The sequence below is a fragment of the Ascaphus truei genome, chromosome 9, assembly GCF_040206685.1.
Source record: "Ascaphus truei isolate aAscTru1 chromosome 9, aAscTru1.hap1, whole genome shotgun sequence".
Lineage (NCBI taxonomy): Eukaryota > Metazoa > Chordata > Amphibia > Anura > Ascaphidae > Ascaphus > Ascaphus truei.
Window position 1 is genome coordinate 29,633,040 of NC_134491.1, and position 72,089 is coordinate 29,705,128.

General features: G+C 42.5%; 2 protein-coding genes across 6 annotated transcripts in view; both read right to left on the reverse strand.

Moving 5' to 3' along the window:
* Nucleotides 1–830: 830 nt before the first annotated feature.
* COX16 (cytochrome c oxidase assembly factor COX16) lies at nt 831–56,604 on the reverse strand. 5 transcript variants are annotated; one of them, XM_075614202.1, is made up of 5 exons: nt 56,447–56,604; nt 52,450–52,527; nt 30,562–30,624; nt 28,904–28,986; nt 1,381–1,469 (listed from the first exon to the last, which is right to left on the reverse strand). In XM_075614202.1, the coding sequence occupies exons 1-4, from the start codon at nt 56,510–56,512 to the stop codon at nt 28,906–28,908; spliced, it is 288 nt and encodes a 95-aa protein (XP_075470317.1). In that variant the 5' UTR covers nt 56,513–56,604; the 3' UTR covers nt 1,381–1,469; nt 28,904–28,905. The 5 variants fall into 5 exon arrangements, with proteins under 5 accessions (XP_075470315.1, XP_075470317.1, XP_075470316.1 ...); XM_075614204.1 differs by lacking the exon at nt 1,381–1,469 and adding an exon at nt 27,214–28,573; XM_075614203.1 differs by lacking the exon at nt 1,381–1,469 and adding an exon at nt 27,214–28,663.
* Nucleotides 56,605–66,163: 9,559 nt separating this feature from the next.
* Nucleotides 66,164–72,089, reverse strand: part of LOC142502761 (deubiquitinase DESI2-like) — a 38,678-nt gene continuing 32,752 nt past the window's right edge. The window contains exon 5 of the mRNA XM_075614198.1: nt 66,164–67,498. Coding sequence (XP_075470313.1) covers nt 67,256–67,498 — 243 coding nt within the window. The 3' untranslated portion in view covers nt 66,164–67,255. The remainder of the gene's footprint in view (nt 67,499–72,089) is intronic.

Below are 72,089 nucleotides of genomic sequence, written 5' to 3' on the forward strand. Positions count from 1 at the left end.
TTACAGATTGGGACATGTGTCTTCAACTGATATATTACATACTACACTTGGACACAAAGACTATCTGGATGTCGCACCCCATCTGACCTGATGAGATAGTTTGTTCACTGAAGCACAATTAACCTGATGCTTTTCACAGCTGTGGTGATCAATTATACTAATCAGGGGCCTTATATCACAATATATTGTAATCATGTGATTTAAGTACAGTACTAGTCCCATTCTTGACTGTATAGTCTCCGATTAAAGAAGCCATTTACTGTAACTAACCTCCATTTGTTTTCATGATTGGAACCAGGGGTGGGGGGTGAGTCTTCAGAACCGAACTGACCAGTTTTCAGCTCCAGGGGCCCCACAGATACTTACTGGTGAAGTTAGAGATATGACTTCCTGGTTTTTACAAGGGCTTCAAATGGACATCCAATAGAAAGCCACAACCGATGATTGCAGCTTCTTATTGATCCTAGATTTGGCAACCATTTTGTTTCCCCTGAGGGAGATTTAAACCTGGTAACTTCGCTGCCAAGTATCTGAAGAACCTTGGGGTTCCCAGAGCTGGAATTAGTAGTGTTTGCCTCGTAGGGTGGAGGGGGGAGAAAAATGGAGGTAGGAGGCTCCTTAAACATGTTTTTTGTGGATGAACTAATCTTTCAATATTTATACTACTGATGGGGTTTGGTTTGTCACACCAAATTTGCCATGTTAGCTAAAGTTATGAAAAGCTGAGACTTTAGATTAATTTAATTCTGGCAAGTAAAGAACTGCAGTACGTTAAAAACCTTTGTTTTGTCTTTTTTTCTTCAGCACAAATAAAACAACGTTTTAAAACATTTAATTGATAAAAAAATTAAATTAGATATTTATTTTCTTTTAAAGTCAATTTATACAACAACATTTTTCATATCTGTAAGTTGTCCTAGCTGGTTATTGCACTCCAGTTCAATAAGGTGTTTTGTCCAGAAATTAATTGGTACAGAGGAACCCATGTGGCAGCAAAGCTGCAAACCCCCTCAGGAGCTTATATAAGTTTAAAACGATAATGATAATAATGATAATAATGATAATAATAAACCATCCACACATCCCAGAAAACCATCATGAAATGACATTCAGGGCTTAAACTTCATCACAACAATGCTTAGGAGTCCGTTTGAAGCTTGTTCGCTGTGGAGAGGCTGGTGGTCAGATACTAATGTCCAAGAATGTGGACTGGTGACATTATGGAGCCTAGATCAATGGCAGCTGATCAGCTCTGGGCTTACATTGGCCTTTTCCATCCTTATGAAGATAATGAACAGGGCTTTAGATACGATTTTGTATCCAGTGTATGGTTTTCTTTCAGCAATCAACAGTTATGTCTCTTTGGAGATGGTAGAGCCTCTCTGCTCATCTTGGAAGGACTTGGAATCTTCCCATGGGCGAGGACCTCTGATGTTTTTCCATTCATCGAAATTGGTTTCCTTAAATTTCTGCAGAGGACAAGCAAATTTGATATTACAATACAACATATTTTAAACAATGGGTATTCCTTTTGTTAAGCATAATACTTTAAGCCAGTACACTTCCAACATGGTAATAAATATTTTCATGGACACTACCTAGCACAGGCTGAAGAAGAAAGCATGCGTTCAGCCCTACACAACAAGACAGTTGAATTGAGGGGATATCGGTGTTGATGAGAGAGACGTGAATTCTTCCATCTTGTTATTGTCAACTTTCATTAAACATTGGTTGTACAGAGTACAATAATTAAGTAATAATCCCCGAAGAACAGGGCATTACTGGCCAATAATGCCCTGGCTGGAAGAGTTGAAGGCCCGAGGCGAAGCCGAGGGACTTTAACCCAGCCAGAGCATTATTGGCCAGTAATGCCCTGTTCTGAGGGGAGTATTACTATTATAGGCTAAATGTAGCCTTTTTTCATAAATAGACACTTTTGTATAGTTAAATAGATTTTTTTATTAAAATAAAATGGTAAATACATGAAACCACCTCTATATACGCTTACACTGCAGCTATCTATACCCACACACTGCCCCCTCTGTGTACACACACACACACACACACACAGCAGCTCAACACACACAAACTGCTGCTACACACACACACACAGCACTTCTACACACACAAGAACACCACACACACACTGGAGCTGTAGACACACAACACAGCACCTCTACACACACACACAACACAGTCTTAGATCACAGTCCCTATTACATGATGCAACTTCAATCAAAATCAAAAGATTGAAAACCATAGCAAAAATAAAATACTGAAAGAAATATGACAGGACTACTAGAGATGTGTCCACACAACAAACAAGGAATGTTAGGGGGAAAGGGGGTTAAGAACAGATGCTGCAAAATACAACTGGCACAGAAAGCTCAACACAACCCCTGTGTATATAACACTCATATTCACACAAATCGCAAGAAGCCAATTTTAAATTGATATTCACAGCTCAGTCAGCCAATTATACACTATGTTCTGCTTACCCTATATAATTTTTTGTCAGTTTTACTGGAAATATGATATTTTTATTGTATCTTGTGTTTTTCATATATTGTGTTTTTTATGTATGATATTAATAAACTGTACCGGCTGAAAAGTCAGGTCAGCTGTGCGAAGCACTCCAATCTTGCCTGATTGGTCAGGCACCCTTCCCCCCTTGCTTGACCAATCTGGCCAGCCCAAGGGATTTAAATATCCTTGTGTCTGTGTGATGAAGTAGTTTGTGTACTACGAAACGCGTTGGAAGTTTTAATTTTATACTGAAATAGAAAAGTATCACAGGACACCGCGGATTTTAAACCATTTATTAGCCAATTATTGGTACGATGTTTCAACCTTTACTTACAGGCTATCCCTGATTGCAGGAGCACCGGTAATATTTCTTCTTTACTTTTTATGGTGTGCAGCAGATGTAACTATTTTTCATTTTATACTGGACATTATCTCTACTACTCCTATTGCGATTGTCACCAGCATACGGCTTAATTCAGGCTCCCTGACCTGCACCCTACAGTCACTTCTGTGACGCAATGCCATCAGCCGCCGTTACAATCGCCGAGACAGATTTGACTGGAGGTTTATTCTCTTGGACTCTAGTCCTCCTCCTGAACTACTGGTGCTTGCAGCTGCTACCGCGGCCCATTAACAGACACCATATGGTCACTACTCGTGCGCCGTGTGGTGACATCACTAGCTGCTGAAGCCGACACTGCCAAGTTCTAATCTTGGAACTGTGTTTTCTTCATCTACGGGGTCTGAGTGCCGACAGCTACACTGAGGAGACGCTCCGGTACCTACCACACAGAGCATCGTGTTCCCTGGATGGTGCCGACCACCCAGCAAGGACCTGCTACCCTTACTATATCCTAAAAGGACGTTGATCCTCAGTTTTGCAAACCCATGTCTATCACATGAAATGCGCTAAAGAACTGCTTTGATGTACGCACAATACCTACCTTTTACTCACCATTGTGTTTATTACAAACTTTGCTTCACTATGAGAGTTGTGCGCAGTTTTTTATCCATTTTCTCTTAGCACCTGTGAGCACTCTTGTGAACAGCTGCAGACTCTCTGTATAAACATACTGTACTTAAGGTCCTGTTATTTGTTCAGTCCCTTTTCCATGAATGATTGATTCACACTGACTGCATTCCCTTGGTGTATGGAGTTTTACTACTAGATTTTTCACCACATATGTGATTTATTTTTCATTTATTCACCGATGGTACATTTCGTGCACATTTTTTCTTTTCTTCAATTACACACTATACTTGAAAAGCAGCACAGTTAAGATGAGGGAAAACACATGAAAAGTCCAATACGGATGTTAAAATAAATCAATTATAAATGATTAAAATCAGGGGTTCTCAAACATCTCCTCAAAGCCCTAAATAGAAAAGGTTTTGGTGAAACCAACCAAAATCCTATGCAAATAAGACACAACCCCCTGCGTGCAGTTACATGCATCATTCCTGGTGTAGCTCATGATCTCAGAGAAGAGGTTTAAGAACCACTAGTATGAATTAAATGTTGGGTGGTCACTGAATGGCCCTTTCATTGCCTCATCCCTCGACACCACAGATAGATTTAGGTGGGGTTCTGAGTTTGTAACACTAGCTGAACTAAAGATGGGATAACACATGAAAATCTAATCAATGGCCAATAATCATGTTTCTTATACATGCAAAAAGTGCTGAGACGTGTGTGTACATGTCATTTATTATTTCAGTACGTATACGATTAACATTTAAACAACTGATATAAGACCCCAAGAAGCTTTAATCAGTTATTTCAATCTTCAACCATAAAAATATCTGAGCTCTCAACTATAACCATTCCCTGCTGATAAAGTCTGTGTAACACAAATTAACCTACATTAACCCTTTGGATGCCCAATGACATCGCCACTACGTCATGGGGGTCTGTCACTCCAGGGGCCCTAGCCTTCTACACATTGTTGTTTTAGGGGTGCCCCACCAAGGCACTCCGAACACAGAAGTTAGGCCCCACCAGAAGTCAGGCCCAACTTCTGCAATCGCCGGCTGGGTGAGGCAAAGCAGAGAGTAGTTTCACCCCATTCAAGTAGTGCATATTGTGGAAACATTTGTTTGTTACATTTGATACTGCGAAGGGGAACAAGATTCTAAACAACTGATTTGTACAGAGCACACCATTTTCAGAAGCTTGATAACACAGCTCCCTTTAAAGCTGCAGTTCAGTTTTTTTTTTTTTTTTTTTTTACATTTATTTTTTTACTTCAATAGTTTCATGTGGGCAATCTCTAATTACCTAAAGAACAGTATAGCTGCAGCTCAATTCGTTTTCCATGTATTGATAGGTCAAAATTTGGTGACATATTAAAAGCTGGCATTTGTTTATAATCTGCTTGACTGGCAGTGGAAGCTCATGAATATTCATGAGCATTCCTAGACTGACAAATGCTAGAGGGTGTGCCAGAGCTTGTGACAGGACATGAAGGGGCAGTGCCTTAGCAAATGGCTGTTAAAATAGAATACAAGAAAATTGGTCTTTCAAAGTTGTTTTTTTAAAAACAGAAAATGCTAAAAGTATTTTTTCTTACTACAGAACTGATTTATTAAAAAAAACAAACATGCAGGATATTGACTGAACTGCAGCTTTAATCTTCACGTGCCCCCAACTGACCTCTCTCCTTTTCTGTGTGGCTTTGCTACTCATACTTTTTGTGAGCTCAGTGGAGCGCAAACACGTACATACATTATCCTTCTATACCAATTATGGATATAGCGCTTTTCAGAACTTGTGAGGGCACACAAAGCAGATTTACCTTAAATTAAGTTCACAACCCTCCTCTGTAATAGTTAAATGAGTGAATAAGGTCACGGCCTCAACTAAAATTCAAAGTAATAAACACATTAATCCTTAGTGTGCAAGATTAAGTTTAGCTTTAATGGATGCTCAAGATTTTAACTGGCACAAAATAATAATCAATCCACTTACAAAACTACCAGTCCTCCTATTTACCTGGTTTTAAATGTCAGATGCACGAATAGATTTATTAATTAGGATTTATTATAAGGAAGCTACTGAATTTTTTTTACACGCAATCACTATACTTATTACAAACAGCTTCCTCTAACCCAGGGTAACGCGCAAACTGGGGGACGGGATTTTCTAGGGGGGCGCTGTGGTTGCAGAAGCCACTTAAATTAAATGCCGGGGGAGGCGCGATGACTAACTTCACTTACCTGCTCTCAGCCGGCTCTTCTGCGATGCGTCGCCATGACAAAGCATCAAATGACGCCACGGGGTCAAATGGCAACTCGTCGCATGACATTGTGATGTCATATGATGCCGCGGAGTCCGAGAGCAGGTAAGGAGGGGGGCGCAGTCAGGGGGGGGGGGGGAGTGCGAACTGAAAAGTTTGCACACCCCTGCTCTAACCTGTCGGTGTATTTATTTAAAAATGCATCGAGTCGTTCTTCATTTCCAGCACAAGCTATCTGAAGTGACAGAGGAGTAGGGAGCAGGATGTAGGAAGGGGTCCTTTCATCCGACCGTAGATTGATATTTAAAGCAGCAGTTTAAAAAAAAAAAAAAAACAGTGTTGTAACATTTTTTTTTTGTTTGCTATCGATATAACCAAGGGATCCATTGGAGCTGGACTGCGTTATTTTCAGCACTGCTCCCCCTGTACTTATCAGTGTTCTCTCTCCCCTTTGAAGAGTTCAATATGGCTGCCAAATCTCACAAGCTCCACCTGCAATAGGAAGCTGCAGTGTCGGCCATTGCATGGACGACCATTTCAATGCTCTGGGAGAACGCTGGTATCTACACCAGTAAGTATCCCATCAACTGGGGGGTCCTGAAGCTGAAATAAAATTGCAACTCCGCTTCCGGGGTCCCTTTTGTTCCAATGCGGTTCCATTTTTTCCCCCCAGGCTTGATTGCTGCTTTAAAATAGCCTTAAATTTTTTAACAAATTAGATCAGTAAAGGAATTTCCCCGCTCTAAATGTTTTAGATACCTCCAAAATCAGAGCATTTTACTCCAAACTGTCACCATTCCCCCATTAACACATTTTGAAAAACTCTGTATACATAAAACAGACACGTGGCCTTACATCTCAAATGTATAGGGAGGTGATCTGCTCTGGCGCTGAATATACACAGAACTTATCATTTGTATCTCAGTGGGAAGCTGACCTAGGGGAAACATTGAAAGAGGAGGAGTGGGATGAGATATTCGTTGCAGTGGCAAAAAGCTTGATTTGTACTTCGCTGAAGGAGAATGCATACGAGGTGGTATCTCACCCCACTAAAATTATCAAAATTCGTAGCAGGTTACTCCCTATTGTGCCCTAAACAATGTGGAGAACAAGCAGATTTGTTATACATGCTGTGGTCCTGCCCTCGGATTGCACCTATTTGGCGAAAAATACAGAATTGGCTTCAGAGGATATTGGGCCTTGAGATTCCGCAGAATCCCTGGCTGTTCCTATTGAACAGGCCAGCGCAAGACCTTTCCAGGGACAAAAATAAACTTATTGCACACGTTGCAACGAGATGCGAGATCGCAGCATTGTGGAAACAAAAGGATTCTCCGTTACCTAAAATTAGGAATACAAATCTGGTTTTTCTGTCAGATGAAGAAACTCACAAGCCTGGTGAATGATACCGGCACTAAAACCCAAAAAGTGTGGCTACCGTGGTGAGCCCATTCGGATATCCCAGGGGTGAGCATGGCCACAATCTTGCTATGATAGTAATAAGTGCATTCTCGTTTGGCAGAAAGCAGTTAGTGTGTATGAGGATCAGGTAGATTGACAGACACTGGACCGTACGGAGAGATGAAAGAGAGGTAAATAGAGAGTGAATACACAACTTCTACAGCAGTAAGGCTGGAGTGTGGAGTAACCTTCCCAACATCCCTATCCCGCATCCCCAAGTTTTGTTTATGTGTAGTTTATCATATATCTTTTGAACATTATGGATTGTATGGTATGCACGTCATATGTTTTGGAGTGATGGTCATGCTGTAAAAAAAATGGAAATAAAATTTGAGTTGAAAAAAATAAAAAATAAAGTCTTATATGAGTTTGTAAATGCAGAAGTAAGTATATTGCTAGAATGAAACCGGAATTTAGGCAACTACATGCTGATCCCATAAATGATAAAACAAATTGATGATGATTTGCAGTTGGGATGGTTGATGTAACTATAAAAGCCGCAGCTTTAATGTACAGTGCCATGTAGGATAAAAATAAACAAACCTGGTGCTTTTGACAACAGGAATCAGAGAAGCTTTTGATTTAAATGCGCACAGCACGAGTGCTAAAGGAAATCTGCACCTTTAGGGGCCTGATTCAATAAAGTCCAAAAAAGCTGATCGCACCTCAATTCGTCAAAAACTGCCATCCAAGTCAGTATTTGCACTGTACTGAATCAGGCCCTATTGACTACACCAATAGCCCCAAATACAGCTCAACCCCCTTATAACGCTGTGCTTGGGGTCCAAAGAATCACATCGCATTATAAGCAGATCGCGTTAGAAATAATGTATAATTGTATGCAGTGTACAATAAAGTATTTAAGATACCAATAATCGTGTTGTAAAGTATTCATAAATTTGAAAATTGGGAGCCTCGCTTGCATCGCGTTATAAGCGGATTCGCGTTATAACAGGGTTGAGCTGTACCACTCCTCCAATATCTTATTGATGCACTGATACATACTCAGATGTTTCTTGGCATCAGCTAATACGCACAAAACATTTTTGTTTTTAAGTGGAACAGCAGCTTTAAAAACAAGTATAAATGTGCTGCTTTGTCTTATGCCGTAGGTGACAAACCTTACATTCTTTACACTCTGTTCTACATGTCCTCAGCCCAGGAACAAATCATCTTCATTAGTTCTAGTACAGCTGATAAAAAGAGTGATGATGGCCGAGACAAATGGTGTCTCAGAAGAGTATGTTTGTGTGTTAAGAATGCAAGAGTGAAATGTAATAACAGGCAGCAGTTTCATGAACCCGCATGGCACAAGATGGATAGGTCCTGTGAAACCGGTGCGACAACAGAAAGCTAAGATCACAATCTACAGATGCACACAGAAAAATGTAGTCTTGCTCTCCGTTTCCCTATACATTTTACCCTGTCACACAACGGTTTTTGACCGTCTTTATTCTCAGCCATGAGATGTGGAGGCCACTTATCAATTACACTGCTCTTGTTTTACTGCCTTATAAGAGAATCTTAAAAATGTCAATACACAATATTGTACCAGTTTTTTTTATAACTACAGTTAAACAAACGTGAGACATGCACCATTCCATTTTAGAATGGACATTCCCTCTGCCTTTGGACGACCTGGTAATTCCACCATTTACATTGGGGGGGGGGGGGGGGGGAATCAGTTTTACTGAATTGCATTGTAAAACCAACAACGGCTTCATCACAATTTAATTAACATAATCAGAAAATAAAGGCAAGTCGGATTATGTACATACAATACTTAGTACATACACAATCCAACGTATCTACTATGTACCATAGTATACTCCTTCAGCAACAGGTTGTCTTATTGTGCAGATAAAACACCTGAAAGTCAGACACCTTGACAACAGGGAACGATGGCAACTGTTGTGGTGATTACTTGGTCCACACAACACTTTTTTTACAATCCCACAAAATATGTTAGTAATATAGAAAGCATTCATATTTATTTCTCGACAACATAATTTTCTGGTGTACAAACGGATTTTACTCTCAGCTGCTGTTGCATTACTCCTTCCTTTTGATTAAGTTCCAGGGCTTAAATATTTATTTCTATTTGGAGTCGGCTCTTGTTGACGTTTCTCAATGTTTGTACCAATTTCCTACCAAAAACGTTCACTAATTACTGTTTGCAACAGAAATCGTAATACAAATACCAAATCCGCTGGATTATTTTACTTGTTATGGGTGCACTCAACACATTCCTCTCTTGGAAGAGGTAGACTAAACATATAGATGTACCACAGAGAAAGAAGCCTTTAGAGATGAAGAATGTGATTTCACAAACAGTGTCAGCATTGACAAATCACTTTACCTGTGCATTCTACAGGATCCAAAAATGAGAATGTTAACCTGAGGTCAGAAATGCCGAACAGGGTTAGCATTATACAAGAATCATTGTTACATTAAGAATGACTAAATAATGTAATACAAAGATGTATAATAGGAAAGCTAATTCACTGTGATGCCTGACCTTGTTTTTCTTATCCCGTTCTGCTACCTAAAAACAATACAAAATGTTAGTTACCTAGCGACAAACAAAAGCGCAGGTACATTGCAGAACCAACATCCACACTTTGTAATAGTCATGGGGTCCCTGTAGTCAGTGTATATCCATCTATTTGGATGCCAGACCTCAAATGCAATACTACTTTAACAAATAAATATGGAGTTACTAGGTGTATCAGAATGCAATTCAATGTACTTAACATAAGCATTGTTTTTATTTCCCTTGCAGTTGAAGACAAAAAAAAAACCACACACACTTTTAAACTAATACTATATTTTCACATCTAGTGTTTAGATCGGATCTACTTTAATGTTGAGGTTTGTTTTCAATACAGGCAGTCCTCGTTTTACAACGCTTCGCTTTACAACGAATGGCTTATCCAACGCTATGCACTGCAACGCCAAAATGGCTTATCCAACGCTCTTACGGCGCTTTGCAACGTTGTGTATGTGTATGTGTATATAAATATATATATACAGTGTTCGACAAACCTATACATTTGCTCGCCCCGGGCGAGTGGATTTAATATCGTGGCGAGGTCCTATTGGCCCAAGCAGCATACGTTTGGTACTAGGTGGCGAGTAGATTTTTTGGTGATTTGTCAACCACTGTATATATATATACATATATATATACACACACACACACACACACACACACACACACACACACACACACGTTGCAAAGCGTCGTAAGAGCGTATATATATATATAAAATATTATACTATATAATATATTATACTATATAATATATTATTTATTATGTTATATTATATATATATATATATATATATATATATATATATATATATATATATATAATACAGTATATACACTATATAATGCATGTGTGTGCTGCATATCTTATTGCCTGCATAAAATATTTGGTGTATTTTAGTGTTAAAAATGCCTTCAGGAACGGAACCTTTTATTTAAACAGTGTTCCTATGGGAAAACGTGTTTCGCTTTACAACGCCATTTTGAGTAACGCATTGTGTCGGATAACCGAGGACTGCCTGTACCTGTTTCTTTGTTAGAGGTACAATATAAATGTCAAAAATGAAGTGTTACTCATTCAGAGCAAGTCTTACTGCAGCAAATTAAGCCACAATGTATTTGAACAGTTCGCAAAAGCTGTGTGCGTGTCCTCCAACACAGAAGCAGACTCTGACGGCAGATAGGAGCAACTTGGCCCCCCTCATTTTCTCATTTTCCGATTTGTTGAATAAACACAGGTCCTATTTGATCCGTGGCTCTCTGTCACATTTCGGAATGTGTGTATCCCAAGCATCGACTTCCCTTACTGAATTAGTCTCCACCACTTCTGCTGGGATGCTATCCCCCTCCCTTTCTGTGAAGTACAGTACTTTCTCCTATTCCACCATCCAGTTTCCGAGCATGACCTCTTGTTTTACGCTTCTCTCCTGTACCTTGTTGGTCTAAAAACCACTTCTATAGTAGGCATTTGAGAACAAGTGTATAGGGGTGGAAACCCCAATCAGCCAGTGCTACAGAGCTTTTTGTTAACCCACTGATAGAAAATAAAGAATGTCTTTCTGCTTTTGAACCGGATCACATGATGTTATAAATGCATGCTTGAGGCTGTAGGCATTAACCCCTAGATGGCACGCGGTCTAGCAAGAATATAGAGAGATGTATGGGGGAAGTCCTAAAACCCCCCCAGACCTCTCTTGTCTCCCTGAACAATATAAAACCTGTGTGCCTGGGGCAGCTCTCATATGGCAGCGGTGTACTCACATATGTCCATGGAAAACCGGCTCTGTGTGCTCCTTTGCTGATGTAGACAATGTAGAAAGCACCTGTACCGATGAGGAGAGGTAGATCAGCGGGCACTACGGTGCAGGAAGAAAAATGCTGAGGCTGGACTGTGCATGCTTCCCCTCCTCTTTTTATCCATGTCTCAATAAAGGATTTCGTATACAGCACAGTCCAGCCTCAGCATTTTTCTTCCTGCACCGTAGTGCCCGCTGATCTACCTCTCCTCATCGGTACAGGTGCTTTCTATAGTAGGCATTTTGCTGGACTTCCTTATGCGTTATTCTCCCCCTTTCCAGCAGGTGACTAAGAATCCATGTCAATGTGAGAAATGCTAGAAGGGGCCCATGCAGGACAGGAAGTTTCCAGTCACCTGGTTGCCTTTGGAGACCAGAAATGTATCCCTGGTGAGTAGGGAAAGCACTTCCCCTTACCCTGGCTCTACTGTACTCTCTATCAGCAGGGGCTGCTGTGCTGCACTTCCTCTCCTTCTGATGGCTGGGAGAGAGAGGGGAAATTGAGCCTAAACTTCCAGATGTGTGTGCTCTTCTTTACCAGCGAGTGTGCATGAGCTGTGTAGGGCAGCAGTGCCCAACAGATGTGTGAAGGATAGTAGGGTATCGATGGGTGGGTGAAAAGTGGATTTTTTTCGGGGGGGCTAGTGCAGTTAAATGTGAAATGTAAAGCCCTTGCCCCATGTAGAACCAAAATTGTACATACAGCTGTAGCACATGTTATAAACGTTATGACCAAGATTCACTGCGTCTGTATCAGTTTATTATGTACAGATGTAACAGACTTCATTGTTCCTGCTGATAAAACAGCAAATGGTGTTATAGTGCAGACTAATATCCCACCATAGTGCATCTACAAACCATATGATGCAGGAGTTCGTGATAACGCAGCAGGAGCAATAACCCTTGCTAAACTTCTTTATTGTGTGTATTATTTTTCCCAGCCTCGAGTGACAAATACCTCAATGGAATTTCCCTTTTTGGTATCAGAATTATTACATTAAAAGTATCTTCCCTCTCCCATCCCTCTTTAGAGCCCCAGAAATATTACTTGCTTTGCTTCTTGAACCATGAAAGTGTTACAAATGAATTCTTAGCTTTCACGTTCCTAAGAGCTGATGTTTAATCTTTTGCTGTGATCCATGTTTCCAGTAAAGAGCAAATTTCAAGTACAAAGAAAAGGCAGTCTCCTTTTTCAATGGAAGCTAACCAGTATTTTTTTTTCGTTGAAAGGAGGACTGCATTACATGTGACATCATTCAGTTTCCCAGTGAAGACTGCTCTTGACAGCGATAACAGAAGGAGAAAAGCAGATAAGGTACCCTATCAATTATCTCTTCCTCTCAGCTAGGAGCAGATCTCTCTGAAGTGGCGAGTGTCAGCACCTCATTGCCCAATTACTATAACAAACGATCATGCTTTGTTAGTACATCACAGACCCTGGAAGTACAATTTCTCTCATAAATCGTACTCGCAACAAATTAAAATACAGACCAGCAATTAATTTACTGTGAAATAATCATAGTGCTATATAAAGCAATACCAGGTTTGAGAACACTGTTTTATTTTCTTAGAGAATACAGAGGTACAAAAAATAATAATATTGGTCCAATCTAAATTATAGCTGCTATAAGCACCATCTGCCCTAACCTTAACTGCCCCCCAGTAAAGAAATCCATATTGTTGCAGAGGGAGCTCATCTGTTACTGATCTCGTTTAAGTTCATGCAGAATAGTCATAGTAACATGACACAGTTATGGATTTTAGAACTACAGTACACTGATCTAATAGCAGTGATATATTTAATAAGTTACAACTAGGTGACGGAGACGCTAATAAGTCTAACGGGGCTATAGTACTGTATGTACAAGGAATTTTTCACCTACATTCATTAGCAGCATACAGATGTAACTTTATGGTTCTTGGTACGGCTAACCCTTTTTTATCCTTTGTATGCTGTGCGTCATGTTCATACATATGAATGCATTACCCCTCTGATGGCGGAGGGGCCACGGCACCAATAAGCCACTGCCTCTCGCTAGCTGATGAAAGAAGGGGAGGTGGTCATGGCACACAGGCTGAACTTGATTCAGTCAGGGGACTTCTTAGGCCCATATAACCACAGACATAGCAGCCCATGTTCAAGTAGCCCATTGTAAGTAGCAAGCCAAGTGGAGTTTAAAAGGGAGAATCACTTACCCCAACAAATGCTCAAAGAACTAGATTGGTCATCACTAGAGTCTAGGCGCAAAGTTCACCTTTCCTGTCTCACCCTCAAATACTTTCTGGGCAAGCTACCCAGCTACCTGAACAAGCTCCTCACCCCTACCACATGCAGTACCTATCACCTGAGATCAGACTCCAAAAGACTATTCATGGTCCCAAGACTCAACAAAGTATCCGGACGTTCCTCCTTCTCCTTCCGTGCACCCCAAAACTGGAACAACCTACCAGAGACTCTCATATCCACCACCAGCTTAAGTTCTTTCAAATCTAAGGCTGTCTCACACTTTAATCTGGTCTGTAACTGTTTCATACGCTCATAATATATATTTTCTTTAACTGTGCACACAATGTCTTGTATATAATGTATACCCTGTCATTTATGTAACTGCATTTGTAACCATGTATTATTTTGTTTTACTCTGTGCCCAGGACATACTTGAAAACGAGAGGTAACTCTCAATGTATTACTTCCTGGTAAAATATTTTTATAAATAAATAAAAAAAAGATATCATCATCATCTCTTCTCAGGTAAATCCCATATTTGAATCCTGTCACAATCACCCCTTGATGTGTCTCAATTAAATTCAGCTTTTACACTTGGGCTAAGTCCATGCTGCCGCAGACTGCGCGGAGCACGATCAGATTGCTTTAAGACATTGATCGAGCCCATAGACTGCATAGGTGGCAGCAGGAAGGGGCGCGCGTTGCATGAGAAATCAGTTTAAATTGATTTCTTGGCGTGACAGGCAGGTCACATGAGCGGTTCACCCAATGAGGGCGAACCAGCTCCATGACGCCCTTAGACATGCCCCAGACTGCACATCTAGCATGGACAAAAAAACGCACCGCTTCACGCGGGTGATGTCACAAAGGCGCAGCCTCCGTGACGGCAAAGGCACTATGGACCTGCCCTTAGGCAGGACAACACCGGTATGAAAAAACATCTGTTTTAATGTGCCTCACGTGCTAATTAAGCAAGCTGGGCTGAACTTAATTCAGTCAGGTGACTTCTTAGGCCCATATAACCACAGACATAGCAGCCCTTGCTGTCTGCAGCCCATGTTCAAGTAGCCCATTGTAAGTAGCAAGCAAAGTGGAGTTTAAAAAGGAGGTCAAAAGGAGTGAACAAGTGGACAACACCTACTGGTCCTGATTCCTGAATTTGATCTACACTGGAAAGGAGGATATTATCTATCCCAGTCTGCAAATCTCAGCACTTTTACTGTTGCAGTGATGCCGACTTTACTATTTATATTTGCAATGGCGTCACTGCTTTTGAAATGATGCACTTCTATCTACCAGCCTCATTATGTCTGTAACTCTAATCATATATCTCCATCTCTCCTCTCTTCGCCACTTCTCAGTTCACATGAACTCCTTTCTTACCTGCGCCCTTTGACAATCCACAGCTATACCCCATGCACTAAAACACCCTCCCCCCACAAATCATCTTCACACATTCTCTTTCTATCCATGCTTCTCCTCCTTGATTCTGGGAATATCTCTCCCAATCCTGGTCCCTGCCTTATTCCTGCATGCTCTCGTCCTCACCTGCCAAATGCAACTTCTACTCCTTCTGGTGTCAACCTCTCCAACCTCATACCCATCCCCTGCTACCCTTCCTCCTATCTCCCTTTCTCCTGTGCCCTTTAGAACGCTCGCTCCCTCTCTAACAAGTTCCTCTCTGTGCATGACTTTTCTCTCTCACTCGCTGCTCCTATTTGCTATAACTGAGACCTGGCTCACTCAGTCTGACTGCTCTGGAAGCTGCCCTCTCTTATGGTGGCCTTTCTTTCTCACCCACTCCGCTCCCTGATGGCAGGGGTGGAGGCGTGGGGCTCCTACTCTCTCCCTCTGCTGTTATCGTACCCTTCCTATTCCTCCCTCTCTTGCTTTTCCCTCCATTGTCCAGATCTTCTCTCCTCTCCCTGTCCACGTGGCGGTCATCTATTGCCCATCTACCTCTACTCACCCCCCTTCTGCCTTTCTCTCACTTAGAATCCCGGCTCTCTATCTTTCTCTCCTCAGACTCCCCTGTTCTTCTCCTTGGTGACTTCATCCGCCACATTGATGACCCCTCTCTCCATTGGGCTTCCCGCTTTCTCACTCTAACCTCTTATTTTGGCCTTCAACAGTGGACTGCAGCCAGCACCCACAAGGATGGCCACTACCTAGACCTGGTTTTCACTAAAAACTCTCTGACCATCACCTCATCTTCTCTCTCTCCATCTCGTTTCTGCAGAAACCTGCGCTCAACCTACCAACCTTTGATTACACTTGACACTCCTCACTCTCCTCTCTCAGTTATGCTCCAGACCCCGACAACCTGGTCAGGAACTACAACTCTGCCCTATCCTCCTCTCTTGATCTACATGCCCCGCTTTCTCTCTGCCATCATCGCCCTTCTAACCCCAGAACCTGGCTAAATTCCCACACGCACATACGTGTTCCTCCACTTGTTCCTCTGAACGCCTCTGGAGGAAATCTTAGGCCGCATTCACACTGGGGACTTCGCGTCTCTGTCTGCTGGGTGATGTTTCATCATCCCCCACAGACACAAGGCGACATCCAGGAAGGAAACAAGTGCCGAATCATTCAGCAAACTACACAAAGGACGAGTGTTCTTAAAATCAGGTTCCACATATTTTTCTGGGATCCCATTTGGTATGTTTATAAAATAACTAAGAAGTAGAAAAATGAAATATTTATCTCATATGAATTTTAAATTGTTTTGTGCATCCTTTGGAACATATCGATAATTATTTTCAATAAACATAACTTTCTATGCAAACGAGTGTGCGTAACGTCAATGATAAGAAAGTTTGCATCTGGCACATTGGCTCATAAGACATTTCCATTTTAGATATATACGGGAAAACTTAAAACCAAAACTCCAATGAAAAGTTTGTGCTCAAGGCCAGATGTGGGTTCTGTCTATCAATGTTTACATTACATTGATTGGCTGCTGAAATTGACGTCACGCTGCTGCAGCCAGAAATCAGTGTTTCAAAGGTGATCCGCTACTGCAGCAGCGTCGACGCCGTACTTTGCAGCCAATGGTAGTTTCAATACTGAACACTACCATTGGCCGACAGGAATATGTGATGAACGGGCGCGCACAGGGCTTTACACTCTCGCAGACTTCCTTCACTACAAATGTATGCTATCCTGTTTCAACTCTGTCTTCTCTCAGGCTAAACAAACCTACTTTTCTTCACTAATTAACCCACACAAGTCTAACCCACGCCAACTCTTCTCCGTCTTTGACTCTCTACTCAGTTAACCCTCAGCTGTCTCTTCTTTCTCCATCTCACCTCAGGACTTTGCGGACTATTTTAAGGAAAAGGTGGAATCCATATGTCAGAACATCCCCTCTGTTTCCTCCTCCCATCCTACACTGCTTCCCAACTCTCCTCCTGCCTTCTTTGAATCTTTTTCCACTGTCTCAGAGGAGGATGCGTCACTGCTGATCTCCTCTTCTCCCTCTACCACTTGCCCTCTTGACCCAATTCCCTCCCATCTCCTAAAACCTCTTGCTCCTACTATAATCCCTATGCTTACACACATTTTTAACTCCTCCCTCTACTCTGGTACATTTCCATCCTCCTTCAAACATGCAACAGTTATGCCATTACTCAAAAACAGCAAGCTTGACCCTACCCTTCTTTTTAACTATCGATCTGTATCCCTCCTGCCTTTTGCCTCTAAACTCCTTGAACGTCTTGTATTCCCTCGCATGCTCCATTTTCTCAACACCTATTCTCTCCTAGACCCTCTACAATCTTGTTTCCACACTGCTTCCTCGACTGAAGCAGCCCCCACTAAAATAACTAATGACCTCCATTCCGCCAAAGACAGAGGTCATTACTCTGCTCATAGTACTCGACCTCTCTGCAGCATTTGACACCATGGACCACTCTCTTCTCCTTCACATTCTCAATACTCTTGGTATTCGTAACAAAGCTCTATTCTGGATCTCCTCTTACTTCTCCCATCATACTTTCAGTGTCTCTTCTGCTAACACCTCCTCCATCGATGTCTATGTGGGGGTACCCCAGGGCTTTGTCCTGGGACCTCTTCTCTCTGTACACCTTTCTCTGGGTGACCTAATCAAATCTCTTGGGTTTAAATATCCCCTATATGCTGACGACACACATTTACTTTTCAACACCTGACCTTACACCTGCTGTACAGACCAAAGTTTCTGAATGTGTCTCAGCAATATCATCCTGGATGGCAATACGCCGACTTAAACTTAACATGGCAAAAAACAGAGCTCCTCATACTTCCTCCCAAACCTGGCCCCACTACCTCCATTCACATTACTGTTGGAAGTACTATCATTCACCCAGTAGCCCAAGCACACTGCTTAGGGGTAACACTCGATTCCTCTCACATTCAAAACGTATCTAAAACCGGACGCTTTGTCCTCCGCAATATTACAAAGATATGCCCTTTCCTCTGTTGCTCGACTGTTAAAACTCTGACTCAGGTCCTCATTCTCTCCCGTCTCAATTACTGCAACCTCCTGCCTCTCACCTGTCTCCCCTACAATCTGTCCTAAACGCTGTTGCCAGAATCACTCTACCCTTTCCTAAATCTGTCTCAGTGTCTTCCCTGCTGAAATCACTCTCCTGGCTTCCTATCAAATCCCGCATCTCGCACTTAATTCTCCTCACTTTTAAACTTTACACTCGTCTGCTGCTTCTTACATCTCAGCGCTAATTTCTCGCTATGCACCCTCCCGACTGTTGCGTTCTGTTCAATTATGTCTTCTCTTTACCCCTTGTCTGTCTAAAGCCCTCTCCCACCTTAAACCTTTCTCACTGACTGCCCCACACCTCTGGAATGCCATTCCCCTCAATACCCGAGTAGCACCCCCTCTATCCACCTTTAAGACCCACCTGCTTAAAGAAGCATATGAGTAACTTCGTGGCTAATACTATACACATGATATATAAACCTTGGCCCCCTGCAGACGCACTTACCAGAACGCCCTCCTACTGTCTCTGTACGTTCTTCCTACCTACCACTGTCTTCCTCAGGAAACCGGGGTTATCTTGTGAAATGCGTTGAAGACGTGACTTTTTGAGCCTCAGTAGGACGACCACGTGGGTTTCCCAAGATTCCCAATATCTGGTGTTTTCGGACCAACATCATGCCCGCCGTCTGTGCTGCTGTTTTCTCTGACTTGGGCCACTGCACTAATACTTATATGTAAGTGCGGATATTTATTTTACTTGTTTTTTACATAAACTGATTTTTATACATACATTTTCTCTGTGTACCATCTCGTCTGTGTGAGGAATGCCCCACATCATGAGAAGGGAGCATTGCCCCGCTACCATCATATGAGAGGGTCATGCTTCCACTGACCATCTACACGGCATCCAGAGAGGACTGAGTCAGGCTGACGGAGATTCCTCCGCTAAAGATACCTTTCAGTGTCTTATGTCCTTACTGGGCCATGCGAGTTGTGACATTGCCCACTTATAAAGATACCAATCTACATACCAACTTGGATTATATGCAACCCTGCACTGTAAAACATTGTTAGAAAAGCACACATCAGTGTATACCCTTGGGTAATAAGTATAAAAGAAATAAGTCAAAACCAATGTGGCTAAATAAACAGGCAGAGGAGGAAATGGGGGGGGAGGGGACAGAGGCAGGCGTTTAGATTCTTAAAGTCAGAAGGGACAGAGGCCTCATATCATAATTATAAGGAATGTAACAAAAATTGCAAAAAGGGCAATCACATTAGCAAAAATGGATAATGAAAAAATAATTGCAATAGAAAGCAAGATCAACCCTAAAAAGTTCTTTAAGTACCTTAATAACAAAAAAAATGAGAAAAGAAAATATGCTCCTGTGAGATGGGCAGGCTGATTATTGGAGATAAGGAAAAAGCAGAGGTATTAAAATAATTCTTTGCCTCTGTGTTTACTAGGGAAGAATCAATTTCAATAGTAGTGCCGCAGGAGGAAGCCACAACCTCCATATTAATGAACAATTGGTTAACTGAGGAAGGTCCTAGGCAGCATGAAAAAATGCAAGTATATAAGGCACCTGGCCCCAATGGTATACATCCAAGAGTTCTCAAGGAGTTAAGTTCAGTAATAGCCAAACCATTACATTTAATATTCAAGGACTCCATTTCCACAGGCTCAGTACCACAAGATTGGCATAAAGCAGATGTGGTGCCTATATTTAAAAAGGGAGCTAGATCACAACCGGGAAATTACAGACCTGTAAGCCTGACTTCTATAGTGGGGAAACTACTTGAAGGTTTAATACGGGATAATATTCAGGAATACCTAATGGAAAACAAAATTATTAGTAATAGCATGGCTTTATGAAGGATAGATCATGCCAAACTAACCTTATTTGTTTCTTTGAGCAGGTAAGTAGCAATTTAGACCAGGGTAATGCAGTTGATGTGGTCTACTTAGATTTTGCAAAGGCTGTTGATACGGTTTCACACAAGAGGTTGGTGTACAAAATAAAGCAAATGGACTCAGTAATAATATATGCACCTGGATTGAAAACTGGTTGAAGGATAAACAACAGAGGGTTGTCATAAATGGAACTTTTTCAGGTTGGGCTAATGTCGTGAGTGGAGTACCTCAGGGATCGGTACTGGGACCCCTGCTTTTTAACTTGTTCATTAATGACCTTGAGGTTGGCAACGAAAGCAAAGTCTCCATCTTTGCTTATGATACTATATTGTGTAAGGTAGTAGAATCAGAGCAGGATGTAATTTCTCTCCAGAAGGACTTGGAGAGACTGGAAACTTGGGCAGGTAAATGGCAGATGAGATTTAATACAGATAGATGTAAGGTTATGCATTTGGGAAGCAAGAATAAACAGGCGACATACACATTAAATGGGAATAAATTGGGAGAATCCTTGATGGAGAAGGATTTAGGAGTGCTTGTAGGCAGCAGGCTTAGCAATAGTGCCCAAAGCCATGCAGTAGCTGCAAAGGCAAACAAGATCTTATCTTGCATTAAATGGGCAATGGATGGAAGGGAAGTAAACATAATTATGCCCCTTTACAAAGCATTAGTAAGACCACACCATGAATATGGTGTTATTGCCTCTTAGAGATGTGCAGAGAGGGGCCGCTTCTGTCTGCTCTCACTGCGCGTCTCTTCCAGACTGGTGGTGCCCGGTAGGATTACCACAGTCCCGTTCAGAAGCAGGGACCCCGCTGTGTTAATCCTGATGGAAAATTCCTCCTGCTCTGCAATTGGCTGCGATCAGGCCGCGATTCACCCACTCCAAGTGCAGGGCGGAGATGAATCTGACTGCATCTATACTAACATTATACGAGTTGCACTCATATAGGCTTCTGGAGGGGATTGCTGCAAAAACCCAGACACCCAGCGCTCAAGTTAAATTACTGGGCAGCTGTATGTAGCTATATAGTAATTCTTGAGAACGTATGTTTGTGCCACTAGTCTTTTTCAGCAGACTGTGCAGAACTGGAATCTTATTTGCAAGGCTGTGTTACAATTACTCAATTTGCATCATCCATGAATCTGCACTTGTACTGCAGGTGACCACACACAAAATAATGTATAGCTTTATAGATAAATCCATGTATGTTTTCCCCCAACCAACATACCTAAGAGGAAAGATCCTTTGAAACAGGTGTTATAAAGACATAGTTAGGCGCTTATTCTATAGTCCAAATAGGCCGTTTGGGCCATTTTTGGCCAAATATCCCCACTGACATCAATGTGGATTTTTGGCTGAGGACAGCTGCTTTGGACTATATAGAATTACGCACTTATTATAAGTACATAAGGCAGCTAATATACTTTCAGCACCAGAGCGAGCTTTCCTTGTGCGCATACAAATGCTGCTGCACGGATACGTAGAAAGATGGCAGATTCTGACATACATTAGATTACAAGGTTTACAAAATAAGTGATGTCAGATGTGAATGAGACTAAAATACAGTGGTATAAAAGCTTTGATAATAACAGGATGTCCTAAATTATAGGTCACGGAAAAAGCAATTGAGATTCATGCTCTGGGCATTAGTTACACCAGCTATAATTTGCCATAACTGCTCCTTAGGAAAAGTATAGGATGTCTTAAATAACATCGTTCCATTTAATCAGTTCAAATACTGTACTGTATATGGGAGGTGTAATGGATTGTGTGTTGATCTTGAATATAAAACCAAATATTTATTCATCCAACGTTTCGGTCCAACACAGCAGGCCTTTCTCACGGCAAACCTCTGTTGGACAGAAATGTTGGATGAATAAATATTAGCCACTTGACCACTATTTCTCACTTCGGCAACACAGAGCTACTTTCCATGCAGATACCAAATGGTCTTAACCAGGGGAAAAAAGGTCTTATCTTAATCTTCTCAGAGAAGGTTCTTTACAATTCCATGATGCAATGCAGATGGGGCTGACTCATCGATTTAACATTTAATTTCGTTTTTTGTCATTGTCTAAAGTTACTGGTTTAGTGTACTGTTAAATGTAAAGGAATATTGTAATCACTGTAAATTGGTATTTTGTGGTCTTGTTGAAATGTAATATGCTTTGTTATGGAAAACTTACTAAAAATGTTCAAAAGAGAAGGTTCTTTGACGTCTGCTGATCTCACTGAGCGAGAGGGGCTTAGCAGCCATATTCATTTACGTTTTGGGCTCAAATTTTAAGCACAAGATACACCGTTTATAAAAGACATCTATGAGCAGGGAACTAGTGTGTGAAAACGGACGCTGTACTGTAAATGTATTATGTATTATTATGTATTATTATGTATTATGAAGAAATCATTAAAAAAACAAAAATGCAGCTGGAACTGCAACTTGAAAAGGATGTTTGCCTCCTGTTCTCTCTTGTTTTATACCTGACGAAGGAGGATGTTGTGCATGTATTATACACACGGCTGCAACATAACAAAATGTAACTACAGTCTAATATTGGTATTTATTGTAGGTGTGTACATATTCCCCTGTGGTAGATGTGTTGTAACCGTAACACAATTCAGTCTTTAGAAAAATAATGAAGTGTATATGCTCTGAGGTCAAAAGTGAGACAATGACAAATTCTTGCTATTCTTACCCTGTAACAGTAAAATCCAATTTCTATTTTTTTTAATTTTTTAATAAGAGCACAATGACGTATTATAGGCTTTAAGAAGACACGGTTGCACTTTCTGTTTCCATGCCACTGCTGAATGCTTTATTGAGATCGCTATTAAAAACTGCTGGGTCCTCAAAATTGCAACCAATAAAAAGTGTTGCATTTTCTAGCCCATGTTCCAGCTGCTGCGTTCTACAAGATTATGTAGTGATACTTAAATAAGCTTCACTGACTCCACGCTCAGAACAACAATATTGGATTAAATGTGTGTATGTGTGTGTGTGTATGTATGTATGTATGCATGTATACACACACACACACACATCGAATGTTGGGAGGATACAGTAGATTTTTCTACCGATTTATTTTGTGAACAGGCAACAGACATGCACGGCTTTATAAGCTTTTCTCCTTAATTGTATTCATTTAGCAATACTGTAGGACAGCCAGCGATAGCAACTACTTGGGTGGTTTTAATTCTGCTATGTACCTTGCACCTGTTGTATTTGATATAGGTTTGCTGCCTGTTGAAAACGCAGAGTGAAGGGAAAGAAAATGTCATTTATTGCAAAGACAACAGCAGTAAAAACAAAGCATTATCTCGCTTTTGCAATCTTTACAGCAGATACACTTAAGTTAAGCACTAAAAAGGAGGTTGTGTATTTGGTATCTTCTTAGAAAGCAAAGTTATCAATGGATACGTAGAACAATATAAAACATATGGCTGGTTATTAAGCCAGGATGAGATCTGATTGTAATTTACCAGAGTCGGGAAGGAAATTGTTTTCCAATTTGTTCAACAGATTTATTTAATTCCCCTGGATCCCAGTAAACTTAAAGCTGCAGTTCAGTCTTTTTTTTTTTTTTTAATTAATTTTTTTACTTCAATAGTTTCATGTAGGCAATCTCTAATTACCTAAAGAACTGTATAGCTGCCAGTCAATTCGTTCTCTATGTATTGATCGGCAAAATTTGTCAAGATCTTTAGAGATGGCATATGTTTTTCTTCTGCTTCTGTCACTCAGTGGAAGCTCATGAATATTCATGAGCACTCCTGCACTGACATGTGCTAGAGGGAGGGCAGGGCTGACAAAGGGGTGTGCCAGGGCTTGTGACAGGACATGAAGGGGCTGTGCCTTAGCAAATGGTTGTTAAAATAGAATACAAGAAAATTGGTCTTTCAAAGTTGTTTTTTTTAAAACAGAAAATGCTAAAAGTATTTTTTCTTACTACAGAACTGATTTATTAAAAAAACACACATGCAGGATATTGACTGAACTGCAGCTTTAAGTACCCAGTTTAGCATTAAACACAACGCGACAAACTTGATGCCATGACCTGTGTACTGTCTCTATATTATATCTAGTGAATTAAGTCATACAACTGGCTCATAGACACCCAGATGAAATGACGCAAATTTGAATTCCTCTTGGAGGGATATATATATATATATATACATACACATACATATATACATACATACATACATATATACATACATATATATAAACCATAATACTGAGTTAAGTTATGGTGAGTAAAAAAAGTGACAAAAACCCTCCACAGGAAAGCAAATATGCAAATATAACTGTTTGCTCATCTGCATGTCTTAGGCAGGTCTGCAACCCCGCCTTTCCCCATTATCACCCAGCATACAGCACTTCCACTGCAGCAAGGGATTCTGGGAAATGACATGCACTGTGTGCTCATTTGCATGTCATTTCCCAGAATCCCTTGCTGCAGTGGAAGTGCTGTATGCTGGGTGATAATGGGGAAAGGCGGGGTTGCAGACCTGCCTAAGACATGCAGATGAGCATACAGTTATATTTGCATATATATATATATATATATATATATATATATATATATATATATATATATATATATATATATCCCTCCAAGAGGAATTCAAATTTGCGTCATTTCATCTGGGTGTATATATGGGTTTATATATGGGTGTATATATATTGTATTTTTTTTTTAAATATCTTGGCTGTTCACAGTACCCCACCACTCTGGGAAGAAGCCCAGTGGGGCGAAATGCGTCGAGTGGGTCAGACGGGAAACCTCCTTTTATCATTATGGACATTGTTCACTTCTAAAGGACCCTTTACTGTGCTAGACCAGCACCAACCTTCCACCCAGGAAGTAACTTCACCTGCACCAGGGATTTTCATGCTTCTATGGCTGAGTATTGCTTTACCCATACAGCTACTTTGGTCTTATTTTGGACATCTCATTCAGGACATTGCATCCTAATTACCATCTTGGGATTTAACATCTACTGATGTGCATAATCTTCTTTATATGAGCCCTAATATTTCAGCTCCCTGTGGTTACATGGTTGCAACCTATAGACCTGTTGGGATATTTAGACCCAGACATTTGTCTTTTTGTATCCATCATGTTGTACATCTGTGCTATGTTTTTTACTTCTTGTTGCGTTTTTTGTAGAGGTTGGTTTAGATTTCAACATGGTCTGCCTTAGAAGTATTATCTGGGATCTGTTCACCTTGTGTGACTATTTGTCTACATGAGCGGCCGGTCGTGATTTCATTGGGGACTTTGTCCCCAATGTTATCTTCAATTTAGGTGCATTTCCCTTGCTAGTTACCTTTTTTAGTACCTTTATGTAATTGTCCATTATTTATACTGTATTTTGGAGGTCTTTTTCGTTCTGGTTCCATGTGTGTGATATTTTAGTTTTTATGTTAGATGTGTTTGATTCAAATTACGTTGTACTATTTGACACATTTGTAGTTATATATTAATTTGATACATCTGAGTACTTATTAAGGGGGTTTCTTTGTTTCGTGTGTGTGTGTGTGTGTGTGTGTATATGTATGTGTATATAGTATGTGTGTACGGATGTATATATGTACACACACACACCAAGCTCTTTGTCACTAAAATGTTTTTAAATAATGATGCCTCTGATGATTACGACAGGGTGCTGATCTCCAGCCCCCTCCCAACATGTCAGGTTTTCAGGATATTCCATCTTAAGCACAGGTTGTGCAGTCTTTACCTGAGCCTCTGATTGAGCCACCTGTGTTTAAGATGGGATATTCTGACCTGTTGGGGAGGGTGGTTGCTTTGGGTCTGGAGTTGAACACCCCTGTATTAAAGCTATCTCCAAAGCTACATTACGTGAGACTAATGGGATTCCCCAAGATCCGGGTTGTTTTTTTCTCTATTTAACACTTGTACAGTGCAGCAAAGCGGCCAATTCGTAAATGTTAAATAAATTGGAACGCCTGGACAAGTTATTTTATGTTTTATTTATGATTGCACAATGGCCTACAATCCCGTAAGTCAGCTTTGGTTAAAAGCGTTGTAAGTCATTCTTCTAGAGTATTTAGGTGTTCCAATGTGGCAGGTTATGCCCTCGATGGGGGTGGTAAGAGGGGTTAACCCCTTGTACGAAACATTAGTTGGTAAAACATTGCATGGCAATGCCTTACTAGCCTTTAGGGCAAGCACTGGGTAGATAGGATTAGTTGAGACATCAGGATTAACTAAAGTGTAAACTTATTTTCGTGGGAAGAGATCTGAAATGTCTTTTCTCTGCGTCAAAGCTGCATTTTCAGACTTTCAGGCTAACTCTATATCCACCAAAACTCCCAACCGACTTAAATGGGGGAAATTCCCCTGAAAACATATCAATCGGCTGCTTCGGCGGGTACAGAGTAAGTCCCTTTATTGTATATGGTCCCTCTGGCACTTACAGGGTTAAAGCAGCAATCCGTGCGAATTGCCTTTTTTCTGCCTTGATTACTCCCTTTAAGAGATCTTTCTGCCCTATCCAATTCTATTTTTATTTTGGAAACCCGATTCCCTGTTCAGGAGATAGAAGCTTATGAAATATTAAGAGCTTGGGACGTTAAATGGAGCTCTCCCCAGAGCCCAGTGCAGTGTAAAAGTTATCATGGTAACAAAAGAAGATAGAGATTAAATCATACTTTTTTTTAACACTAAAAAAGCATTTATTTAAAAAAAAAATTAAGAGCAGGACATGCTCAGAGGGCAGGATACTAACATTATATGAGATACATTCATATAGGCTTCTGGAGGGGATTGCAACTTTAAAATGTGAGAAATAAACTTTTTTGCTGGACACTAACTCAAGAGAAAATTCAGAGATCACATCAAATGTTAGAGTATCGATACACAGGAAACATCCTGTTTATCTTGAAGGAGAGACAAACATGTAGGAGGTTCAACTAGCACAACACTTTAGATGGGAGTATTTTGTAATCAGAGTAAGAGAGGAAATACCGTTTAGAATAGGCCAGTGCGATTATGAATGTATGTATGTCTTTATTTATATAGCACCATTAATGTACATAGCGCTTCACAGCAGTAATACATGTGACAATGATATAAAAAACAATTTATATAAATAACACAAAGGGGAGAAGTGCATCAGACATAAAAGTAACATTTAGGAAAAGGAGTCCTTGCTCCGAAGAGCTTACAATCTAATTTGTTGGTAGGAAGAACGTACAGAGACAGTAGGTGGGCGTTCTGGTAAGTGTGTCTGCAGGGGGCAAAGGTTAATGTATGAGGTGTTAATTACCAGCCATGGAGCTACTCATACGCTTCTTTAAGCAAGTGTGTTTTGAGGTGGGTCTTAAAAGGTGGGTAGAGAGGGTGCTTGTCGGGTATTGAGGGAAAGGGTATTCCAGAGGTGTGGGGCAGTCAGTGAGAAAGGTTTAAGGCGGGAGAGGGCTTTAGATACAAAGGGGCTAGAGAGAAGACATCCTTGAGCAGAACACATGAGTCGGGGTGGTGCATAACTAGAAATTAGGGCTGAGATGTAAGAAGGAGCAGAAGAATGTAAAGCTTTAAAAGTGAGAAGGAGAATTGAGTGTGTGCTACGGGATTTGATAGGAAGCCAGGAGAGGGATTTCAGCAGGGGAGACGAGAGAATGAGGGTCTGTCTCACAGTTTTTGCAGTCAAGCAACAGAGGAAAGGGCGTATCTTGGTAATATCGAGGAGGAAAAAACAGATAAGGAATCAAACAGAATTGGTAAATTACCACCAGCTCAAACGTCAGCCTCAGATGATGCAAGTGTGAACCTTTCCAAGGGCTGAGATCGCTGTAGTTTCCCATTAGAGCAAATTTACTAGATTAGGAGCATCTTCTCTAGCAAGGACCTAAAAAGGCTTTAGAAATATATCTTAGAAACATACCTCCATAAGACATCTGTGTTGTAAACAACCGCAACAGTTGTGGACAGGCGTACTTAGGACCTGCACACTGCCACTTAACAGCAAAGGTATGTAACAAACCGTTTTTGGCAGCCTTGGATGGCTGGCCAAAGGCTTTATGAAACTGCTCTGGTTGAATAAGATCTAATATGAGCTTCTAGCAGCGATTCTGGTAGTGAACAGCAGCAAGTGATGACAGTTACTGTGACTTTCTGGGGGGAAGGGGGGGGGGGGGTCAGGAGAGAAGCTGGCTACCGATGAAAACAAATTTGAAAAAGACGCATTGTTTGCAGATGAACAAATACAACTCGCTCAGCTAAGTACAGTGTGATGAAATGGGTAATAAATCATTCCCATGCCACAAAGCATAATAATTAGGACAAATCTTGGCTGGTTTGGGGAGTTGTGCTCTGATTTTTTGACAGATTTTTCTCCTGCCAGGTTTCTTTGTTTCCCCATGAAAACAGAAGACAACACAATAAAACAGAAGCAGTCATCAATGTACATGTTTAAAAATGTGTCACATATGGGTAGGCTGGAAAGAAGAAAAAATGACAGCAGAAAAGCAAATTATTAATTATATTCTTTTAGAGATTCCAGTACTGGTGTCTAATAACAATTATTTATTTATTTTTTAAATCCCTGTATTGAAGGGATACATCATTTAAAGGGGAAGATCCATATTTAATAGGTTAAATGTGAGTGTCTTTCTTTCCCCAAGTCACCAGACATACAAGTCCTCTTCTGAATAACAATGCATTAAGATGTGGGGTACCTTTATGCCTGGATGATACAGGGGCCGGCACGCAGGTAGCGGTTGTGAAGTGCTGTGAATGTGATCAGATTTCTGTTCATTTTCTAGGGAAGAACACAATTGCCACTCCAAATTATGTTAACGAAAAAGGAGTACCCTCCTCTAAAATGTTTAGATATTTGCAAATAATTTGCCAGAGGACTCAGTCATCCAAATGTGTCAACCAATATGAAGCCAGGATGTCCAGGTCCAATGACATCACAACTTTTTATTGGCTCGCTTGAGCTAGGATAACCGGTTTGCCATATTGTTTTCTCTAGAATAGAATTTATCTCTGTGCCCCAGGAGGATGCCAGGGATGACAATAGTTAATTCAGTACAGACTGATGAAAACTTGTAAAGTTGAAACGCGTTGAGTGTGACTACGAAGCAGGGCACTACACTCAGTACCTCCTGTCTGATCGAGGAACTCGTCTCCGGTTCAATATCCGGGTATCCAATCCCCAAGCGCAGAGTGAAGGGGCGTGAGACTAGCAGAGCTGGAGGAGAAGAAACCGTTTCCAGTCTTTAGCCGCCGGCGTCAGTTTGTTGATCGAAATGTCTTTTTTGATCAAACTCAATGTGAGTGTTTTTACCTATGATTACTTTTATAAAGCTTTTTTGTATCAGTCTGCACTATCTCCAACTTCTTGTATTACCATACCATGGTTATATTCGGTTAATCGTGTTACCTGTCTACTACCCACCTGTGGAAAAATCTGTGGTTATACAACCAGGAGGATGCCAGGGATGACAACAGTTAATTCATTAAATAAAATAAAAAAACACATGTAGGAATGATAAATTACCTCTTTTGATGGGCCCCAACATTGCTTATAGGTGCAGAACAGAGTGAACCAACGCAATTATAGATTTATATCACGTATAAACTAGGTGTTTCATACAAAGAAAACCCCTTCTACATTTTGATACTGCATGATAAAAGAATGCACACGTCAATGATCTATGTGCCTTAAACATCGGATTGCAATCTTTTCAAAACAGTGACGCATTGTGCATGTGCTGGTCTAATGTGGAAAATTCTGCGTACAGCGGCAGTACTGTTAAGACAATACACCATTTTTTACCATTTTTAAATCTTATGAAATAGAGCTAGAAAATCGAGTTGGAGGGAACTCCTGCCAAAATGTGTATTATTCTGACACTCTGTTTTGGCTGGAATCCCACTTTAATCAGTGGAAGAGCAATCACGTACCACAGCCTAGATAAATAATCAAATGTCTATCTAGCCCATAGAAATGAACTGCAGGGTGAATTAAAAATGTAAGCTTCATTTATACATGTACGAGCTTTGGGAGACACTAAGAATTTTCAATGCACATAAAAAGCTTATAAAGCAGGTTCTGCATGGACTGCGATTTTAGTTGCTTTTATAACTTTTTAATGTTGTTCTTTGAACGTGGGCGGCATTTTTCTTGTTTACCATACAATCACAGATCAGCTGAAATAAGCTACACAGTCAAAGATGTACTGTATATAGCTGTAAAGTGGCAAACCAAATGCAGTGGGTTTTGTGTAATGTTAGTGAGAGACAGGCACACCCAACCACTCTTCTCTGTGGGCTGAAAAATGAGAGAGAAACGTCTGTTTTTTGGAAAACCAGAAAATTGGTAACATACCTCGAACTCCGATTCCAGTGTAACTTTATTCTTCTTGATTATTCCTTCCAAAGCTGGGTCAATCTGCAGTTAAATGAAAATAAAAAGAATATATCAAGATTACATTTTACAAGAAACCTGACATTTAATTCAACATTTCTGGAAATCCACTCTACAACATACACATTTCCTTTACTAAAGAGACCCATTTGTAAGCTGTTTAGATTTGAACCAAATAAAATGTTTTGAACGGAAATACAACAAATTCTTACTTCCCACGCAATATGCCTTCTGTATAAGACATATGCTCTAAACCTTAGTTTATGAGTGACCTGCAATGAATTAAAGAGCAAGAAAATATTAAGATATATCCAATGAAGGGTACCATACCTCAACAAAATGATGAATTCCTTTCTAAGCACATTGCTGCCTATCTGGGGGGCTTCATTTTAGTCTTTATAGGCAACTTTAAAACAAAATATAGGCTGTTAAATATAATAGGGTACATTTTTGTTATACATACAACTGAACCCAGTTATAACGCGGTGCTCGGGGCCCCCATAATTAGACTGTGTTATAACCGGGATCGCAATTTTAAAATAAAATGGCCGCTGCGATCAGGGGTTCCGCGTCAGCCGGAGTGGGAGAGTTGAGATAACTCTCCCAGCTGACCCTGAACCCGGCGTCACTTCGGGGTGTGTGTGTTGTGTGTTAGGCTCTCCCAGCAGTGCAGGAGAAGCCCGTGGGGAGGGTGGGGGAATCTCACGCAGTCTCTCTCCGATGTCCAACTATAATGAATGAATGAATGTGCATCGTATACATATATATTGGTCTCTCACCTCTTCCACAATCAAACCTGCAGATTACTCCATTCCTCTTCTGGGGATTTTATTACTATGATGTTTATTTCACTTTCTCCCTGCCCAGCTGTATTTCCGACTGGGGGAAGGGGAAGGAGGGGGGAGGGGTCTTCGGTGTCGCGGCTGAAAAAGCAAAAAGCTGCGACTCTGCTGATGGTGCTGCTGCAGTGACGCTGCGCGAGGGAAGGGACCATTCTTCTGGATTGCCCCCCTCAGCGCCAACCCTCCAGCCTTGGGGCAGACACGGTCATGCAGTTTGCCCCGGTGCTGGGGACAATGAATCTTGCTACATCTGCATATATGTATCAAAACACCAGCACAGATGCAATAGACCGGATTCCTGATGCACATCAACATACTTTAACATAGTCCAAGAGACATTTGAATCATTTTATCATCTATAATCATTACAATCATACAATGATTCAAAGGCCTTTCTGATTATGCTAAAGGGTGGTTAATTCAAACCTACTTTTTCAAAGAAAATAATGATTTTGCCGGCTACCCGTTCAATATTTATGTCTAAGAAAAAAAAAATCATAATTAAAAACAGACTCAGTATTTTTCAGATTACATTGCATCTCAAATTCCCTCCCCCCCTCCAAAAAAAAAAAAAAAAAAAAAAAAAAAGAAGATTACAGTTTAAGCAAACTATTAAATCATTTCCCCAATTACTGAAATAAAGCAGCATTCCCCTCTGAGACCAAAATGAAATAACGGCATGTTTATGAAGTTAAGTGTAGGTGAAATTACAAATTGGCATGTTTTGTGTTATTGTAAACAAATGCATGTTTTTACAAACTTTATCTAACCTCTTTTGTGATACGTGTTTTTGAGTGTTTGGGGCTTATTCTTTACACTGTTCTAGTGTCAAAACTCTCATTGAAAAAAAGTCAATGCGACTTTACGTGCCCAATCGGCACTCTGGCGCTTTACTGAATAGCCTGACGGTTTTTGTTCTGACGCCATCATTACCAGATAAAGAGACCAAAATTGAACGGAAACATTGAAATGCATTTAATTTCAAATGATCTGATGTGTTGAGAACTGTTCTCGTCTGTTTCATGTGCACACAAACGTACAATTACTTTACATTTCCGCTTGTACTATTATACATTTATTTTATTATGCTTTCTGCGTGCCATATTGCCACCATGGCATTTTATTTGATCCCACTAGATAGTACTCCGTGCGCTAAAATAGAGAAAGGTGTCAAGGAGAAATATGTATAAGAAAAAGAAAAAACAATTATATATAACCCGCTTATCTGGCTCCAAAAGGAGGTTACAGCAGATTTACCACTGTATACAGTGGCAGTGCTCAGTCTCTCATACCGTTTCAGGGTGCTGGGTGGGTACAGGCTGGGCGTGAATAAGCGATAGAAATGGATCGGCGTTAGGAACTTTTGTAGCACAAACGGAGCTTTACTTGACATTAGTCTAAAAGGCTCCATAGGTATTGATATACATCTCACTTGACAGAAATCGCATTGCTAAACATATTACTATGGACTTCATTTCCCTGGTAGTTCTCACGCCTACACTGGGGAGATACAGGTAGATACAGGTTGTCCTCGCTATCCAACGTTTCACTTTACAACGAATGGCATATCCAACGCAACCCTAAGGGCTGTTTTTGGACGCCGGAATGCGTTATCCAACGCTCACCGCCACTGATTAACATGGGACTCACTTTACAACGGTTTCACTATCCAACGCTACTTCCAGAACGGATTCCGTTGGATAACCGAGGACTGCCTGTACTTATACTTGTCACCCGTAGTAAGGGATAAATTGGCAGTCTCGTGCATAGAGATAGTAATGCAACGAATGGGCCTTTCAGGAATACACTTTGGGCTTCGAAGTTAGTAGCCCACGACTAGGTACTGCATACTTTTCCATAACTGTGCGATCAGGATTGCACTAGGAATCTTCCGAATGGGATGATCCAAACTCCAAACTTACTATACAGAGAACTCATATCAAGAGCAAGATTTCACCTTTTTAATAGTGAGAACAATATTGGATCCTTACTACTGGCACTTACTTAAAGGGCACGTTTCTTAAATGAAAACAAGCTGTGACAGAACACTTCTTAATACACACAAACCTATTTACAGGACTCACAGTCAGGACCCCCATCTGAACTCTGAAGAACCTATTTCTAGAACATTGGGTGGAGCTATATATACTGTACACCCTTCTATCTTGCTATGGTGACATCACTGCAAGGGGTTGCAGTGCCCCGTGGATAAGTGATATGGAGTTATTCCTAGAGCTGAACTGAGTTGGCCAGGAAAACATCTATCAAAGACTCAAGAAGAAACAGCAATCTACAAATGAACATTTTATAGCACTACCACTCATATATTAATTATTTTTCACATTGTTTACCCTTATCCTAACTTTATTAAGCCCTCACTTCTCAAAACTCTACTAGCACTACTTCCGCTGCCATGCCTCCTTTACTGTTTATATTTGCTCTATCCACACTTCTTTCCAAACGACACTTTTTTTTTCTACCATCCATATATCCCCATCTCTCCTTAACTTCTACACTTCTCAGTTCACATGAACTCCATTTCTATCTGCGCCCTCTGACACTACTCAGCAATACCCACTGCACTAAAACACACCCTTACAAATCATCCTCACACATTTTCTTTCCATGCTTCTCCTCCTTGCTTCTGGGGATCCCTCTCCCTATTCCAGCCCCTGCATTATTTCTACTTGCAGAGGATCCGGTACAGAAAAAAACAGAGCACAGCGGCAAAAATAGAAGGGCTACAATACTGAAGCTAGATTAAAATCAATTTAATGAAACACAAGTCCCTTCCCTTTTTCTGAGCATAAACTTTTGAATGTATACCAGACTCCATGATGCCTAAATAGTCCCTTCTCCAAGCAAATTTATTGTTTATTGTTTCGTCAGTGAACAGACTGCCATTTTGTAGCCGAGAATTGGGAGCACTGATCAATGGAACATTGTTTCTTCTCTGTCTACTTATTTCTACATGCTCTTGTCTGCGCCTCCCACATCTAACTTTACCTACTTGTTGTGTAAACCCCTCCTACCTAATATCCATCCCCTGCCAACCACCCTCCTCACACTTTGGAATACTCACTCCCTCTTGAACAAGTTCATCTCTGTACAGGACTTATTTTTCTCTCACTGCTCCTTTTTCCTATAACGGAAACTTGGCTCACTCAATCTGACTGCATTGGAAGCTGCCCTTCTTATGGTGGCCTTTCTTTCTTCCACACACTGCACCATGATGGTAGGGGTGGAGATGGGGTGTTCCACTCAAACTGTCATTACCAAACCCTTCCTATACCTCCCACTCTTTTCCTTCCTCTGGGGCTCACACTGTCCAGCTTTTTTCTCCTGTCCCTCTTCCAATGGTGGTCATCTATCGCCCATCTACTTCTACTTATCCCCCTGGTTTCTCGGACTTTGAATTTGTCTCTCCTTCCCCTCCTGTGACTCCTTCTCTTAGTGGAATTCTCTGCCATATTGATGACCCGTCTATCCCTTGACTTTACGCTTTCTCTAGCTAACTTCTTCTTTTGGCCTTCCCCAATGGACTGCCGCCACAAGGATGGCCACTACCGTGACCTGGTTTTCACAAAAAACTTCTCTCCGATTTCTCCATTTCCTCTCTCTCCGACCATCTCATTTTCTCTCTCTCAGTCTTCGCTTTCTCAACCTCCTCCTCATTTCTGCAAAGACCTGCATTCTTTTAACCTACCGACTCTCGATTCCTCTTTGCGCTCCTCCACTATGGACTTCGACAACCTGTTTATGAACTACAACTCTGCACTATCCTCTCTTGATCTACATGCCCCTCTCTCTCTGCCGCTCTCGCCCTTCTAACCCCAGACCCTTGCTAAACTGCAATACACGCATGCTCTACTCCTGCAAGCCTCTGGAGGAAATCTCATACTCTTGCAATATTCCTTTACTACAAATTTGTCCTATTGTGTCTCAACTCTGCCATCTACCAGGCTAAACAACCCTACTTTCTTCACTAATCAACACTCATAAGTCTAGCCCACTAAGCCTCTTCTCTGTCTTTGATGCTCTACTAAAACCACTGTCTGTTACCCGTTTTTCTTCCTCCATTTCACCTCAGGACTTTGCTGACTATTTTAAGACAAAGGTAGATTCCATTAGCCAAGACATCCCCTCGGTATCTTGCACATATTCTACGCCTCTTCCTAACTTTCCTCCCTGCACTCTTTTTTTTCCTGTCACGGAGGAGGATGTGTCGCTGCTGATGTCTTCTCCCTCTACCACTTACCCCCATTCCCTCAAGCCTCTCGCTCCTACACCAATACCCTAACATACATTTTAAACTCCTCCCTCTACTCTGGTACATTTCCCACCTCCTTCAAGCAACAGTTATACCTTTGCTCAAAAACAGCAAGTTTGACCCTACCTCCAATTATCGTCATCTCCCTCCACCTTTTGCCTCTAAACTCCTTGCTCCATTTTCTTAGCTCCTATTCTCTCCTGGATACTCTACAATCTGTCTTCCACACTGCTCACGCCACCAAAAAAGCCCTCACTAAAATAACAAAATGACCTCCATGCTGCCAAAGACAAAAGGTCATTACACGCTGTTCATCTTACTTTTGATACTGTGGACTCCCCTCTTCTTCACATTCCAAACTCGGTATCCGTAACAGATCTCTATCCTGGATTTCCTACCTTTCATCATACCTCCAGTGCCTTGTTTGCCAACAACACCTCCTCATCTGTCGATCTCTCTGTGGGTCTACCCCAGGGGTCTGTCCTGGGACTTCTCTTTACAGGCTCTCTCTAGGTGACCTCATCACATCTCTTGGTTTCAAATATCACCTCTATGCTGATGACACACATTCACTTTTCAACCCCTGACCTGCTGTACAGACCAATTCTCTGAATGTCTCTTCGTTATATCATCCTGAATGGTTCTCTGCCGACTCAAAACATGTCAAATACGGAGCTCCTCATACTTCCTCCCAAGCCTGACCCCACTGCCTCCTTCGACAATACGGTTGGCAGCACCATCATACACCCAGAATCAGGAGCATGCGGATTGGGTGTCACATGACTCCTCCTTCACATTCACTATGTAGCTAAAAGCTGTCGTTTTTTTCCTCCGTAATACTGGAAAGATTCGTATTTTCCTCTGTCCCTCTACTGCTAAAACTCTAACACAGGCCCTCATTCTCTCCCATCTCAACTATTGTAACCTTCTACTGTCCGGCCTTCCTGCCTCTCACCTGTCTCCCCTGCAATCTATCCTAAATGCGGCTGCTAGAATCACTTTACTCTCTTTTATTTCTGTCTCGGCGTCTCTCCAGCTGAAATCCCTCTCCTGGCTTCCTATTAAATCCTGTATTACTCACAAAAGTCTCCTCACTTTTAAGGCTATACATACACTTCTCCCCCTCCTCACATCTCAGACCTAATTTCTCACTATACACCGTTGCGACTTTTTCATTCTGCTCGAGAATGTCTTCTGTCAACTCGTTTTGTATCTATGTATCTAAAGCCCTCTCCTGCCTAAAACCTCTCTCATTGCCCCATGCCTCTGGAATTCCCTTCCCCTCAGAATCAGACTAGCACCCTCTCACTCTACCTTTAAGACCCATATTAAAACACACCTCTTTAATGAAGCATATGGATAGCTCCGATGGCTGATACTTCTACATCTCATGCATCAACCTTGACCCCTATATACTCTCCTTTTGGCAGTTTGTGCAAAGTATCCCCAATCCCCATTTTCCTTATTCCAGCTACCAATGTAAGGGGTACCTAGTGATTCTGGTAACGCTGCGGGGCAAAGGAAACTGCGAGATCATGGGGTGTGATTGGACAGAGAAGACATCAATTCAGATACACATTTAAACACACATCACTATTTAGTGCAATTTATATACTTTTTTTTTAAATTTATGATGGGATAAAACATTGGCCCATATGCACTTAGGGCGTGCTAAAGTGTAGCACCCTTAACTCCCAATCAAATGAATGAACCCAGTGACATCAGACCCAGTGTCCCTCTGCAGTCCAGGAACAGAAACCCTGTGGACTGGACCCCCCTGCCTTTTAAACCTCCACTCTCCCATCTGGGCTCGTTAATTCTCCGGCCTACTCCAGGCAGAGATTAACTCCTTGGCGGTCAACACCCGACAGTTTTAGCTGTTGGTAACATGTTTGCCCCTGTTACAGGGCCAAAGCACACAGAGGTGGTCTATATCTTGCACTTTTGTTTTTGGAGAAAACATTTTTGTGCCCAGGTTCTGCCCAAAATCACACCCCAAAAAATATCTTAACATGGATTGCTGCCAGGAGATATTTGAATTTATACTGGTTTTATAAAACATGTAAGTGTTCAGCGAAAGCGCAACTATAATCCATATTGAAAGGAATGACCACACATCCTCTTGCCGTTAAAACTGGGCTCCACACTTCACAACCACTGCTATACATGAAGCCAAATATTTACACAATTAGCAAAATTAAACATTTTTTTATTGCCAGGTGGTCTCTGTGTAAAGTTCATTAGCTGAACTGATGGATGCCAAAAAAGCTGGGACCTCCTGCTCTGAGAAAAGATTAGGATGTTAGATGTAATAAAAGCAAATAAAAAAAAAAATGAAAAATTATTTCCCTATTCCTCATGCTCACACACTGTTCAATTTTGTCATTTTAGATTTGACTTAAACCACCGTTTGGCAGTACAGAATAGCAACTGTGATCCAATTATCGGTTTCACAATCACATATAGACACTAAGAGGTAAATGATTTCATTAAATCAAATGGAGTTTCCAGATTAAACATCCGGCCTCATCAAAAGCTTAAACATGGCATTAACGACTGCTAAACAAAGTTACTGCACTCAGACTGAGCCATTGAAATTGACGCTAGAATTTCATTCCTCTTCCATCTCTACTACAAGTCTACGCTGAATACAGGAATACCCCGGTTTAAGGACACTCACTTTAAGTACACTCGCGAGTAAGGACATATCGCCCAATAGGCAAACGGCAGCTCACGCATGCGCCTGTCAGCACGTCCTGAAAAGCAATACCGGCTCCCTACCTGTACCGAAGCTGTGCGCAAGCGGGGAGACTATGGAGCCTGTTACAAACGCGTTATTTACATCAGTTATGCACGTATATGACGATTGCAGTACAGTACATGCATCGATAAGTGGGGAAAAAGGCAGTGCTTCACTTTAAGTACATTTTCGCTTTACATACATGCTCTGGTCCCATTGCGTACGTTAATGTGGGGTATGCCTGCAAGTTATGTACAGTCACATATTTCCATCTGTCACCCGTGAGAGACTGGTGTAGTCCAAAAAGCGAACGTATGTTTGTCTGTCAGTAAGTAGACTCTGGTTTCATCAAAGACCAACGTAGCATTATAATTCTTAGGCCCCGCTCACAGCACGCTACACTACGTAGGCGCGTTCGTCACAGATTCCTGGCGGCCAATGGTAGTGTTCAGTATTGAAACTACCATTGGCTACAAAGTACAGCGTAGATACTGCTGCAGCCGCGGGAGTCTTTTCAATCTGTGATCTCCAGGTGCAGCAGCGTGACGTCAATTTCAGCAGCCAATCAATGTCCAGACGTTTACATTGATTGGCTGCTGAAATTGACCAGCGACTCGGCAGTGAAATCGGAGGGTCGGGGGACCCACCCCCCTCTCAGTACATGATTCCCTCTCTGCAGTGGGTTTCGGGGCAGATCTGTGCTGGGGGGAATGGGACTGCCAGGGACCCCTGCTGTGTTAATCCGATGGGCCATTAGTCTCTCTGCAGAAATACCACTGAAATGTTGCTGCATGTACATGGATCTTGTTGGTGATAGCCCCAGATTTTCCAAGGCAAGTTTTAGAATACTCGTCGGCGCACCTGTATATACCACATTCCTGGATGTGCAGCAAAATGTTCCTTTGACATAGAACATTCAATGTTTGTGATTGGCTGTGGGATCTTGGCATATATGTATGCAGTGTGTGTTGTTGCACAGTCTTGTTCCATTAACAGCGTCCTTCAGTTCATTATGACGTTTTCTAGTGACTAACTTCTGTCTGGAGGTTTGGTGGTTGCCGGAATGCAAGGGTGGGAGGTTTGGGGAAGAGGTCTTTTAATGTTTCATCCTCTGCCAGCATGGGTTGCAGATCGCTGATTATTTTTTGCATTCTCTGTAGTGCCGGGTGGTATTTAGCCACTAGTGGTATGCATGTGGTTGTTTTTTTCTTCTTGTATTAGAGCAGGTGATCTTGTGGCGCTTTAAGTGCAGTTGTGAATGTTGTGGCAATAGTCTTTGGCTTGTATCCCTTCTGTCTGAATGATTCAGTCAGGGATGTGAGATGTCTGTTTCTGTCTTCAGTGTCAGAGCCTATGCAGTGGTATCTTATAGCCTGGCTGTGTATGATGAGTCATTTTGTATGAGTGGGATGGAAGCTGGAGTTATGGAGGTAACTGCATCTATCTGTGAGTTTCTTGTATACAAATGTGTGTAGTTTGCCATTTTTTCAGTGTTACTGTGGTATATAGAAAAGTTAATTAGAGCACAAGAAAAAGAAACAAGAAGTCTCAGAATTGAGCACTCAAAATATCCCTAGAATAATGTTCACTTTATTATGTTCAACTATAAAATTTAAAAACATATAAAACCAATAAGATGCTACCCAAAGATAGGCATATAAAGTGCCTTCCAACCACTACAAGGACAAGTCAAAAACCTGCATACATATTAAACAGTAATACTGCTAAAAGTAGAAGATGAAACTCAGGGAAATATGTACCCAGAGTCACCCTGACGGCCAGTCAATGGTATAAACCTAACCTAAGGAAACACAGTACAATGACTGATGACTAGGTAACATGAACACAACATACACACAAAGAAATATAGATCACAAATGTGGGGTAAGTCCCCAGAAGTAAAAGAGAAACTTAAGTGTATGTGAAAAAAGCTGAATGCAAACAGTCCATGTTCCAGATGTAGAAATTGATAGTTTTCAAAAGATCCTCTCGAGGGGTAAGATAACCCAGTGGGTCCCTTGAAAAGGGGTATATCCCCAAAGTCACACAAAAAACAGTCTTGTAAAGCACAGGAGGAGTAGGAAAATGTAAAATACTTATCCCCCACATCAGATTCTGGATGAAATCAAAGATCTGCTTTCAGTAGCCTGACTGCTTTCAGTGGTCCCAGACCGAGAGGGAACGATGCCAGAAGTTAGTCAGTTCCAAAGATCAGCAATAGCGCCTGGTGCACAAATTTTGATGCCTTGGAGTCCACAGCAGCTCACACTCAACGCGTGTTTTGCCATTACAGCTTCTTCACGGAGTGTAGGAACAGCTGAGAGCCAAATTAAATTTAAAAGAAAGTGGTGAGGATGGTCAGGACGTTCCTGACAGCTAACAAACATGATAGGTTGAAGCGTAATTTAGATTGATCACAGGTGCATATTTATGTGCTCAGCAAAACTCCAAACAGTTTATGCACACACGCACATCATAGCGCCGCCCAGAGAGCCTGCTGACTCCATATCTTGGAGAAAACACCAACTGCCAATAGGAGGGCAGTTAGACGGAGGTGCGCCCGGTGTCCAAGGACGCCCGACATCACTGCTCAGATGCGTATATGTTTCCGCATACGTCGCTACGGCTGAACCAACCAGGAGCAACTCCTTCGGCACGTCGGATGATTCCTGAAAGTTGCTCCATCTCAGACAGGTTACTCTCCACCCGCAGAGTCAGCTTTTTACAGATGTAAGGAATGCAGTGGAGATCCTATAGCTTTTAAGTTGCAGGTCCAGCACTGTGTCATCTGAGATCTCATCCACAGTAGTAAAACCCGAGATACTGGACTAGACATATCCTCAAAAAAGAGAATAAAGAAAATAAAAGCGGGTGAATGTATGATCAAAATCATTATTTAAACTTCTACTCAGCCGGACATTAAAAACAATAAGTATGTACTAAGACATGCTATTAGGTATATATACACATAATGGGACACCTTAATATATGGATATTAGGTGTGTATGCAGATTCCTTTTGTTGTGAGAAAGTTAATTAGGTTTGCAGAATAATCTATTTTGAGTTTAATTGATGGTTGGAATGAATTCAAGGACTCATAAAATTGTTTGAGATTTTCTCCGGCCTCTGTCCATATTATAAACAGATCATCAATATATCTGTAATATTTGTAAGGTTTGTGCAGGCATGTGGTTAGGAATCTCTGTTCAAGATTTGCCATAAAATGATTGGCATATTACGTTGCCATCCTTTGCCCATTGCAGTCCCTATTAGTTCTAGGTACATTTCCTTGTTGAAGCAGAACTAGTTGTGATTGTGAGAGGATGTATTCTATCAGTTTGGTAATTACTTCAGCGCTGTATTTCTGATCCAGGGGAGATGTTGCAAGGAATTGCAAGCATGCCTCAGTGCCATCCTTGAGGGGAATGTTATTGTACAGGGATTCTACATCCATGGTAACTAGTAGTGTGTTGGATGGTAGTTTGATGTTAAGTTTGAGAAAATCTGGTATCTCGTACCAGTTTAGTATATTCCTGGGTTGAATCATGCGTGAGTTTCAGTAGTAGATCTGTATGTGTTGTCTATTGCCTTCTTCTATGTATTAATTTGTGTGCATAACTACGACTGCACCTCCCTTATCTGCTGGTTTGATAGTGGTTGGTTCACAGTTCCTTGATTGCAGATCTCTCCGTGGGGGAAAGTTTGTACATTATTTATTTTTATGCTGTGCTGATGCTAGTGAGGAAACATGCAATCCGAAGCTCACTATGTAGCTGTCAAGATTGCCGTTACGTCCTGTTGGTGGTGTGAAATATGTGTTCGTCTTCTTGTACACCATCATTTTATGGGTAGTCTCTTTTATGTGGAAATATTCTTTCAGTCGTAATCTCCTGCAGAATTGGATTTGATCCACTTCGGTGGTGGGACAGAATGTTAGTCCCTTAGAAAGAACTGAAATCTCAGGTTGACAATTCATAACCAGACAGGTTATTAACTCCCAGGCAGGCTGTGTGTTATTCTGCTAAGTTACTGCCATGCTGGTGGTTAGTTGTTTTTGCAGTGGCAGAGTTGATAGACATTTTGTTAGTATGAAATATCTCATGTGTCCGTGGTCTGCTGTCATACTGAGAGAGGCTTTGCTGTTTCTTCTTGAGGCCCACTGTAGTTTCTTGTGCAGAGTTTGGATGTTTTTTTTCTAGCTGGTCAGCATTAGCAATCGTCTGCATATGCAGGGTTTGAGGTACCGTCAGTTTTTGGCATTTTAATGTAAATAGAATACCAGTGCACATCATGACTGACATTCAATATTGCATACAGCCCAACACTTTAAAGCACAAAGGTAACCATTTCCTATTGTTTAACACAGGTGAGCACAATCTTTTTTTTTTTTCCTGTGCCCCCCTGCTGACTGTTCCCCTCTCCGCGCCCTCCCCCCCCCCCACATGGTAACGTGACGTCACATTACCCCGCGTTGCCATGGTGAAGCGTCTCCAGAAGCCTCCTGAGCCAAGAATAAGTGCAGTTTAGTTTAGGTTACAGAGGCCTTCGCCGCTTCCCCTGCATTTAAGTGCCTTCGGGAAGTGCGCGGGGGCTCTGTAAACGCCACGCCCCCTAGTTAGCGCACCCCTGGTTTAACATTCTAATGAAGGGGAATTTTTTATACAAATCCCTATAACAAAACTGTCTTAGGCCTCTCTGATAGTGAAAGGGTTAAGACACACACATATTAAAAGAAAAAACACTCAAGCGCCTCTCTGCTAATCGACACGACACATGCATCTCTTGGCAGCAAACAAAATTGTGGGTGATGTGTGGTGCTGAAAGACCACAACTACGTCGGAAGCAGAGCGGTGAATCCCACTCTGCTGTCCGGAGTCGCACCCCACAATGCCTTGCATAGTGCTAGGCAAGGCATTATTGGGTGCACCTCTTGGAAGCAGAGTGGTGATTGACAGCCATGCTTCCAGAGAGGATCCTTCGCAGCTGCGGTCTTTCCTCCGTTGTCCTCCAAGGTGGACTAATGGCCTCCGGCAACGTACCCGTGTTGTCAAGTTACATTTTTCGAACCTCTGCGCAAAACTGCATTACACATACAGAACAATGTGTTGCAGGCACCTTAAGAAAGTTGCTTCTTTTGTTAACATGAGAAGCCTTCTACCCAACTAATTACATTGAAGTCATGCAACAAGGGAATATGGTTTATTCTAGTGTGGAAAGAAGACTGGTTCCAATCTGAGATAAAATCACTAACAGGAAATATCTCATCCCTGGAGCTCCTCCGTAAACTAATATGCAACACGTTATTATGCTAGGTTGCCAGCATAATACAATCTGGTGTTTTACTACAACGAATTATCATTCAATATTTAATCATGTCAAAACAAACACTTGGGATTAAATAAAAGATAAAATCATTGCAAATAGGAGACGTGATAATTGAAATACAGGCAAACCGGCAATGGGTTTTATTTCCTCTAGCAAAGCCTGAATCATCAAAAAAATATATATATGGTAAAGAACAGGGCCTGTGTAATGTTATCAAGGGGAAAATAATTATCTGCATCGTGGAAACTCACAAATAATTTGATACACACATAAAAAAAAAAAAAAGTACAGGCATACCCCGCATTAACGTACGCAATGGGACCGGAGCATGTATGTAAAGCGAAAATGAACTTAAAGTGAAGCACTACCTTTTCCCACTTATCGATGCATGTACTGTACTGCAATCGTTATATACGTGCAAAACTGATGTAAATAACGCATTTGTAAGAGGCTCTATAGTCTCCCCGCTTGCGCACAGCTTCGGTACAGGTAGGGAGCCGGTATTGCTGTTAGGACGTGATGACAGGCGCATGCGTGAGCTGCCGTTTGCCTATTGGGCGATATGTACTTACTCGCGAGTGTACTTAATGCGGGGTATGCCTGTAGTGTGTAACATTAGCACTCCAAATTTAAGAAAAGATTACTTGAAACAAATTAGCATTGGTCTTTGAATTGCTGCAATGTTATCTTTGTACAAGTACTTAAAAAGGTGTAAATTATCCCAAAATTACAAGTCGTTTATATATATATATATATATATATATATATATATATATATATATATATACACACACACAAAATTCACCAACGTTTTATTGCTTCTCTCCTTCATAGTCAAATTATGCACATATTACACAAACAATTTCGTCGAAATGTCAAGAGAACCACTACATTTTTTATTCACATACTTACAATTTTTCACTTCATCGTTAAAGGATTTATTTAAAAAAACATCTCCCTCTTTCTATTTTTACTACATAATTATTGTCTAAATCTCTCTATATTTATAAAACTTTAGTAGAGTGGTCTAGAATCGTTCTGAAACCTCCAGTGTGTTTTGGTACAAGAAACAGTGAGTTGATACCCCAATATCTCACTCATTGGTACTTATATGGCTACGTCGACCAGTTATTAATGGATTTTACTGCCATTTGGGCTAGCTGCTTTGGAAACCTTGCTATTTTTAATATATACTTGAGGAAACATCTTGAATTCAATTTGTATCCATGAGAATTACCTGCTTTATCCAATTGTCTGATGTTCTCTGAGTCCATTTTTCCTGAAAGTATCCTAGTCTTCCCCCTACTGGAACACTCACAAGAAGACAGACCCATAATTTTCAGGGATATGGTTTTCTGTATTAAATTGTTCCAAGGTGACTTGTCTGGGTCTGTCCTGAAAGGCTTGTTGAGACAGGCCTTCCCAAGACCTAAAATATTGTTTTCCTGGTCTATAGGCTCTTGCCTCATGAAAAGATCGCCTAGGAAATGTGGAAAATTGAAGACCTAGGTCTTTCTTGTGACACAAATTGAGGGTCGTCACTCGATACCTGAGAATCAAATCTAGAGCTTCACCAAACAAGAAGGACCCAGAGTAAATAATTAAATAAAAAGGCGCCCACTGATATAGTATGGTTGATGCCTAGATATCTAATGAAGATTTCCACCACCTGACGTCAAAGTTACATTTAAGGAGTTGACGGTCTCTTGGGAATATTTACATTTAGGGCCTCCGATATAGAAATGTTGATCTGGAGTCTCCGTATTTATGTATTATGTTAAACCCATTTGAAAGGGAGATCAGAAACAGTCCATCGACAGCACGATTTTGTGGGAGTGGGCTCAAACTTGGTCACCTAAAATATTTTTGTACCCCCTAATCAAGGCTGCCATTGGTTTTATGCACAGGGCAAATAGTAGTGTAGAGTTGTCAGTCTTGTCTGGTGCCATTGCGGATGTTGACTGTTTTGGACCCGAGACAATTTTTTCTGTTGGGGAGATGTACAGACTCTCAAAGAGGGACAGAAATGTACAAAAACATTTATGGTCTGAAATAAAAAGTTCCAGTCAACTTTGTCAAACCCTTTGGCACAGTACTACTGTGGGTATTTTGATACCATTGGCTTTGCGGATCAGATTAATAGTCTTGTGTTATCCGAGGCCGGTCTCTGTGTGGGATTAAATCTACTTGGTCTGGATGGATCAAGTTAGTAAGAATTTGTTCAGTCTAAAGGCCATGATTTTAGACTTGATTTTGATGTCCATATTGATAAGGTATAGGTCCTTGCCCTGTTTTGGGATCAGAACTATATCAACTTTTAACATTTCACTTGGCATGGGGCTCCTTTTAAAATATCATTATAGAGATGCGAGATGTGGGAGCAGAATTGCTGAACATTTCATTGATTTGAATAACCATCTAAGCCGAGTCTTGTTTGGTTTTAGGGCCTCAAATGACCTCAGCCACTTCCTCCATCTCTATTTCCTGATTCAGTTCACTTTGGACCGAATTGTTTAGTTTTGGTAGTTTAATGGAACCTAGAATAACCATCTAGGGATTCATGGGGTGGGCCTTTCTGGTCAGCACTTCTGCCACTATTAAGGGAACTATAATATTTATGAAATTCTTTTAAGAATCAATATTGATGTTAGTTCTCCCTTGTGTTGTTTCATTGCGTGGATGTTCCTACCTTGGGTAATGTGGTTTCACTTATTGGCAAACAGTGTCCGCTTTATTGGCTTTTCATGAAACCATTGGCTGGTCCAAGTCATCGCTTTCTCTATGGAGTCAGACATAGGTTGAGCTTTCCTCTTATAGTTATGGATTTCTGCCAAGAGATGGGGGGAATTTTTCTTCTTATGGACCTCCAAGTGATTTAATCTTTTTGTTCTGTGACCTCTTTCTTGCTGCCGCTATTTGTATTAGGACCCCTCAACGTGTAGCTTTAAAGGTTCTCCATAGAAGTGCTGGGGAGATCCTAGGGGTGTCATTTATGCTGAATAAAGTTTTTTACTCCTCACCTAACTCCTTAAGAACATCTCGGACGATCATGAGGGAGTTATTCAGTAGCTATTTTGGAGAAGACCTTTGATTCGATTTTCAACAATCGCATGATCAGACCATGTGATCTGGATCTTTGATCCCATGCCTAGTGGGAACATTGCAGATTCTAAGAAGATCAAATCAATTTGGGAATGTGTGTGACACTGAGAAGATAGTATAAACCTTCTGTTTCTGATGGCAGTCCCTCAATGTGTCAGTCAGGGATCTACTTTGTAGTGTCTCGTTGAGGTGTCTAGAATTTCTAGTAGCTAAGCGGTGTGGACTCTGGGCCTTGTTGGTGGTAGATCTAGCTCGACATCCAAGACTTCCTTTAAGTCCCCCACTAAAATCACTCTACCTTGTTTACATTTGTCTAAGGTGTCAAAAAACCTCACATAAGCTAGATCTAGTTTCATTGGAGTTGTAGACAGTGGCCAAAGTAACCTTGGTGTCCTGTATTTTATCCATCACTATGATATATCAACCCTCCGGGTTTCTTTGTCCATTTGGAATATTATATTTATGTGAATTAATATGGCTACCACCTTCTTATGTTTTGACGATGACGGAAAGATTATTGTGTACGGTTTGTCCAAAAAGGTAGGGGCTGTCGTCATTTTCTCTTGTAGAAAAACAAGACTGGCAGTTTTGTTATAGTTGAGAGAGTTGTCCTCCTTTGCCTGGACTGTTCAGGACTTTTACATTATGTGAGATACATGTAATAGACATGTTAGTATGGAGAGGTTGATATTCGAGGGGTAGATGTTAATATCTAGTCTAGGGTTAGGCCCTGTTTTGGGGTTACATGGAAGAGGGCCGAGGTGCCTCAAGGAGATACTTTTATGTAGAGTCTATAAAGATTGTGGACTTCGTTGGTTAGGGTCCCTAAGGTTGAGTCATTTCCCTTTAAGAGTGTGCCATCTTTTATCAGGTCTGAAAAAATTAAGGAGGTTTGTTGGTATTGAAAGGGGGGGGGGGAAATAAGTGGGAGTAATGGGTGGGGACCTGTTCCCAGGTTTAATTTACCTTTCAAAGTGAAAGGAATAGAACTACAGAGCAGGTAATCAAGATACCTGTATACTTAGAGTAGCGGGTGCAAGCGCTTAGTCATGCCCGACAGGGTATACCGTGTTTCGTATTAAAGTATTTTTTCTAGGATAGTATCGAGGGGTTTTATCAGGAGGGATGGGCACCTTGGCCTTCTCAGCTATAGTCTTAACATTATAACCGAACATTAGTACGGATATAAACTTTTACATAAAAAACCTTTGAGCCTACCTAGTTGACCTAGAACATCTTATCTGTACCAATAAAGTCCAGCTCATTGGTTCCAACATGGATTCCAAAGTCAATTGTTAATTTTTGTAGTAGGTCCCAAGTCTGGAGGCAGCCAGGTCCCAGACCACAGAGCCACTTTGGGGTGGAGACAATGGTCAGGTAATCGGGCATAAGAGTGCCTCAAATACCCGAGCGCGCGGAACTCTGACCCCTCGGCCAAGGCCTAGAAGGGGCCAACTCTGGAACATTGGTCCAAGTCGGTCTCTGAAGCAGAGTCGACGACCCAACCTGCGGTGGCGTACTCCCGGTCCATCGTAGGCCCCAGGAGGGCCTAGTCTTCAACCAGATCGTCCACGTTGGCCAGGGCTCCGTTATGGGATGCCGTGAGCTTAAAGGGAAAACCCGACCTGTAATGGATGTTATGCTTCCAGAGGCCCTCTGTGTCGGTCTGAGCTCTTTGTCGGGGAGATAACTGCAACAATCTGGATCAACACGGCATCTATTTTCCACTGTCTCCCATCTGCACGCAGCCCACATTATGGACTCCTTTGTCTGAAAGTGCAGGTGTACTACATGTCACGTGGTTGGTCAGCGGGATTCGGTCTCGTACTCACGGCCCTGTGTGACCTATCAAGTTGTAGTTTCTAGTCACCCATCTTGCGTAGAAGCAGACTGAAGAGCCATTTCAGGTACTGGTCGACTTGTATGAGCGTCTCCGAGACTTCCTATTCGGAGACTGTTCTGACAGAACCTATTATCCGGATCTTCCACCTTAGTATTAATATCTATGATCTGAGATAGCATGTCTTGGATTGCTGTTTCGGTGGATCTCTGGTCTATAATGATCTCACCTACCTTTGTTAATCTCCAGGGAATTCGTTCTGTCTACCAGGCTCTCAATCCCCTTGTTGGCTTCGAGAGCTGAATTAAGTTCTGCTTGAAACATCTTTTGGTTTTGGCAAAAAGTTTTTTCACATCTTGTTTGGTGTGTATTGGGCCTGAGGTCGCAAATCTCCAGTTCCGAGTCGGAATCATCCAGGCCGCATGTTTGGTCACCATATTCTGAGGCGTGGCTGCCTCGTGGGCCTTCAAGCTTTTAAAGAAGTCCATAGCTTCTTGCACAGTAGTGCTTTTTCTCCCTCCTTTGGATATTTTTTAGTTTGAGCTTGGGTTAACCCATGAGTTATGCTGGTTCTAATCCCTGTCAACGCTGGAACCGAGCCAACAGGCTCCAACTAGAGTTAGTGCTCTGCAGCATTTCTTTTAAACATTCTGAACACGGCTTTATTTGTGTCAGTCGATGGATTTATGCAACGCCTGAATTGAGATCTAGCCTCTTTAGGCTGGTTAGAAGGGGATCCTGAAGAGGAGTATCCACCCTGGGCTCTGTAGAGCTATTTTTAATGCACATGGCAAGCAGAAGTATACAGTATAATGAACTCCCCCTTCCCCATACTCCCAGTACCTGAATATTGCAGACTGCTGCAAATACAGCTGCTTGAACACACCCCTCCGTATGACCGAAAATACAGCAACCTCCCTTGCATACCAGCGTGAAACACCCGCCAGCTGCACTTACTTTTCACACCAGAGTGGAGGGGGTCGTGCTTCTTTTAGTCTCATGTATATTTAGTAAACGGTCTGAGGACCTTTTTCAAGTAAGTGGGCAATTATCTTTTTTATTTTACTAGATTATATGCTCCAAGTTTGGCTAGTGTAAAAAACTTCATTATATAAATATGATTACATTGTACAGGGTCAACCTTTGCCTAGCTGGCCACTTGAGGGTACCAAGGACTTAATTCTTAACAATTTTGTTTAAACATGTTGAATTATATTTATTATTCTGTGGGGGTGGGGTTATGTAACCCCTTTGGCTGCAAAAGTATTAATTGCAAATTACCAAATGGTACTAAAATTATTATTACCCTATGGTAGCAAAGTTCACTACAGTACTGTACTGTATTTGAACAACACTTTATGGTGATAATGAAGGAAATTGCTGTAATGCTTACTCCGGATCTGCATTAATCGCCAAAACACCCACATGCATATTAGATCAGTAACATAGGACTACCGTGCATGTATATGTCTTAATGAATTGGTCTTTAAAATCAGAAAAAATACTTCAACAGTACGTGCCACTTTATCTTTTTACTTACTTTAAAAGGGTATTATACTTGCTCTTTCCAACGCTGTTCTTTATATTTCAAATGCTTATCTCCTTATGGGAGCACCAGATGTTAAAACCAAGTGTGCGGGAGGTTAAAATGGATCTCTCCCCAGAGCACAGAGTTGTCTCAAATTGGAAGTTCAAGATTAAGAAAATCCTGATTTTTAACAATTCTTTTTATGAAAAGAGCAGAACATGCTCAGTGGGCAAGATACCAACAATTCTGAAGTTAAACTCATATAGGATTCTGGGGGAAATTGACATTTTAAGTCAATCCAGGCCCTAATGTTCTCTGTCGGAACTCTTACACCCAATTTAAAATGACGTTTGGTTATATTTGTAACATATTTCGCATGTTTGATTGTGGTGCAATAAAAAGATAGTAGAGACAGAGGTAATGGGCATAATACAAAGACTAATATAGATAGGACACGTAGATCCCTCACTAATTAACCCATTTGTATCACACTGACATCTCTCTCCTTCTGTTGCATGTCCAAGCACAGGCAATATGTATGAATGTACACGGAGAGAACAGCGCCACCCCCTGGATGTATTCAGACAGTACAGATCAGACCTTCAATACAATACATTCTGAAAACAGTTTTAACCTTGAAAAATGTACCACATTCCTGAATATAAAACAGTCTGTTTCTCCAATATTTGGTTTCTGTTAAGAAGATGAGCACAATATTCTATTATGAGAACACGATGTCAAATAATTGCTTTTAATATTTTTTAAACTCTACTTATCTGTTTTAAGTTTCATTTGCGGTCCTTACTTTGTAATTTAGTGGCTTGTTTATAACTTCAATATTATTGCTTCCTGCAGTAGCCAGCGGGGACCTGGCCTAATACATATATCACCATCCTGGGGGCTAGGCCTGCCTTAAAAAGGAGGTCCCAAGAGTGATAGACACAAAGGAACACAAAATAGCGAAGCAAAAAAGGAGGAAATCAAAAAGTTTTAGAAGGTATCTCCTTGCATCAATTAGTTAACTGTACCAATTAACATATTCCACCAATTAGAATCATTCTGCTGGGGCTAATTTTATATACTGTGGTTTTCAATGGGCCGTTGTCAGCAGAAAATCCCCACTTACTTCAATAGAGATTTTCGGCAAAAGGACAGCGGCTTCAGGTTATGCAATAATCACAAAGGAAGGAAAGAATGTATTTTTCCCCTTATGAGAGATCATTAGATAATGGTGTCACTGGGGTTTTTGGTTTGCCTTCCTCTACATCAATAAACTGCAAGTGCAAATATTGGATAAAGTATCTGTTGTCTAAAGTTAGCATAGGTTGAACTTGATGGGCACTGTAACTGTGTAACTAGGAAAATAGAAAAGTTCACCTCGCAGGATGTTTGAATATTGCAGGGGTAATCCCTATTGTTTCCAGTGCGAGCGGTCATGGTCGACCTGCTGATCAGTCGCCATATAATGTTCCAGAGAAGCAACCGGCTGCAGACACTATTTTACCACAAAACGGAATGAACCATATTTTATTTTATCGCCTGTGCAGGAACAAACACGACGTTTCAGGGAGGGGCACGGACGATCAGACACGATTCATTACGTTTTTTCTGCAGCCGGTTTCTTTTATATAGAATAAGGCCCTTAGAATGCGGAATGGGACGCGGCCGATCCGCCACTTGAACACCCGCCGTTTTGAAGGCAAGTTTAATTACTATTTAGGGTAGGGGGTTAATTTTAGGGTTTCAGTGGTTAGTGTAGGGGGTTAATTTAAGGGGTTTTAGGGTTAAGGCACTTAGCGGTGAAGTGGCCGGTGGCAGCTTCCGGTCACTGGGTGAGTCGCTGCAAAGCACTGGCAGCCATTTTGACACGGCAAAACGGCCGCGACCAAACATCTTAGACTGCTTAGAATGGGAGTTTCTGGAAGTTCAAACTTCTACAGCTTGCTTCATGCAAATACCGAACGCAGGTCCCAAGGACAAAACATGTTGGGGGGAGACCCAAAATTAAATTTTTGGGAATCATTGCTATTTTATGGTATATTGAATATCCCAGTGGCTTATCATCAGTATCATAAATCCCTCAGCTGGAAGACAGTCCTGAACTTGTACAACTCTGGATGTGTAATGCATTATGATTGGTTTGGTAAATGCCTGTACCTCAGTATCTTCCCATTAGCATCTAATTGGTTGACTTGGACTTACCTTTCTTTGCATCTTTTGGGCATCATAGCGGATTTGGGTAAATTCTCGGAGACCAAAAGAACCACCTATGATCAGCAGCTAAAAGCAAAGGAAATGGACAATGAAATACATCTAGACAGTGCTTTCTTTAACCCTTCGAATGCCCTAGGATGTAGCTCCTACGTCGTTGGCACTGGCACCCTGAGCACCCCATGACAGTCGCTGCATCCTCCCAACCATGTTTGTTTTCTTATAGGAGATTGCATGACGGCTTACCCCTTTCAGATCTTGAGATACTTAGTGTTTTAGTTGCCAGTTTACTTCTTGGACTTTAACAAACACACAATCCCAGAACCCACCACATTTTTATATAATATAAATATCTCAAAAGGAGTGCTACTGAGCTACTTCTTGGACTTTCAAAGATGGTGCATGCAGTCACCCAATAGAAAACTGTTATCTGCTGCGGCTTCCAATTGGCCCACAGAACCCGCTCAATGGTAAAAATCAATTTCTAGATCTGATCCATGATCAAAGCGACATTGGAATTGCTGTTGCATTGCTTTTCAGTTAGACCTCTCAACAAGCCACGAAGAAAGGCAATATGTATTATACATTCTGTGATATAGCTGTCTGTTTCCACATTGGTGCATCTCCAATATATATCGCCAAGATGAACTGTACGTTAAAGATTTCAAACTTATGTTAAAAAAACAAAAACAAATGTCCACTAAGAACATCAGCTGTACCCTGCAGGAAAGAGTGGACAGATACATCTGTCCAATATATTCCCAAACCACCTGTTTAATCATGTAATACTGCCCTGCGAAAACACGGAAGAGCGAGCGACTGCATTAATTAGACATCTGTCAGCAGAGCTAGAAAACCCAAAAAGGTCATGAGAGGACACAGGAGATCAGGTAAAAGGAAAATAACAATTTCCCATCACACGGAGCATCTTATTTGTTTCACATTATCTAGGCACGCAACTTTATAATACACGGACTGAGAAACTTGCCCATTATTCACGAGACACAGGCTACGTGCCTTAACTGCTTGGGGGGTTATCTCATTCCCTGAATATCATGTGGGCTGGAGCTCTGGTTGTCCTTGCGATGTTCAATGAATGTCATGCCTTTGTTGTTCGTTTTCCTACGGATTGGTGAAAACAACCTAAAATGGAAGAGGAGGTCCCTACTCTTCCATGCGCATCACGGTGGTGCGACATTGTGACCACGTCATCGAAATTAGGGTTCAGTCCTTCCAAGGGCCAAAGTGTATGTAAGCCAGTGTGTTTAAAGGTTACAATTGGGGGATTAAATGACAAAAACTCTTCAAGTAAGCCCATTCCTCCTCCTGCCTGTATCACATCCTCTGTCATCCAGTACCACAAAAAGTAGAAAAACTGGAAGAGCACTACTGTAGGTATCAAAAAAGTAGAAAAGAGGGTGCGTATCCCATAAAAAGATTATTTATTGGTCATGGAAAAACAGGGCAATGGAGAGCCCTACCAACATTTCACCCTTCACAGAGCGCTCTCAAGATATACATATCACAACTTTATTAACACACACACACAGAATGACATAACCAGTCAATACTCACAGCTCACATGCGATCCACCCACTTTGATTGCTAATGGTCTTCTGATGTGTATACACCTAATCAGTGTATTCAGACACAGAGACGACAGTGACTAACTCCGCCCCCAGCTACCAATCCGGAGACATGCGTGGTCTAGCAACCCCCAGTAGTACACGCTTGCGCAGTAACCAACTGAGGGAGAGTGCTCAATGTCAATGGAGGCCGTGGGGCGTGGGGAGAGCGCGTCTTCAAATGGCCCTGACTGTATACCTCACTGGGGCTCTAAGTGCGCGCGCAACTGCGCTCTGCAAGACACTAGTCCCTCCCCGCAGTGAAAGCAGACACAGTGAGCTCATCGACGGAGTGCGCTTACACAATACCAACCGTCGCGTCAGAGGCTCACAGAATACCCCAAGTGCGGGGTGGGAGAATGAAAAGCCAGAGCGCAGAATTATGCGCAGCACAGAGGGTGAACACATAGTGTGCTGTGAAATACAAACACATAACATTATTAAAATCAATAAACTTAAAATATATATTAACAAAGAAAACATATTTATAGAACCCCCCTGTCTTAATCTGTTCTAAATGATGTTAATCAACCAGAAGGGGTAAATAAAAACTATCACTTGACATATGTATAGTCAAACCAACATCCTGATTTGTTTAGGGAGCTGATGGTGAATAAATAGAGTGGATATAGAATGGCAAGCAAAGAACATGAGATTGAGTGGAGAAACCTAATATGATGATTTGTCTAGAAAGGTTCCCCCATACATATATGCCCATGGTTGCTTAGCACATATATCCACTATATCAGCGTTTCCCAAATGGTGGGTCGCGACCCGGCACCGAGCCACGGCACCAAAATTGCCGGAGATTTGCACTCACGGTTTGGTTAGAAGGCAGATGCTTGTCCCATATGCAGCATATAGACGTGTGGTAACCAGGGGATCCTGATGACCAAAGAAGACAGCACACCGCAAAGATGATATCAAAAAAGTGTATTATGAAACACAGGGCCGCCAACGTTTCGGACCTCGCAAAGGGACCTTCCTCAGGGCAGTGCGCACTGCCCTGAGAAGGGTCCCTTTGCGAGGACCGAAACGTTGGCGGCCCTGTGTTTCATAATACACTTTTTTTATATCATCTTTGCGGTGTGCTGTCTTCTTTGGTCATCAGGATCCCCTTGGTTACCACACGTATATATATATATATATATATATATATATATATATATATATATATATATATATATATATATATATACAGTGGTTGACAAATCACCAAAAAATCTACTCGCCACACAAAAAAATCTACTCGCCACCTAGTACCAAACGTGTGCTGCTTGGGCCAATATTTACTCGCCCGGGGGTTAAATCCACTCGCCCGGGGCGAGCAAATGTATAGGTTTGTCGAACACATATATATATATATATATATATATATTAATAAAGTTGTGATATGTATACCATGAGAAAGCGCTCTGTGAAGCGTGAAACGTTGGTAGGGCTCTCCATTGCCCTGTTTTTCCATGACCAATAAATAATCTTTTATGGGATACGCACCCTCCTTTCTATTTTTTTTGATACCTACAGTAGTACTCTTACAGTTTTTCTCCTTCTCTACTAGCCTACCCCTTGGACGGAAGCACACCTGGGGACCCCTCACCTTTGGATCGCATGGACTGTGCAGCAATCAGAGTGAGTCAATCGCTTGCTACATGTTTTCCTGTTCAGGACTTTATTTAGACAATTGGTACGTTATAGGGTGTTATTATGCTCAATCTTCCTGGTGTTATTGTTAACAACAGCGTCACTTATCAGTGAGCTTATCATCCGGGACTGCAACCCAGTACCTGTCTTCTATCAAGTTTATGTTTAGGGGTCCCCTCTGCAAGTACCTGGTCATTCATTCATTTATCCTACTGTTGGGGTCTTTAGCATTACGCAGTCACATGTCAGTACCACGAAAAGACCTGAAGTTCCGAGCGCGCGACGGGGCAGGGCAGAAGTTCTGAGAGTTTGAGCGGAGGGGGGCTGGTGTGACGGAGGGGCAGAGGTTCTGGCAATGGAGTGCGCGTGCACGTCTGTTACAGATACATGGAGCTGCCGACAGGTGAGGGTTTTGTAGCCGGGACAGCCCCTGCAGTAACACCTAACTACAGTATACTTCATTTAATACATTATTCCCATGGATAACCCATTCAGACCTGGAAAAAAACATTCAAAGATAGCAACCCACACTCTCCTAAGGAAAATGTCCCCACCGTATACTTACCTCATGAGGCATTAACCCCTTTACAACCTGCTGCCCCCTGAGGCATTATCTCCCTCCCTAATTCTCCTCTTGCCACCAAATCAACTTCCTCATCCAAGTACTAACACAGCGGTATCTGCCCTCCCGGAATAACGTTTCGTCCATCCAGACTCACCAGCATGGGCGCCCCGTACCGCAGAGTCCGATTCTTCCGCAGCGCCCGCCACAACACGCTCCCCATCTCACCCGTTCCCTGCACCTCAATCACCTTGGGGGAAGAATGTGTCCGACACACACCACAAATACCAACATCCGGTCTGGGCGGTATTCAAGTTCGCACCAGCTTGCTTCATGTGTTCAATAAAGCCGTGTCCCCCGGAAACCTGCACCCGACGCTGCCGTTCTCGCGTGATATTTTCCTTTTCCCCTTCCCCCAAAAGGGGCCAAAGTAATATGTGTTGAAGTTTCATTTTTTGCAGTGCAGATTGTGCTGGTCATGGAGGCATGTAGACTGGTTGCTATGCCTACTGATAAGAATAATCATGCGCATACATATTCCACAGCACAGTAAGTCACCAAGGACTGATAGCTGTGAGATTGCGAGGCTTTGACCCAAACACATGGTACTTTACTGGAAAAGTGTAGCTTTTTATCAGTGAGACTCCAATAATGTCTATGGTTGCACAGATGCTAAAAAATGAGTGAGACTCACAGAAAATCAGTAAAAGAGAGGCCAGATGTGGTATAGTGGAGAAATATGCATGTTCCATATAGAGACCTCAAACAGTTATTGTTCATGTCTGGTGTAGGTTGTGATACATTGCAACAAAAGGGTTAATGTAATGACAGAGTTCTTCTGAGATAAAAATTGGACATTGTCTTATTTAATGTACAATCCCATCACACAAGGAATCGCAATTGTTAGTATGTATGTTAGTCTTTCTTTATATAGCGCCATTAATGTACATAGCGCTTCACCGCAGTAATACATGTGACAATCATATAAATAACAAATAAAACATAATGGGAAGAAGTGCTTCAGACATAAAAGTAACACTTAGGAAAAGGAGTCCCTGTCCCGAAGAGCTCACAATCTAATTGGTTGGTAGGAAGAACATACAGAGACTGTAGGAGTGTGTTCTGTTAAGTGCGTTTGCAAGGGGCCAAGCTTTATGTATCATGTGTATAGTATCAGCCATGGAGCTACTCATATGCTTCGTTAAGAAGGTATGTTTTGAGGTGGGTCTTAAAGGTGGATAGAGAGGGTGCTAGTCGGATATTAAGGAATAAAAATAATTTAATGTGGGGTTTTTTTCCCATTAATCTGAAGATCTAGTTTAATATGCATCAAATTAATAGGTTTGGAACTAGGCCGCGTCCATACTCCTGCCTCTCAAGAGGCGACGTCCACAAAAAAATTGTATTTTTCTTTAAGCTGGAAAAGAGGATATCATCTATCTAAGACTGCACATCTCAACACTTAACTATTGCTGTGATGCCGCCTTTATTTTTTATATTTGCTGCAACCTCACTTATTTTCAAATTATGCACTTCCTTCCACCAGTCTCCTCATGTCTCTAACTCTATTCATATATCTCCATCTCTCCGTTCTTCCCCACGTCTCAGTTTACATGAACTCCTTTCTTACCTGCGTCCTCTGTCACTACACAGCTATACCTCCTGCACCAAAACACACCCTTACAAATCATCCTCACACATTCTCTTCTATCCATGCTTCTCCTCCTTGCTTCTGGGGATATCTCTCCCAATCCTGGTCCCTGCCTTATTTCTACTTGCTCTCGTCCTCGCCTCCCACATACAACTTCTACTCCTTCTGGTGTTAACCCCTCCAACCTCATACCCATCCCCTGCCACCCTCCCTCCTCTCTCCCTTTCTCCTGTGCCCTTTGGAATGCTCGCTCCCTCTCTAACAAGTTCCTCTCTGTGCATGACTTCTTTCTCTCTCACTCCCTGCTTCTCTTTGCTATAACTGAGACCTGGCTCACTCAGTCTGACTCTGCTCTGGCAGCTGCCCTCTCTTATGGTGGCCTTTCCTTCTCCCACACTCCGCGCCCTGATGGCAGGGGTGGAGGTGTGGGGCTCCTGCTCTCCTCTCTCTGCCGTCACCGAACTCTTCCTATTCCCCCCTCTCTTGCCTTTTCCTCCTTTGAGGTTCACACTGTCCAGATCTTCTCTCCTCTCCCTGTTCATGGGGCGGTCATCTATCGCCCACCTACCTCTACTCATCCCCCTTCTGCCTTTCTCTCTCACTTTGAATCCTGGCTCTCTTTCTTCCTCTCCTCAGACTCCCCTGTTCTTCTCCTTGGGGACTTCAATTGCCACATTAATTACCCCTCTCTCCCTTGGGCTTCCTGCTTTCTTTCTCTAACCTCTTCTTTTGGCCTTCAACAGTGGACTGCAGCCAGCACCCACAAGGATGGCCACTACTTAGACCTGGTTTTCACTAAAAACTTCTCTCTCTCTGACCATCACCTCATCTCATTCTCTCTATCTCGCTTCTCCCCTTCTCCACCTCCATCTACCCCCCGGTTCTGCAGAAACCTGCGCTCTATTCACTTACCTGACTTTGAGTCCACGTTACACTCCTCCCTCTCCTCTCTAAGCTCTGCTACAGACCCTGACAAACTGGTCAGGAACTACAACTCTGCCTTGTCCTCCTCTCTTGATCTACATGCCCCGCTTTCTCTCTGCCGCACTCGCCCTTTTAACCCTAGACCCTGGTTAAATTCCCACACGCGCATGCTGCGTTCCTCTACTCGTTCCTCTGAACGCCTCTGGAGGAAATCTCATACTCTCGCAGACTTACTTCACTACAAATTTATGCTACCCTGTTTCAACTCTGCCCTCTCGCAAGCTAAACAAGCCTACTTTTCTTCACTAATCAACATGCACAAGTCTAACCCACGCCGACTGTTCTCTGTCTTTGATACTCTTCTCAAACCACCCTCAGCTGCCTCTCCTTCCTCCATCTCCGCTCAGGACTTTGCTGACTATTTTAAGGAAAAGGTGGAATCCATACGTCAGAACATTCCTCTGTTTCTTCCTCCCATCCTATACCTCTTCCTAACTCTCCTCCTGCCTTCCTTGACTCTTTTTCCACTGTCTCAGAGGAGGATGTGTCGCTGTTGATCGCCTCTTCTCCCTCTACCACTTGCCCTCTTGACTCCATTCCCTCCCATCTCCTAAAACCTCTTGCTCCTACTATAATCCCTACGCTCACGCACATTTTTAACTCCTCCCTCTGCTCTGGTACCTTTCCATCCTCCTTCAAACATGCAACAGTCATACCATTACTCAAAAACAGCAAGCTTGACCCTACCTGTCTTTCTAACTATCGGCCTGTCTCCCTCCTGCCTTTTGCCTCTAAACTCCTTGAACGTCTTGTATTCGCTCGCTTGCTCCATTTTCTCAACACCTATTCTCTCCTAGACCCTCTATAATCTGGCTTCCGCACTGCTCACTCCACGGAAACAGCCCTCACTAAAATAACTGACGACCTCCATGCTGCCAAGACAGAGGTCATTACACTCTGCTCATATTACTCGACCTCTCTGCAGCATTTGACACCGTGGACCACCCACTTCTCCTTCACATTCTCCATACTCTTGGCATTTGGAACAAAGCTCTATCCTGGATCTCATCCTACCTCTCCCATCGTACTTTCAGTGTCTCTTCTGCTAATACCTCCTCCTCCTCTATTGATCTCTCTGTGGGGGTACCCCAGGGCTCTGTCCTGGGACCTCTTCTCTTTTCTCTGTGTACACTCTCTAGGTGACCTAATAACATCTTTTGGGTTTAATTATCCCCTCTATGCTGACGACACACAAATATATTTCTCAACACCCGACCTTACACCTGCTGTACAAACCAAAGTTTCTGAATGTCTCTCTGCTATATCATCCTGGATGGCCCTCCGCTGCCTTAAACTCAACATGGCTAAAACAGAGCTCCTCATACTTCCTCCCAAACCTGGCCCTACTACCTCCTTCCACATTACTGTTGGAACTACAATCATTCACCCAGTAGCCCAAGCACACTGCCTTGGGGTCACACTCGACTCCTCTCTCACATTTGCCCCTCACATTCAAAACATTTCTAAAACCTGTCACTTTTTCCTCCGCAATATAACAAATATACGCCCTTTCCTCTGTTGCTCGACTGCTAAAACTCTGACTCAGGCCCCCATTCTCTCCCGTCTTGATTACTGTAACCTCCTGCTGTCCGGCCTTCCTGCCGCTCACCTGTCTCCCCTACAATCTATCCTTAACGCTGCTGCCAGAATCACTCTACTCTTTCCTAGATCTGTCTCAGCATCTCCTCTCATGAAATCCCTCTCCTGGCTTCCGATCAAATCCCGCATCTCACACTCCATTTTTCTCCTCACTTTTAAAGCTTTACACTCTTCTGCCCCTCCTTACATCTCAGCCCTAATTTCTCGTTATGCACCATCCAGACTCTTGCCTTCTTCTCAAGGATGTCTTCTTTCTACCCCCTTTGTATCTAAAGCCCTCTCCCGCCTTAAACCTTTTTCATTGACTGCCCCTCACCTCTGGAATGCCCCTCCCCTCAGTACCCGACAAGCACCCTCTCTATCCACCTTTAAGACCCACCTTAAGACACACTTGCTTAAAGAAGCATATGAATAGCACTGTGGCTATTCTGAACACATGGCACATAAAGCTTGGCCCCTGCAGACGCAATTACCAGAACTCCCTCCTACTGTCTCTGTACGTTCTCCCTACCTACCAATTAGACTGTAAACTCCTCGGAGCAGGGACTCCTCTTCCTTAATGTCTAAAGCACTTATTCCCATGATCTGTTATTTATATTATCTGTTATTTATTGGATTACCACATGTATTACTGCGGTGAAGCGCTATGTACATTAATGGCGCTATATAAATAAAGAAATACAATACAATACAATTAAGCGAGTGTTCTTTAAAGGATTGAACCTAATGACATATCAACCTGCTACAAGTGAATACTTCTCTTTTTCTAACAGCAGAGGGAACCAAAGTCATATCCAAATAAACACTGGGCTTGTAGAGGGCACGCCCAGCATCACAACAGACTACTACCAGGGTGCGCTGCCAAGGGGGTAATTCTGCAGCAGAGCTCCTCACCTGCAACCCCTGGAATCTCTGCTCCTGCTAATGTCATACTGGTTGCTTACGCAGCGTTGTGCAGTTTTAACACTGCCACTCACTTGTAAATTAAGGTCATGTAAATATATGTTGAAATATAATAACTTTCAAGTATTTGTATCTAAAATGACATTGCAATAAGCTTGTGTCCCTCCTACTTGTAGCTGTTTTCTGACCTGGCTCCTTTGGGCAACTAGTTGAAGAGCCCTATTCTAGAACCTTCACAAAATCTGAAATGATCAAACATAAACAAAAAGTTTTGCAGCAGCATACTGTACCAAACAAGGAGAAAGAGCTGCCCAGGTCACGCAGGCCAATAGGAAGTCGCAACGGATGACGTCATGGCATCCTATTGGCCTGCAGAACATTTAAGCCGCCATTTCATTGGCTCCACAAGCTCCCTGTCTGCAGAGATAATGGCACCCCAAATAGAGGTAAGTATTTGTGGAAGCAGGGGGTCCCTAAAGCTCAAATCAAAACAGTTCAGCTCCGGAGACCTCCTGCTTCAATCCTTTTTATATATTTTAGCAGTGCTTTACTGCTTTAAAAGTCTATTTTACTGGAAAGTCCCCAGATCCACCCCTTGGTTCAGCTAAGGTTAAATAAAATCATTTTGGGGAGGATTGCTGCTTTAAAATAAATGTTATTCTTCTTTACTTTACTTGTGAAAAAATAATACTTTTTAACTTGTACCGAGTCCCCTGTAATTCTTTTCTGGTAATGGAGGTCTAATAACGACTTTACAAACAAAGGGCAAAGAAAAACATCCCATATTTAACACTTTTGCTGCCAGACCCACATTGTGTTTATGGAGCATCAATTGGAGGAGTTACATAAAGCACACATACTATCAGGAAGTATCAAATCTTCTTCCCTTTCTCTGATACAAAATATCCCCCTGTAATTGACAACTTTGGGTGGGGTGGAGTGGAAATTGCCCCCATTTTTTTTTTAATGGACCGTAAAGTCTGATTTCTGTAACACTACCCAACAAAAGCAACACATTTTCACACCCATTGATATTTGTTTTATCCTTTTCAGAGTTCGGCTCGAGTAAAATGAAAAGAATACGAAACATCTGATTTATACTTGTTGTTAAATTGGAATGAACCTTAAAGTAGCCTGTGTGTGCACAGAAGACTTTAAGTATGAAAATGTTGAGTGGCACATGGTGCTTTAGACATTTTGGCTCCATTTTCATGTGAGCGCTTTTACATGCCTCTGGATTGGTTCTACTCCTGCCTTGAATGTAAGAGAAAGGTTCTTCTCCTGCTTTCCCCAAAGCTCCCAGAGCATGTGAGCTCAAGGCAACAGGTACAGGCTGAAATGAGCCATCAGGGTATTGTAGTAAAATGAGGGTACTGCACAAAAAAAAAAGCATAAGAAAGGCAGATTGGAGAATATCTAGGTATCATAAAAAGGTAATACTGTTAGTTGACCATTATATGTGTAGCCCCCTATCCCCCGTGTCTGGGGAGGAACTACCAGCACTGCTATTACCTGTTGGCTACCAGGAGGCCTGAGCCTCTGCCACTGGGAGGCTGGGGTGATATCTCATACGTCTCGGTGCAGCGCCTCCACCTACGACGGATCCCAATGTGGTCGGATAAGCCCCTCACAGGAACAATCCCAGTAATACACACACCCGGGTATATAATAACAACCTTTACTGAACACACAAGAAACAGTACCCTGCACCACACAGTATAATATGCTCAACCTAGTACCACCAATGAGTGTCCCCAAAGTACATAGGGTGCTTGGCACCATTACACTGATGTCCTTTTCCCCCCAAAAGTGTAGTAGATAGCGCTATCCTGTGGAATGTTGGTGCACTTGTTGAAGTACCTGCCGTGGGCTCCAGCACCCGGGTACTGCAGATTTACAAAGGGGATCCGTCTAATCCAACATTGTCGTCATCAGCGATGGCGTCCGCCTCTACGTGGGGTGAACTCCCACTGGATGGTATCACCATAAAGAGTCTCTTATAATGAAGGCCAGACCACAGCCCGCAATCACCGCGTGGCATCTCACCGGTGCTATCACTGACTATAAGCAGCTACTGGGGAAAGGTCCATAGCTATGGGCTTTCCCTGTAGCAGCCACAACTGTGGTGAGTCGGGGCCCAAGGGGGGAGATCTGGCCTAGTTCAGGAGAGCACTGCTCCCTGGACAATACCTGCTCCATTGAGGTCCCTCTTCCGACTGGTGTGGTCTCCTGAGCGCGCCAAATGTATCTTCTTGCCATCCAGAGAACCCTGCAGCCCTATTGGCTCCTGCCGTGCATATGTCTGCTTCCAGAGGCTCATGGGAGTTGTATTCCCCATGTGGAGCTATGGGTGTAATGGCCACCGCATAAAATGTCTCTTGCGCATGGTTAGCCAGATGGCCGCCGCAATGTGGACACCTACTGCGCATGCGCAACTGCTTCTGCACATGTGTGGCACATAAACAATGGTGGCCCCTTCCCGGTGTCCCGCCAAGGAGCTCCGGTGACCTGGTTGCCCCTCTACTCTCCCTGCAACCGTCCCCCTCACACAGCCCGGTGGTAAGAGGGGTTGTTTTTTTATTTTTTTCTAATAAACTTTTGAGTTTGCAAACTAAAAACTGTAGCAAAATGTTCAAAGTTTGAAAATGTTTTTGGGGAAAAAAGATAACGGCTTATTTTGTGATTTTTCTGATTATTTGTTTTTTTACAAATTGAGTTCCAGCAGACCCAAAAAACTATTTATTTTATAAAACACCAGTGATAGTGCCCACCCTTCATTGAAATCCATTTTTATATTTATATGGTATTCCCAAATGTATTATATGGCTCATGCTTTACTCACTGTGACTTGAGTGTAGCCAGTTTGAACATACTTTACTGCAGGGGTAGCAAACTCCAGTCCTCATGGGCCATCTACAGTCCAGGTATTAGGGATATCCCTGCTTCAGTACAGGTGGCGCAGTCATTCTGACTGATTGAATCACCTGTGCTGAAGCAGGGATATGCTTAAAACCTAACCTGCTTGTGGCCCATGAGGGCTGGAGTTGGCTACCTTATTTTAGTTTGGCACGAGCTGAACTTTTTTGTTGTTATTTTGACTGGATCCTAGAGAAGCAGCAAGGCAGGGATGGGGGATAACAATCAGAACCAGTACCTCATTCAGTTCTGTTAAACTGATACACTGTTTGTGGAATTTGCAAGTCTATCCCTTTAGTGGGTAGTATAGGAAGCATTGTGTTTCTTCCAGCCTTGAGGCAAAACAGCTGTCTAGTAAAGCAAGACATAGAACAGGTGCCGTGCAAGCTCTCTACTTCAACAGATTACCTTCTGTCATCAGCAGAATCACTGCATTTTATTAGCAAATTAAATTGTGATACATGCAGCTCTGTATGGTACAACAGAGATTCAGATTCACAATGGATAGAACATAATGAGACCAAACAGAATATTTATTTCTTCCACTGGTGTAATACCAAATAGTAAAAATACTTCTAGAAAAGTAATTATTTCTGTAATGTTATTAGTGTTGTTTGGGTTTTGTCCATCACCTTCATTCTTCACGACAAAGGTGGTAGAGTAACGAGTAGGCAAGTCTTAATTTCCTACCCAGAATAGGGCTAGAATAGTAGTAGTTAATGCGCTTCCAATACCTGTTCATGTTTACCCCATAAATGTGCAAAATAAAACTTACATACAGTATTTTTGTCTGAGCCGTAGCTCTGTTACTCTCTCCCTGCACATGTGATATGTTCATTTGTGTCCCCATGCTCAGCTGTACCTGCCCTAACAATAATTAATTTGTGTCCTGGCCTCATACAATATACTGTATGTACTCAGCACATAGTAATAAAATCTGGGTATGGTTATTTGCGTCCTGGTTTCACCTTTATCTTCCCTCCATTAATGTAATTAATACAGAGGATGTTTAATTGGGTCTCTACGTCGCCAGTATACCCTGTCTGCTAAATGTAGTGCAGGTGGGTTGTTAATTTGTGTCCTGGCCTTAGGTCTATCTGCCCAGAGAGTATTACAGAGGCTGTGTTAGTACTCTGACACACCTCTACACCACGCCTGCATATACAAGGAAGCACAGACAGTGATGCCAACACAAAGACCGAAATCGTCGATATTTGGGAGTTGCACATAAAATAATAGCTTTTGAAAGGAAAAGCTCTGATTATTCTTAGGCGGCTTAATACAACCAACTCCAAATCAGTGAGTGTTGACATGTATGCACGCACAGTTGGTGTGTTCTTTGCATTCTGTCCCAACCTCTCTGCACAGGCTTAGGAATGAGGATGTTTTAGTGTGTTAATTTGTCTCCTGGCCTCACCTCTGATTGCTCCTTCTCTGCACAGAGTAATGCATAGTATGTACAGTTATGTGTGCTTGCTGCTTGTCTAACCTCTCTTTGCACCATGGTCATTTATGGGACGGGTGTTTGTTTGAAAATGTAGATTGTTGCATTTTGTACAAAGAGTGAATGCACATTGTCCTCTGGCCCACATCATAATGATGACCTTTATGCTATTTGTTTTATCTGGTCAAGAAGGCTAAAACCATTGCTTATTCATATGTCTTCAGCATGCCCTCCCACTTTCTGAAGCTGGAAGGAAGTCAACTCCCAAATCACTCCAATGCATCATCCTTCTCTGTTGAAAGACAGACTCAGTTGAGTCTAAGTGATTAGATTCACAAGAAAGACTTGGGAAGAAAGAGAAAGTATGCAGGCAGAAATCTTGGTTGTGAGCCACAATAATTCACATTCTACGCTTTTATTGTTACTGTTTTTTCTGCATTTTATACAAATTACCTGAAAGCAACAGAACAGATGGAAGGGAAGAGTCGGATTTGACTAAAAATGTTGTTTGATTCGTCTAATAATAGGCGTTAGGTGTTAATGCACCGCTAAGGAAAATCGTGGTCCCACTGATGAGCAATGTATCCTGTAATCCTAACACAGTTGCACGAGTTCTGTTAATACTACCGGTAAATTGGGTTTTGATCTTTGCTAAGATCTGAGTTGGTTATACAGTACATATATAGGCAATTGGGACTAAAGTAAAGATTATGGAGTAGTCGTAGACCAGGGGAGGCCAACACCAGTCCTCAAAGTCCACCAACAGGCCAGGTATTAGGGATAACCCTGCTTCAGGACAGGTGGCTCAATCAGTGGCTCAGTCATTCTGATTGAGCCACCTTTGCTGAAGCAGGGATAGCCTTAAAACCTGGCCTGTTGGTGGCCCTTGAGGACTGGAGTTGGGCACCTCTGTCTTAGAACAAAGCAGCTCTGTTCTGCAAAATATAGTATTTCAGCCCCATGTGGGTGTCAAAATCCCGCTCTTGTTGCCATAGAGACCATGCAGCTATATTTAAATAAGCCTTATTGTGTTTAGCTCAGATTATTTCTTTATTTGACTTAAGGAAGTTGGTTCCATAAAGATGTTTTACCATAAAGAAGAAATATGTAACAAGAAAACGGTATATAAAAAAAAAAGTCCACACAACTTAGGAACAGACAAAAAAAAAAGACTGAATATGCAAAGAAAAGTTCAAACAAAAAAACCTACTGCAAATGCATAAAAATTCCTTGGGAATTAGCTTTTCATTGAAGCTAGAAAGTTACTGCGTTTGCAAGCTGTTTTTGCATAACCAGAATCCTTTGCAAATGCAAGGGATCTCATATTGATGTCTCATGAAAATACGCAGGGTTATCCTAAAGTAAAAACGTGACTAACCGGTAAAGTCTTATTGTGAGTTGACATTATGTGGAACTGGAGTAATGTCCAACAACTGAGAAGTGTTCGGCCTGGTGACAGAAGATGTGAATTAAACTCTAGTGTGCCTACAGGTTCGTGAGGTCCCAGATGAGGCTGCCGCAGCAGAGGTGGACGGAGAGTCCTCATCTGTAATGTCTCCCTGATCTTCTCTTTGGAGGCCAAGGCTGATGTGAGTCTGCAGGGCTGCTGGTGTCAGCCACTCCTTGGGAAGGCAGCTCTGAAGAAATGGGATGCAGGAGCTGAAATAGGCCAGGCGGTTCACCCAACCTGGGATTTCCTTCCCACAAAGCATCTGTGATGTTGAGGAACAAAGAAAACAATTAACAAAATACTGTGAAACATGAAATGGGGCAATACCTGCGACGTGTAACCCTTTCAGTGCCCTTATGACATACCCGATACATCATGCGCCCTGGCACGCCAGAGGCCCTACCAGGTACATCAAAGGGAAATGCACATTTTCCAGGGAGTTGTCAGGCAGTCTTCTCCAAAGGAGAGATAAGGACAGATGCATCATATTAAGGTAACATTTAGAGATAAATGGCAATAGTTAACCAAAACTAAGAGACTAAAAGCTTATAAAGGTGAAAAATGACGTACAGCTGTATATAGATGATTCGACACGTGTACAAACTGAGTGGTGCTGGAAAGTCTGTTATTTTGTTACAAAACAAAATAAGATTCAGAACTGCAGCTGTACAGTTCATGGTTTGAGAGGTATTAAAATGAATGGGCCAGATGGCCTTTATTTGTTATGTACACAGAGCCGGGCCGTGTTAACAGCATTATAGGCCCCCGGGCAAAGCAGTGCACTAGGCCCGGCCTACACAACCACTCACAGGAATAAACATGTCAATTATCGATAAAATAAACTTCTATTTATTGGTACCTCCAACAAAACCGTTAATTGCCTCCCGCGAATCCGTTACAATATTCTGCTTCCATAACATTGCAAGCAAAAAAAACGGCAAAATGTCTCTCGCGAATGCAGACATGCCAACTCTCCGCTGCAAGTCGTAATTCTTCTCCTTCTACCGAGTTAGCGGGAGATTTGAATGTTGAGGCGGGTGATCGGAAAATGAGTGTTAAATTCTGGTCTGTGCATAGATTAGCATGGGGCCCCTATGCTCGTGGGGCCCCCGGGCAACTGCCCAGCGTGCCCATGTGTTAAGACGGCACTGACATACAGTATGTCTAACATGTACCAGCAACACACACGGTATGTGAATATTTTTGAAAAACGATCTCTGTTCTGTGAATATGTTTTATTCAAGGCTTCCGTCCAACACCAGCTCTTTGCTGGATGCCATAATCACATCACACTCCTCCAGAAGTGTTTAATACAGAAGCAGAAGACGCAGCAATTATACGAATACGTTAAAAAAAAAAAAAAAAAGCATCATAAATAGGAAATCAGAAAGAAAAGATCCCTGTGACTGCAAATCAAGCGTCCGGCATATGTGACGTCACTACGTGACAACATGATAGCACCACCCGGATGGTGAGGAGCGCCGTGTGGATTTAAATTGCGTCTGTTGATGGATTTTTTTACATTCCGTGTGGCCGAGATCTAACAACGGGTTTTGAAAAATCCGGGGCCTTTAAAATGACGCAATGCGACGGCGGATTTCACTGTGCGGATCGGATTTGGCAGGGAAAGTTTTGGGGAAATCCGCCCATCTATACTTTTTAAAGAGACATCATAGGGATATTCTGTATTTGTGTTGCAGGTGGTCCCAGGGATACTATTGGATGCTTCTCATGGTCCTCATTATTAATCCCACACTTGATGATAACATTGTTATCTAGTCCTGGGTTTACTTAGTGTTGTGCTTACGGTTAACAGGTGGCTTCTCCAAAAATACTGAACACAATGGTGGATGGTTCGAGACACACACACACACACCTCTCCGCTCCATGCTGTTTCCTCCTCTCCTTGGCTCCACCCTAAGACCAAGACCTAAGACACCTCCTCCGGTTTGGCTGCTGCTGGGTAATGCAGCCAATCAGGATGGAGGAAGCTGCCCAGCCCACTGGCACCAGCCCAGCTCAGGGAAATCCCATGCGTCCCCTCCCCCCCACTCCGCCCCAAACCGGTAAGGTCACTATGTTCAGTATTGCCTCTAATTTTTACTGGACAGAGTGTCCAAATACAGGACAGTCCGGTCCAATACTGGACACTTGGCAACCCTAGTTGTGCTACAATGTCAACACGAGCATAGCACTGGGTACCAGCTATCCTTCCTTATTTGTAATTTTTAATTGCTCCTATTTTTATTGTATTCTTTATTAAAGCAGCAATACGAGTTTCACTTTAAAATCAATTTAAATTATTACAGGATTGAAGCAGGGGGTCTTTGGAGCTAGAATTAACGGGGTTCAGCTCCGGAGACCCCCCTGCTTCAAAGCTGTATTAATTGCGCCTCGGGTCTCTAAGCCTCCCAACGTATCACTTGGATTGTAAGCTTTTCAGGGCAGTGTCTCTCTTTGCCTTATGTTGTCATTAACCTGTTGCACTTATCCCCCATAATTTGCAATGTATTTACCTTGCACTGTAATTTCGGAATGCCCTGCATGCCTGGGTAGTGTTTAGGAGCTGTATACAGGGCTGCCAACAGGGGGGGACAGAGGGCACTGGCGTCCCGGGCCCCATGAGTCAGGGCATTCCGCGCCCATGCGCAGGGCAAGCAGGGTGTCCGTCCTGCTGCCTGTGGGCTCGCCCGCTGCCTGTGGGCCCGCCCATTTCCCCTCCCCCCCTCCCTCGCTCATCCCCCGCTCCCACCCCTCGGCTCCCAACGTGGGACGGAGGGGATGTGCCATGGGATTGCTCTGCGCGCAGGCCAACCTAACTTCGCCCGCGCGCGCCAACCAGGGCCGTCTTAGGCCTGGGACATAGTGCCCAAAACAGTGCGGAGGCGCGCTGAGGCTCAGGGAAAGCGGTGCTTTCCCTGGCCTTACACAGTGCGCCGTTCGTGGGCGGGTCTGGGGGCGGGCCAGTGACGTCACGGAGCTGGTTCGCCCTCATTGGGCGAACCGCTCACGTGACCGGCCCTGCGCTCCGGCGAGCGCCAAATTTCAAACCTCCGTCAGACACAAGCTTCCCCAAGCGTGCGGACGCGTGCGCGAGCCCCTGCTAAAGCCGCTCTCATTGCGGCTGCAGGGGCTCAGTGCCGAGCAGCAGCACGCCTCAGCACGGGTCAGCGCTTATGCGCTGACCATGCCCGAGGCCTTAGATATGGGCAGAAGCCCGGGTGCCCCACAGCAAAGGGGAGCCCCACGTGCCCGGCCCATGCGTGCCCACCATAGGGTTGCCAGGTGTCTGGCGAGCGTTAAGTGCTGAGAGGGCGGAGTCAGTGAGAGAGCAGGCCGGGACGGTGGCTGGGCAGAGCAAGGAGGACTGGTGTGCTGTCTCTGATTGGAGGAGAGGACAGCCAACCAGAGGACAGCGGGGGCGGAGCCCACACCCCGGCGGCCCAGAGACGTGTTCCTGTGCTGTCTGTGTCCTGCAGGAGATAAGGTAAAGTACATTGTGGGGGGAGGTGAGGGGATATTTAATATATATGAGGGTGGTGGGGGTATATTTAATATGTATGGGGGTGGGAGGAGTATATTTAATATATATGGGGGTGGTGGGGGTATATTTAATATGTATGGGGGTGGGAGGAGTATATTTAATATATATGGGGGTGGTGGGGGTATATTTAATATGTATGGGGGTGGGAGGAGTATATTTAATATATATGGGGGTGGTGGGGGTATATTTAATATGTATGGGGGTGGTAGGAGTATATTTAATATGTATGGGGGTGGTAGGAGTATATTTAATATATATATGGGGGTGGTGGGGGTATCTTAATATATAAATTCGAAATTTGTATGGTTGGTGCTAGATGCGGTGAATCTGATTGGTCCTCAGCCTCTGGCCAATCAGATTGGTGGCTCTGACGCCACCCAACTCCCTCTCTCCCCCTCTCTCCCCCTCTCTCCCCCTCTCTCCCCCTCTCTCCCCCTCTCTCCCCCTCTCTCCCCCTCTCTCCCCCTCTCTCCCCCTCTCTCCCCCTCTCTCCCCCCCTCTCCCCCCCTCTCCCCCCCTCTCTCCGTAAGTTTTTCCATCCTCATTGCCTCATTGAGTCTATTTTTCACCTGTTGTTTTGTGGGGGGGGGCGCTGTCTTCTTCCAGGAGTATGCTACCGAGCATCTTGCTGCTGTCAGAATAAAGGAGATTAATTTCCATACTGGGCGATCGATCTCCTCTATCGGTCTGCCCAGTATAAAGGTCAGTGGATCCATAGGGATTGTGAGACCTGTGATCTCTTTTATTCAATCTTGGATTATAAGCCAGTATTTTTGAATCTCTGGACATAGCCACCAGATATGGGCCATGTCCCCTCTATGTCCACAGCCTCTCCAGCATAGATCCGATGCCAGAGGGTAGATTTGCTTTAGTCTCACTGGGGTAAGATACCAGTGATACATTATTTTGTAAACATTCTCCTTCACTGTGGTACATATGGATGTTCCTGAGGCCGCGTCCCATATGTCTTCCCAGTCCTCCCGGTCTATAACTATGTTCAATTACGCTGCCCACTTGAGCATATAGTCGTGTGCAGTTGGATTAGCCGGATTCTCCGTGCCAGCATATATTTGCGTTATTAGACCTTTTTGATGTGCTCCGTTCTGGCACAGTTTCTCGAATTTTGTGGGAGGGGGAAATTTCAACGTTGGGGACATTTTTTGTAGGAAGTGTCGAAATTGGAGAAATTTGAATGTATCTAGGTGAGGTACCTTCAATTTGGTGCGTAATTCTTGGAGACTGAGGAACTGTCCAGCAGATCCGCGATCACCCTGACCCCCAATGATTTGAATATGTCGAATTGTTTAGT

Excerpts from the sequence above, each read along its gene's own strand:
- COX16 (XM_075614200.1), bottom strand. The coding sequence starts at position 56,512 with ATGGGGAGCGTGTTGTGGCGGGCGCTGCGGAAGAATCGGACTCTGCGG. Across the intron at positions 52,528-56,446 it reads GGTACGGGGCGCCCATGCTG|CTGCTGATCATAGGTGGTTC; the intron begins GTGAGTCTGGAT and ends CTTTGCTTTTAG. Across the intron at positions 1,470-30,561 it reads CACTGGAATCGGAGTTCGAG|AAATTTAAGGAAACCAATTT; the intron begins GTATGTTACCAA and ends TGTCCTCTGCAG.